A 71,120-nucleotide genomic window follows, 5' to 3' on the forward strand; every position below is an offset into this window, starting at 1 on the left:
CGAGCGCGGATTGGAGGCAGTTGCGCGGGGAGTGCACGGTGACCGCTCTAGCGGAGAGGAGCGGCAGGGAGGAGATGGGCACGATGGGGTCGACGACGGGGGGCACCCAGCCACCCCTGCTACCGCCCCTGGTGCTGCTCCGGCTATGTGAGCGCTGCGGTCCAGGATGGGGCATGCTGGCCGTCGCCGATGCCTGTCTTGGGCTGCTCCACCACCACGCCCACAACCTCGTAGATGACGTGGCCGACGCCGATGACTTGAGCTGGTACGATGAGTTCCTGGTGCGGTTGTAGATGGATGATAGCAAGTGCATTCTGATGCGACTGATGCGTCATGGAGTTCGACGGCGAGAAGTGACTGTGCAGCTGGAGGCGTGGTGCCTGGCAGCGCACTCTTCATGCTTCTATTAACAACGACCCGGCGAGCTCCTCTTCGAGGTCTATGTGTCCACACCCACCGCTTTTACCTTTGTTTTCTTTCAAATTTTGTCCGTTTGTCTTTGTAAATTGTTCATGCTTCTATCTGATGCACTTATCGATACAATGAACTATGTGCCCTCTGTGTCACTGTGTGCTTTACCTTCCAGCAATTATTGGGAAAAAAACCCATGTTTTCCATGAAAGTGCTGCCATGTCTTCCAATTTTTCGCTATGCCTCCAAATTGGTTACCATGCTAGAGTTGCCATGTTCTTAGGTTTAAAACAACTTGTATAGTTTTGGTATTATTTGCCATGTTCTTAGGTTTAAAACAACTTGTATAGTTTTGGTATTATCTGCCATGTCTCAACACATGCTAGTATTCCCTTTTTTACATGTATTCACATTTTTGCCATGGCAAATTCTCCTATTTGTGTTGATTGTGACAGTAGGGCCCTCGCTCGGTCTGAGCAGAGGAGGGAATCGAAACATACCAATCATTGCTTGCTTATTTAGCAGGGGCAATGGTTACGTGCTCTCCATTTCAGTGTCACACTTCCATGTGCTTGGATGTGTTTTGACACACTGATGGACTAGATAATATGTTTTCTTCAGAATATTGACTATGTACCATATGTTCTTTTCCTTCTGAATTTATCACTCGCCCTTTTTCCATTTTCAAATTCACCATGTGCGTCGTATAACAATTGCCGTGTGTGTACCGTTGCAATCAACATTTCTGAAATGTGAAAAAAAAATCAAAACATTTTTTAAATGTGTCAAATGTTTTAGTACAATGCACAAGTATTTTTTCAAATAGATTTTTGCCATGGAAACTTTCATTACTACCCATAGCCATAGGTATCCGAAAGTATTTTTTGCCATGGCAACTTTTCTTTCGCCATGTATATGTTCTCAACATGAACTTTAGTTAGTGAAACCTTCGCCATGGTCAGGTTGTTTTCTGTTTTGCTTTTGGTACATGGCAAATTCAAGATATAAATTTGCCATCCTTAAAAAAAATCCCTAAATTTGCCATGTTTCATGTCAATATTCTCTACTTGCCATCTATTATTTGCCATGGCAACCATCATTACTACGCATAGGTATCATCCTCTTTTTTAAAATTACAAATCCCTAAATTTTTCATGCTTAATTTTACTAAAAAAATGTAAATTGCCATGTTTTTTTTAGAGAACAATATCCTAAATTTTCCATGGCCCATGTCAATATTCTCTACTTGCCATCTATTATTTGCCATGGCAACCTTCATTACTACGCATAGGTATTCGAAACTATTTGTTGCCATGCAACTTTTCATTTGCTACGCATATGTTCTCAACATGAATTTTATCAGCGGAACCATCGCCATGGTCAGCTTATTATTCATTTTGTGCTTTTGGTACATGGCAAACTCGAGAGATAAATTTGCCATCCTTTTAAAAAATTACAAATATCTAAATTCGCCATGTTACATTACTAAAAAAATGTAAAGTTGCCATGTATTTTTTAGAGAACAATATACTAAATTTGCCATGGCCCATGGCAATATTCTGAACTTGCCATCTAACTTTTAAAAGAAAAAAGTTCCTAAATTTGCCATGAAACCATTTACAATTTTTTGAAAAACTTTCCATGTCTTTTTTAGAGAACTAAATTCCCCAAACATGCCATGTGCTTGATTGCAAGTTCATTATCTTTTTGCCATGTGCCCCTTACAATTTCCTCAAATAGTTGGCATGTGTTTTTTACAACAAATTTTCTTTGCAACTTACCAATGTGGCCATTGCAAATTCCAAAACTTTTTTTTACCCCACATTTGCCATGATCTAAGAAGGTAATTTGCCATGATTGTTTTAGAATATGGCCATTTTCTTATTTTGGACCATGCCGACATTCTTTGTTTTTGGATTATGGCAAATATATTTCGTGAACCATGGCAAGTTTACTTTATGGGCATGGACATTCTTCTTGTTGCACTATAACAAAAAAAAATTGGACTTTTGCAAATTTATTGTCCCAATGTCAATTTTTGTAAGCATGGCAAACTTTAGTTTCTAACTATGGAAAATTTATTTTTTGGGCCATGGCAAATTTACTTTTTGTACCATGTAAAATTTACTTATGTATCATGGAAAATGTACTTTATGTGTCATGGCAAATGTACTTTATGGACCATGGCAATTCTTTTTGTTGCAAGATGGCAAATTTATTTTTTAGGCCCATAGAAAATCTGTTATTTACATGTCCAAATTTTATTTTATTTTTAACATGGAAATTATTATTTTTGAACTATGGAAAATTTATATTTTGGACCATGTCAGATTTACTTTCTGTATTATGGAAAAAATATTATTTTTAGACCATGGTCATTAATTTTTTTTTCATATCCCGACATTTTTTATGAAGTAGACCATGATAGTTTCATTTTCAGGTAACATGGCAATTCAGCTTTCTTTACCATGGAATTTTTTTACTTTAGCTCATGGCAATTTTTTTACTTTACCTCATGGCAAGTTTTTTTACTTTAGCTCATGGCAATTTTGTTCACACTCAATTGTCATGATTTTTCTTAACATTTTCATGCAAATTTATGAACTTATTGCAATTTAACTTTGTGCGTTAGGTATAGCTCACTTGACTTTTCAATAGTATATGGTAGTTTGTGCTATTTCCTAGACATGGCAAATTGCATGGTTGTTTTAGTTGCAATGGAATTTTTATGATTTTTTGAATCCATATCTACATGATTTTTTATTTCAAAAAGGATGGTAAATTTTCTGCTTTTTATTTTCTAGTGTGTGTGCAAGCAATTGCTTTTTAGGGGTGTCTGTGTGCAATTGCTAGCATTTAAATACTTAGGTCATTGTGTGCGTAAGCTGGGCCTATTTTTTGGCCCACTCTCTTTAACCTCGCAGGGACAAGGTTGCTCGTGAAGGAGGGGGTTCATGGCATTTCCTAAACGGGCGCTGGAAAGCGCCCGTTTATTCGATGCCGGCAAACGGGCGCACACTACAGCTCCGCGCTCCGCCGGCCCATGTTACGTTACTTTTTTTGTAAAAACTCCCAAAAAACAGCGCTTGTGGGGTCGTAGTGTGCGCAGTAACCAATTGGCCATTAGTTCCCTTGGTGCTAATTATCTTTCTTTACGTTTCTTTAACTAAACTGTCTTGTGTTTTCCCTTTTTTTGGCCGGGTTTCTTCTGTCGTTTTCCTTTTATTTTTATTTTAAGTTTTCAAAATTCATGAACTTTTTTCATCGATGAACTTGTTAAAAATTGATTAAGTTTTTTCAATTGTACAAACCTTTTTTCTCAAAATCAATGAACTTTTTTAAATTGAATGAACTTTTTTCAAATATGATGAAGTTTTTTCCTAATTCAATGAACTATTTTTAAAAAAGTGTGACCTTTTTTCAAAGGTGATGAACCTTATTCAAAATCGGTGAACTTTTTTCAAAATTGATGAACCTTTTTTAAAGTTTGGTAAACTTTTTTCAAATGCATGAACTTTTTTCTCAATATTTGTGAACTATTTTTGAAAATTGATGAACTTTTTCTCAAAATCGTGAACTTTTTTCAAAATTGATGAACCTTTTTTCAAAGTCAATGATTTTTTTGTAATTCATGAACTATTTTTCAAAAAAATCAAATAGTTGAAAAATGAAACGTGACAGTAAATGGTAGATGTGTAATAAATTGCGCATCTATAAATGTTCTTAAGTAGTTCGCCCTGGACTTGGTCCATAGCACGTACCTAGGTTAGGTGATTAGCCTTTCGTAAACATATTTGTGATGAGGGCGCGTGTTCGATCCACGAGGGTACCTTTTTTTGCCGATCTTTCGCGCTACCCACAAGCAAGCAAACTCGGCCTGCCAGCTATTGAAATTTGCTGGGCCGGGCCGAGTACCATCGCCTGCGGGCGCCAGCAAGCCGAACCGGCGCTGAGAGCGCCGGTTAGGAGCTCCAGGGTTCACACTAGAGCCGTTCCACATCAAACAATTATGTTCGCTAGAGTGCCCACCCCAGATCGAACGTTTCGTTCGGTGTGGCGCCTCCCTAGACTGAACGCTTAGTCCTTTAAATATCACAAATATTTTTTTGCAATGCAAAAAAATTATTTCAAATGTACATTTTTTCATCGTACGATTTTTTGTACTATGCAAAAAAATTCTTTTAAATTGTATACACATTTTTCAAAAGTCCACATACATTTTCTTGAAACCCAGAAATATTTTCCATTGTAGCGAAAAAATTTAAGCTATCAAGATTTTGTAACTCCGTCAACATTTTAAACATGTTTGGCATTGAAAGTTTAAACATGCAACATTACTTGAGTTTAAAATAAACATCAAACTCTGGCCATGGTATAAGGATAAAAAATTCTGATCAAATAACAGAGCCAACAAAAATCGGTTTCATATTATAGTTATTCGGTAGAACATCATAAAAGTATACAACGACCAATATCAACAACAAATCCTGCATGCATCGTGGCAATCACCTTATCAACAAAAATCGGTTTCACATTATAGTATTTTTCTTTTCCGTCAATCCACACTTATCAAAAACAAATCCTGCATGCATCAGGGCGATCACCTTATTGCACCTCCTAGGTCCATGGATGTGAGTTGATGCAGGTACAACGACCAATATCCATCTCGTAGAGTACTTGGTTCTTGTGTCCCCAACCAACGTAATCGTTATATTCTCTGCAGAATCTACTGTCCTCTCTCCATGTCATTGTCTCCATTTTTCTGGTGTCAAGGCCAAGGGTGAGCAAAGCATGTCGTTTATGTTGCTTCACAAGCATGGCACCTCTGTTCTCTAGAAAGAATACAATTTGGAGTCCCTTGGCCTCCTTGGGCATTAGCTCGGAGCGCATCCATTCTCCCTTGTACCCTTGGCATCCTTAGGCGTACACGAGTCGATCGGATTGGACGGCCATGAAGAGCACTTGGAATGCCAGCTGTTGTGGGTGGCCCGGATCACCATCAATGTAGTTGTCTGTGGCCATGAAGTGCACGAAACCGGTCGTGACACCCACATTTGTCATATGATCATTGACATCGTCGGGGTTCAATTCTAGATGAGGTGGTGGAACAAGAATCATGCTTAACTCGCCGATGAGGAGGTGACACACGGCCAGATGTAGCTTCCGGCGGTCAGGGAACATATCTGGTGCACCAAGGTCATCTGTTGCACGCGCCTTGGCCATCGATCTTCGCTGCCTGGATACCTAGCCTAGGTGGCTAGGTATCGATGGATCCGTGGCTCCGTGTTTTGCTTGGATGCGATCTCTATGCAGAAGAGAGAAGCAGCGTATGTTTTTTTCGTGGGGTAGAGAAGTAGCGTACGTGCACTACTCGGCCAGTAGTAGAGCAGGCCTGCGGTACAAGAGCCGGGATATTAGGCCGATAGTCGCAAATTCCGATAAAAATTACCTGACAGGAATACCTGCTCGGAAATTAATAATAGATCTATATCTATATAGCTCTAGTTTTAGTTTTTTTACTATTACTAATACTAGCAAAAAGAGCAATGGGTACAAAACAATAAATATATGCTTAGAACCCTGAAATATAATTTAGCACACAAACAATTTTGCAAGTAGAGCAACAAATTTTGTTTTTTGGAAGTACTCGAAAGTAGCTGCACAGCAACTCCAGAACAAAAGCTCATTTCTATAATTTAGCATAAAAGCTACTTGCAAATTGGGAAATACCCTTTGGCTCTCTGGTGTACATACACAAATACGGAAAAAATGTAATTGCAAAAGGGTGAACTTGTGTGGAAAATATTGACAAATTTTTTGAATCTATTTGTTTTTACCCTTTGGGCCGCTAGGAATGACTGGGCCGGTCCAACTTGCTAGCAAGGCTCATTTTCCTGTTAACCTTCCCAGAATATTTTCATTTTTCCTTCATATTTTTTGTTTTTTTGCTTTATCAAATTTTAATTTCCTTTTACCTACAATTTTGCAAGTAGAGCAACAAAATTCTTGTATGAACATTTTTTAAATGTGAGAACATTTTCCAAATTTATGAACATTTTCAACTTGTGAATATTCTTTGAATTCACAAAAAAAGTTTGAATTCGCAAACATTTTTTAAATTTTAAACGCAGGAACAATTTTTATTCTGTGAACATTTTTTAAATATGGGAAAAAATAATCATGACCATTTTAAAAATGACAAACATTTTTAAGGAAGCATAAAAAATAAAAGGAAACGTAAAAGGGGCGCCGCGTCCCACTAATCAGTCGAACCGCAAGCGCGCGCAGCGGAGCGAGGGTGCACGTTTGCGTGACTCGTGTCGCACCACGCACGAAAATAGGAGTTCCCATTTGACGACAAATCTCTTCCGAAGGAAATAGTTTTTTTCCCACACATCAATCCACAAATATCAACGACGATTCACAATATGTAATATCCTGCGTGCATCGGGGCGATCACCTTATTGCCTCCTTGGTTCATGGCTGTGAGTTGAAGCAGGTACGACGACCAAACCATTTCGTAGAGTACATGGTTTTTGCTGTATTCTTTGCATAACCTACTGTCCTCTCCCCACATCACTGGCTCCATTTTCTTGGTGTCAAGGTCAAGGGTGAAGAAACAATGTTGCTCATATTTCTTGAGACGCATGGCACCTCTGCCATCTACTAGAAAGGATACGGTTTGGATTCCCTTGGCCTCCTTGGACATTAGCTCGGAGCATACCCATTCTCCCTCGTACTCATGGCTATGATCATGCTTGTTCTCGCATGGTCCAAAGCTCCAGAACGCCATTGTCTAGTAGTTGATTAACAAACGAGAGTTGTCCTTCCCCGACGATGCATGGGAATAGTGGCATCCGCCATAGAACACGACGCCTATGTGCTACTTGAATTGGGATCTTGGTTAACGAAACGGCCGTGGCGTCAACCCTTATACTGAGAGTGTAGAAATTTATGCCATCCGTGTACACCCAGTGAGCAAAGCCACGGGTGCCAACACCGGTGCGAGGTCCACACATGGTGATACTAGAAGGCTGGGAGCACTTTAGAGGCGGGCTCCAACTGTTTGTGGTGGAAGAGTACGAGTAGGCGTACACGAGTCGATCGGAGTGGACACCGGTGAAGAGCACTTGGAATGCTAGCTGTTGTGGGTGTCAGAGATCACCATGAATGTAGTTGTCTGCAGCCGTGAAGAGCGCGTAACCGGTGATGGCACCCACAACTGGCACACTATTATAGGTATCGGGGCTCACTTGCAGCGGAGGCGGTGGAACGAGAATCGTGCTCCGCTCGCCGATGAAGAGGTGACACACGGCCAGATGCAGCTTCCGGCGGTTGAGAGGCGAGGGCATGATGCGCGCGAGGGGATGCCTCGCCGCGATGTTAGAGGGACGGCATAGTTGAAGACCCCGTCGTAATTGCGGATGAACGAGGTGAAGATGAGGGACGCGCGGCCTACCGGCAGCGTATCAAGGCCATAGAACTGCGGCGGACTCTGAGATATCCTCGGCCCGGACTCCATCGATGAGAGAACAGTGTGCTGCCAGAAGGCACCGACGAGGAAGGAAGTGTTCCGCCCCTCGTTCTCCGGCAAGAGGCGGAGGCGTCGGAGGAAGGCTGGGCAGCTGATGAGGCGGAACCAGTGGCTGCACGTGCCAGCGCAATGGAGGAGGTCGAGGACGTCCCGCACGCGCGCGAAGATCTCGAGGAGGAGGTCGTCCGCCGCACGCGCCTTTGCCCATGGGTCGATCTTCGCTGCCTGGATACCTAACCTAGGAGTGTTGCCGTAGTTGAAGAGCATGTTGTCGTTGTGGATGAAGGAGGTGAAAATGAGGGGGGCGCGGCCCGCCGGGTGCATATGGAGGCAAAAGAACGATGGTGGCAATTGCGATTTCCTCGGCACCGGATCTAATGACGAGATGAGAGAGCACCAGGTTTTTTTTTCTCCAGCGAGATTTTCAAAAACCGGCTGGAAACTGGTTTTCCCATCACCTGCCGAGAAAGTTTCATACCGCCTGAAAATTTCATTTTTTAAAATTTTAAGGCAAAGCTAGTGTCAAATAGCTCTCATGTGCTATATATATATTGGTTTTGGCCCCATTTCTATTAAGAAAAAAGTCCATTTTACTACCCTGAATAAAGTCGGTGGTTCACTTTACCCCCGATCTATTTTTCGGCTTCTTTTACCCCCAAACAAACCCAAACCGGACAAAACACCCCCCTGGCTGGTTTTTCTCCACCCTCTGCTGATGTGGCACTAGTCAACGGCGGTTTTGACCTGGGTGGGGCCCCCTTGTCAGGTTTCTCTTTCTCTCTCTCTCTCTCTCTCTCTCTCTCTCTAGGTCAGAACCGCCGCCGCCGAAGGAGCTCGCCCCGAGCCCGAGCCACCCGTGCCCCACCTCCCTCACCACGTCGCCCAGGAGCGGCCGCCCTCTCCCCGCCATCGCGCCGGCGTCCTGCCAGAGGAGCCTCGTCCCACGCTGCCGCAGATTGCCCCGCCCCCGCGCCGCCGTTGCCTCGCCGACCCCGCCGGCCATGCCATCCCGCCGCCGCCCGAGCCCGCCCCGAGTACCCACCGCCGGTGGTTGCCACCACCGCCTCCACCCCGTGCGCCACCATCTCCTGCCAACCCCGCCTGGCCCTGCTCCGCACGTCGGCGCGCCACCACCTTCTGTCGACCCCGTCGGCCACGCCATCCCGCCGCCGCGCGAGCCCGCCCCAAGTACCCACCGCCGGTGGTTGCCACCACCGCCTCGGCCCCGTGCGCCACCGCCTCCTGCCGACCCCGCCTAACCCTACTCTGCTCGCCGGCGGGTGTACCTGGAGAGAGAGAGAGAGAGAGGTGAGAGAAACCTGACAAGAGGGCCCCACCCAGGTCAAAACCGCCGTTGACTAGTGCCACATCAGCAGAGGGTGAAGAAAAACCAGCCAGGGGGGTGTTTTGTCCGGTTTGGGTTTGTTTGGGGGGTAAAAGAAGCCAAAAAAATAGATCAGGGGGTAAAGTGAACCACCCACTTTATTCAGGGTAGTAAAATGGACCTTTTTCTTTTATTAATTAACTGGACAATTCTTCTTAATTAATCAATAAGGCAAAAACTTTGCCTCCGTTTAAAATAAATAAACAGAATCCATCACTTTGCATGGTGGTAGGGCGGGTAATGTCATAGCGGCGGGTTCACAGGATTGAATCCCGGTTAATGCAAGCTTGCTTTTTTTACGTGTTGGAGTGTTATTTATGTTTTCTAAAAAAATGGATAAGATGCGGGAAGGCGGTCGAACTCGCGAGCTCCTAAAGAAAGAAGGACGTGCTTATCACTGTAGTGAGTTGTGAACAAAAGTTGTTAAACTTAATATATTTTGAAGCAAAAATATTTTATTTTCAAAATTCAATTAAAAAACTCGGGCAACCGCCCCCCCCCCCCCCCCAAATTTCTGGTATTTTATGAAAACCGGATATTCCGGCCACTACCGAAAAAAAAAACCTTCGATATCACTGCCACAACGCACCCACGAGGAAGGAGTCAAGTTGTCAATGGTTAACCGTTACCCGCGTCCCCGTGGGTAATTACTCTATCAGGGGACGGGGATGTGCCAGCTTTAATGTCCACAAGAAAGCTGGTGGGTCAAATACCTTACCCAGCGTGCAAGACGGGGATGGGAATGGGATAGCATTACCCGTGCCCACTACCCACTTTACCCGTGAAGGCCTTACATGTGGCCTCTAAAATTAGTAGACCCCATGTAATTCTCGTCCTTACCCACCAAAATTTTCTCCCATCCCACCCCTTTGGCCAAAAAGCCCTAAGAAAACACTAACCTAGCCACAACATATTATTTATTGTGCTGAAATGCTATTTTTATACTGAAATGCTATCAAAGATTGTTGTTGATTACGTGCATGGGTTTCCCCATGGGGATAAAAAAACCCGACGGGAATGGGAATGGGGATGGGAATATTTTTATCCCCGCACATGGGTATGGAGATGGAGACGGGCGTGGAAACGTTGTCGTGGGGACGGGGATGGAAGTCTAATTAATACCGGCTTGGGTAATCCCCATTGCCAGCCCGAGGAAGGAGGGGTGTCGAGCGTTCTCCTGCAAGAGACCGACGCACCGGAGGAAGGCCGGGCAACTGAGGCCTTGTACACTGGCCAGTGCGTACAGACCGGTGCTTCAAGAGCGAGAGCAGCGTGCCGTCTAATTTTTCTGTTATTTTGCCCCGTAATGGTGACGGCTTCCTACGGGTGCTTAGACTAGTTTAATTAAGGAAGAGCAAGGCTAACTGCAGTCTAACATACGGTCAGGCACCGGCTAGCACCGGAAGCCAGACTTTGCTTCTGTCCCTCCTCCTAAGCACCTGCATTTAGCAATCTCGAAAAAAAATATCCCGATTTTCTTGTTGAAGCGTCAGCCTAAGCACCCACGTTGTACATGGCCTGATGAGGCGGAAGTGGAACGACCAGTTGCACCACGTGCCCGCACAGAGGAGGAGGTCCGAGGGTCCGACACACACGTAAAGATCTCCAGGAGGAGGTCGGCCGGGAACATGCCGACGGCATCAGTTGCACGTGCCTTGGCCATCGGTCTAGGTCTCGATCTATCTATGGCTTCGGGGAAGTATCAGGTGCTCCAATCCTTAGGGCACTTCCGGTGCTCAAAATTCAAAAAATCATTCCTAAATGGTTCAGAATTTTGCAAAAAAAAAAGAAGTGAATATTCAGAAGGAATGTGACTACAACTCCTAAAAATTTCAGACCAAACTCGAAATGCACATTAAGAAACAAAAAAGTGAAATCCAGATATGAATAGTGTCAATGTTGCATTTGTCTCTTTTTCTTACACTATTCATGCTAGATTTCACATTTTTATTTCTCAATGTGCATTTCAAGTTTGGACCTAGAATTTGTGGGGGCTATAGTCACATTTGTTGTAAACATTCACATTTTTTTCTGTAATTTTTTGTTACATTTTAGAATGAGTTTTTGAATCTGGAGAACCGGGAGTATCCTAAGGATGGGAGTACCTGATACTTTCCCCTATGGCTTTGTGGTTTGCAAAAATAAAATTGAGGGGGGATACATGTGAAGTGGATCTGCAGTCAACGGGGGACATTGGTTTGCGTCAAATAGGTTAGCGACGCAGCTCCCACTGGGCCGGCCCATTGGCCAGCGTTGTAGCGAGCACGGTAGTTTGCAGTGTGCTAGTACAGTGCGATGTAAAATTAATCAAAAAAGGGTGACCCCGCAAGGAATCAAACTCCTGACCACTCGCTCGTGAACTCGTGGTGGTAACTAGTCTAACGGACGAGTGTAACTAACAAATGAACAGCATGAAAGTTTAAGAATTAATTCCGACGGGCGTATCTGAACACTTTCTAAAGATTTTGAACATTGCAAACTGTGGATAATTTTTCCAAAGGCAAATAATGTTTGACAAATCTGATGAAAAACACAAATTATAAATTCTAATTTTTTGAAAAGCATGAAAATTATTTCAAATTCCCATACATTTTCAAAACACAAACATCTTTTCAATTTCTCAACAAAATTTGAAAACAGTAACACTTTTTGAAATTCTGATTTTTTAAAACAAGCATTTTTGGAAAGTTCTGAATTTTGTTGAAACCCAACATTTTTTGAATTTACGCCAATATTAAAAAGGAAGTGAATTTTAATTTTTTTTAAACACAAACATTTTCGAAAATACGAACAGTTTTGGGATTTATGAGGAAAAATTGATAATAAGAAAAAAATAGAAAAAACGAACATTTTTATGAATTTCCTAACATTTTTCGAAATTTGTAATATAATATTGAAAAATTAGAACTTGTTCTCAATATTGAATATTTATTTAAATTCGTGAACATTTTCTTTGAAATTTTCAACCTTTTATGAAAAAGTACACATTTTTGTAAAACATGGCAATAAATTTTAGTTATGAACAAATTTGAAAAAGGGAACATTTTTGTAAACACTAATAATTTCAATTTATGAATAAAATTTGAAAACCAGAATATTTTTTGAAATTCTGAACATTTTTTGAAAAAACTGAATATGTTTTCAATTCCGAACATTATTTGAAAATAAAAAAATAAAATAAAAGAAACAAAAAAAGGAAAAAGGGGAAAAGGAAAAACTAAAAGAACCATACAACGAGTAAAAAACCGGTTTAGGAATCTTCTAGAAGGTTCCCAAAATTGGTTGTAAACCTTCTAGAAGGTTCCAAAACCCCGTTTGGAACGAGAAGGTTCTCAAAATCAGATTCTAAAGAATGCACGCACCACTCGCTGCTAGGTCTAGTTCGATCGCTAGCTCGATCAGGTGTGCAAAATGACGACAATCTATCACATTGAATTTCTGTTAGGAAATTGCTTGGTTTTCCAGTTTTCCTCATATTAAAGTTCATGGAAAATGGCATCCGTGTGTAGTAGAGCTCAACACGGTAATCCGATTAAGTGGTCAGGTTTATAGTACCATTTGAGACAAAAAAAGACCCAAAGAAGGTGCAGAGCTAGAGTGAGATTTGTAGGTAAAATGATTGTAAGACAATTTTTTATGTGCTTTACATTTATACGAATTCCTCAATTTTCAATATTTATTAGATGATTTTCTATGTTGTAATCTATTTGGTGATGATTCCCATGTCACATCTATTTGCACATAAAAAGTTGTGGAATCAAATTACATATATGATTTTCTATGTTGTAATCTATTTGGTGATGATTCCTCAATTTTATAATCTTTTTTTCCTTTATGGTGATGATTCCCATGTCACATCTATTTGCTTTAGAAAGCTAGTGATATTTCGTTATTTTTCGTGTGGTGGAACTAGCCCATCAGGTTCAAGTCTTAGACTTGACATTGGTGCTAGGATAATTCTTGATTTATTTTAGATTTTCCAGCGGTGTTCGTTCAGTGGGAGGAGACGTTCCGTATATCTGTGTATATGAGCATCTATGATTGAACTATGTTAAAAAAGAGTAAGTGATCTTAACATGTACTAGATGACTCGCCACACAATTTATGAACAACATATTTTATGAAGGAACCGCAAGGGGGCAAAAAAAGAATGCAATCGAGAAATCAGACATCCTATTTTAAGGATGTTTTTTTGTAATTGTCTGCAAATGATTATGTTTGTATTGCGTCTGCATTAACTTGTATTTACTAACAACGGACAACGATGATCGATGCTCATGTCTTTTTTTGGCAGTACATAAGCCGTTTGCTTGAGCAGGTGAATTGAATATAAGAAAAAAAAATCATACTCTAGTCGGGCCGATAAAAAACCCACCCGCATCCCCACGGCGAATGACCTAAACCATCGGAACCGAACACTCCCGCCCGGAACAACAACCATACTATGAAGAGGGGCAAAAGAAAAGATTTTGGTTTGAATTCCAAGAACGGGTCCAAAGTCAAAGCAATTCCAAATTTCTATAAGTGTCTTGACTTCTAAAGATTTTCTTCTGGTACTACAGAGCTACTTAGTGTTATTCGTGCTCAAATAGAAAACCAAGATTTAACTGCTTAGAAGCACCAATATTTTTGTTCTGGAACTACCAGCTCAAACATTCCACTTACTAAAACCTTTTGTTTGTTTGACACTTTCGAGCATCAAATTTCATCGGCACTTTTGAGTCATCTCGACTTGCTTATATTTCTCGCAGTATAACCTGATACATCCACTTGTGTTTTCCGATACTTCAGAGATGTGACTATTTTTCTGCGTATTTTCTCAAACCTTGCAGTGGTTCCTTTTTGTGCGGTACTACCGAGCTATCTATTTTGCTGGCACTTCTGAGTCGTTCTATCCAATAGAAAAGGTGTTAACCTTTTTGTGTTCGCAGCCACCAGTCATTTTCAATCGGTACTACCGAGTACTATATCTGATTTATCTCCACTACCCTGGACATTCAAATTTATTTTATTTGGATCGATAGTTTTTTGGTTTTCTACCAGTGCTTTCAAGCCTATGTTACTTTATGTATAATGGTTAGATTTTGGATCTCCTCCCCTCTATATATTCTCTACCATACCCCTTCGAGTTGGTAACCCCCAACAACCACCTCATCTATTTCATCTCACCCATTTCACTCCTTGCCAACTACTTTAGTCCACCTCATCCATTGCACGGTTCATCTATCAACCACATGGAGAAAAGGAGATCCAAGGCAAGAATAGGAAAATGAAGCATTGGGTGATTCCATGATTGACTTCTTAATTCTTTGCCAGGCAAGAACTCCCCCTTTCTTGAATCCCTTCTCCTCAAGATCGTCTCTCTCACCACATCCTGATCCTTTGTGTTTGTGAGAGAGTGTTCCTTTGGATTCTTGACATACGCTTTGATTGCAACTATTCAAGGAGTTCTTTCCAAGTGACTTTGCTTTGCTTATTACTCTAAACCCTACCTCCTTCTTACTTGCAAGATTGTTGCTTTCTGTCATGTCCAAGAAACAGAGCGCGTGATTTCATTCTAAGTGTACTTACTCTGTACATAAAATTATGTTTTCCATTGCAACGCATGAGCTACTTACCAGTATACAATTATTTCTTAATTGCAATTTCAATCATCTCACATATACAACTATTTTGCAATTGCAATTTTGACCATCTCACATGTACAACTATTTTGCAATTGCAATTTTGACCATCTCAAGATATACATGTTGTTTTCATATGCAAAAAAATATTAAAATTTGCAAATAAAACATCTTGACCGCTGGTTCAACAACTTTTGTGTGAGGTCGATATCCCGCTGAGGAGCTGTCATGACAACGAGAAGCAGGACATAGAGACGAGACGAGTCGCGATGACATGGACGTAGCTAGTAGGCATGCGGTAGGGAGTCAAGGAAGCAAAAGGCACAGGTGAGCAAGCGAGGACTAGGAGACATGAGGCATGTGGCGGAGGGTGGTGCCATGGAGGGCAGTGAAAACCAAGGACGTGATGGAGGGCGGTGAAGGTGGGAGCCATTGTGGGCAGCCCAACAATGAGGTGGATAGGGGGTGGGGGAGTAGAGTGGGAGGTCTACTGGAGAAGAGGAGGAAGCCAGCGTCAGGCATGAAGCAGTCGAGAGTCGAAACAAGGGAGGGCCGAGAGTTGAAATTTTCCTCTTAGTTGTTTGGGTTTTTTGGTGATGGGTTGGAGGCCTCTGAAATTAGGTTATGTGGGAGGAAGTTTGGATGCCCAAGAGTTGCAGGTAGTGAGATAGGTGCCTCTTCTGGAGCACGTTTTGAGAGTGCATAATTTGTTATTTTTCACAGGAAAGTGTATGGTTTGTCATTATCGTGTTGGATTAGGCTAGTCGAGTTCAATGTGGTCGTTCGTGATTAAACTTGCCTTTTTGGGCTCGTGGTAGAATATGTGCTGGACTAACTTTGCGGGCACCCCAACAGACTTATAGCACGGGTAATACAGGAAAAATCGCCAAAATGATTAGTAATGGGCCCACTCATATGCAACTCAACAATACACAAACATTTTTATAACAACATTGTCTGAAAAATAAGTCCGTTTCACTAGTTTTATATATCGAATGAGTGAAAAAACGTCATGTGTTGCCAAAAGAAGCTCACATACTACATGAAACTGTCATATAATTTCAAAAGGTGTTTTTATATTTTTATTCTATATGTGAAGAGAAGTGTTCAATAGTGGCAAGGAAAAATGTCCAGGCATATAAATATAAATGGTCGTGCATTTAAAATAATAATTGCATGTATAAAAAAAGTATTCATGTGTTGATATATTTTTCATGTTTTGAGAAAGTATTCACATGGTAATGAGAAGTGTCCATGTATCTCTCAAAACCATTGATGCATTTAACCCAAAAAAATAGAGAAGAAAAATGAGAAAGAAACAGCAAAAAGGAAAATGATAAAAAAAGAAAGCGATAATGCGCCCGGCCCATGTGGGGCGCGCGTGGGCGATTTGTCCCTTATATGGCGCTATAAGTGTTTGCCCGTTTGGGGCTGATTCCCTCCCGGCCACTTGCCTGTCCGCTTTCAAAAAAAGTTGTGGCGCCAAGTCCGGTCTTATCAGTTACCACTTACCAAGGCCACAAGAGTACATGAGAGTGAGCACTGCGGCCACAATCTACCACGAATGTGTGCGTCAAATGGCCGCTGGGGTGGATAAGGGTGATCTTCAGCACTGTGGTCCAGCAGATATTATCTTGGAGAGGATAGCAACTGTTCTTGTTTGAAAGCTACTGAGGTTGTACTATAAAGATCGCCAGGGTTAAGAAGAAACATAGTACGGTACCTGGGTAGTGCAGAGAAGGTAGGTGATCGAATCGATCTTGTTGCAGCAGCAATGGCTGCCATTGCCGTCTTCTCCCTGCTGTTGCTCCTCTCTTCTGCTCCTGCTGTTGTTGGCTTCACGAGGAGCGACTTCCCGCCGGAGTTCGTCTTCGGAGCCGCCACCTCCGCATACCAGGTAACGAATGATCCAAATTAGTTCCGATTTGAACTGAAATTTGGTTTTTTTGTGCATATTTTATACGAATGGCTGTGGACCCTGCAGCTTCTCATGTAAGCAAAACAAACGAACAAACGGTTATTCGCTGGGGTCCACCAGCTCTAACAGGGAAGCCTAACAAGATAACAAATCATTTTTCAGTTAGTATGTGCGACAATGATGTTTGTATGGTATTCGTATGTGCGACAATGATGTTTGCATGATATTCGTACGTGCGACAATGATCTTCATTTCGAAAAATTGAGTCTATGTTCATATGTGCAGCAAAACACTAAGAAATAACTCAATACCACTTCATAAGAAGAGAATTATAGGCGCATTACAGACTTATCACCGGGTATATCAGAAACTAAGCTAAAGCGACAGAAACTGAAAAGAACTGGATAACTTATTCTAAAGCGCTTACTTTCACCGCAATTTTTCTTCTTCTAGAATACGCACAAGCATGTTTTCCACTGCTATAAGCCACAACTCTGAAGAACTACGCCTTAGCAAGTTTATGAAAACAACGCCGTTAGTTGAAAACCCGTGATCTACACATTAGACAATGACAGAGTTGAGCGATAAAACGGTTCGCTTTCTCCTCGTTCTCGAACCTTCAAGCGCCTCCCCCGATTCCCTAGTAGAGAGAGTGAAAAACTAATTTTACAGCTAATCTACATATCGGCCATAGCTTGCTGACTTTGCAGCTCACCTTACAGCTAGCTACTGCCTTTAGCAGTAGGAGTAGGATTAGACATTATAAGCACAAGATTATCCTGACACAGTAACACCCGACCAGGCACCACCCCGTCCCTGTCTCGCCCGTCTGGTTCAACCGTTCGGTGTTAATTAATGGACCAGCCTGGTGACACACGTGGTTTGTTCATTCGTTGCTCTCAAAAATGTAATGACCCATCGGCCATCACTGTTTCATCATGCATGATGAGCGAGGCCGTCCTATAAGCTGCCATGGCCACGAAAACACGTATCATCAGTACAGCCCGTTACCATGGCCTTCTTCTTCCTCTTGCTCCTGTTCCTTCTAGCCGCCGCCCATGGCGCGGCCCCTGTTCTTGGCTTCACGAGGAGCGACTTCCCGCAGGAATTCGTCTTCGGAGCCGCCACCTCGGCGTACCAGGTAACGGACGATCCAGATTAGTTCGGGCTCGAACTGAATTTTGTTTTGTTGCGCATATTTTAGATGAAAGGCTATGGGCCCTGCTTCTCATCTGAACAGAGCAAACAAGCCAACGAAAGCAAGTGTTCGCTAGGATCCAACCCACCAGCTCTCACAGCGAAGCCTAACAAGTCAACAACCACACAAGCAGATTATCATCTTCTGCATGTTTTAGTTAGTTTTATGTGGCTCTGGTTATTTAGTTTTCAACTCGTATATGTGGCTCTGGTTTACCTCTTGCGCATTTTATCTGGCTTCTCTTGCTCTGCTTCTATGGTTAGTTTGCTCTGTTTTTCTTTTATGCAGTATGAGGGTGCTGTGGCTGAGGATGGCAGGAGCCCAAGCGTCTGGGACACCTTCACTCAAGCAGGTAACTAAACTAATTAACCTGTTCGTTCTGCCTTAAAAAAGCCTTTTTGTCAGTATTCTGACCAAATTCAGCATCCTGGTAAAACTTGGTTTGACAATATTCTCCTTCTCATGCCAGGGAAAATGTCGGATAAAAGCACAGGCGATGTCGCTGCTGATGGGTACCACAAGTACAAGGTAATTACGGTTAAATTTACCTGGTGGAACTTGAATTTCTTCTCCCTATTAATTTGATCTTACAGAATCCCACAAAAAAAAGAATTATATCAGAAAAACAAACATATTATACTCTGTTTTGTTGTGGTTGAAGTTTCTCAATATTCCATAGATGGAGAGGATTAGGTTGTTGTTCCTTTGTTGTACACTAATAATGACATCACCTCATGTTTCAGGATGATGTCAAGCTCATGGTTGACACTAACCTAGAGGCTTACAGATTCTCTATCTCCTGGTCAAGGCTTATACCAAGTATGAAAGCATTCCACAATATTTCTATCCCAGTAGTCAAAACATCTACATAAATGTTTGATCTTTGGTTTCAAAATTGAGAACTACAGATGGGAGGGGAGCCGTCAATCCAAAAGGCTTGGAGTACTACAACAACCTTATAAATGAGCTAGTGCAACATGGTATACTAATCTGCATAAATTATCATGCACCGACACAAAAACCATCTTTCAACAACTATATCGTATATGCGCAACAATGACAAATATGTCATAGTTGACAATTTCTTTATTTTTCTTCTTCGTTATCTTGAGTTCTGAATCTGTGTAGCCTTCACAATTCTTTAGGGATTCAAGTCCATGTTATGCTTTCCCATCTCGATTTCCCGCAAGTTTTGGACGATGAGTATGCCGGATGGTTAAGCCCTAAAATTGTGTAAGCTCCCGCAACTTTCCATTTTGTAACGGTGAAATTGCTCAAAAGCTAAATATAAGCAGCCTTTCTTTAATAGATAATGGAGGTGGCTTATGCAAAATGCCCTGACAATGTTTAGTTGATTTCTACTTTCCATTTCCTCACCAGTGGCATTGAAAAATGCAGGGAAGATTTCACAGCATTTGCGGACGTGTGCTTTAGGGAGTTCGGAGACAGGGTTTCATACTGGACAACGATAGATGAACCTAATGTCAGCGCACTAGGGTCTTACGACAATGCACTATTTGCACCCGGACGTTGCTCCAACCCATTTGGAATAACAAATTGTACAGTGGGAAACTCAACTGTGGAACCATACATAGCAGCTCATAACATGATACTGGCTCATGCATCAGCTACCAGACTTTACCGAGAAAAATATCAAGTGAGTCATCGTGTGTCCAAAACTAAAAGTGAAGCCATTTTCCGGCATGTTTACTCTGTTTTCTTTAAGGAATAAAATATTAACCTTTCTGTTTTAATCTAAGATTCATTAATCACTATCTGGTTAATATTTGTGAAGAAAGTACTGGTTCACTATACACTGTTTTCAGTGTCTCCATGATTACAATTTGTGTGTACAAGATTATCATGTTCTAGGCAGTTTCGACACATTAATCTCATGGACAATAAAAAGACTGCTCTTTTAATTTTGCTTCTTGATGTATTTTCACATGCTAACTTTTATGTGTACATAAAAATACTCTTGCAAGTAGGCTGCCCAAAAGGGAGGTGTTGGCATAAATGTTTACTCTTCTTGGAGTTATCCTATGACGAACTCTGATGTGGATGTAGAAGCAGCTAAAAGATACTTAGACTTCGTGTTCGGATGGTAACATTATTTGGACTCTTATGTTTATTTCCATCTTCTAGAGAGTTCACAATAAGTATGCAGCTAACCAGCTTGTGATGCTTTTCTAGGATACTAGAGCCCCTGGTGTCTGGAGATTACCCAGATGTGATGAAGAAAAATGTTGGGTCTCGACTTCCATCCTTTACAAAATCTCAATCTCAAGTTGTCAAGGGAACTGTTGATTTCATAGGAATAAACCACTACTATTCCATGTATGTTAATGATCGTCCTTTAGACAAAGGCACTCGCGACTATTCAGCAGACATGTCTCTTTACCAAAGAGGTAAACAAACTATATGCATTGTTCATTAATTGTAGGCAGAAGGAGTGGGCAATGCATTTCATTTATCTCGTATAACATAGTGATGAATGTTTTTTTTCTTCTAAAAAGCAGACTATTTATGTATATATTGACCAAATAATTTGTTGCCACTTCTCAAAATGCACACAAATTTGAGTAACCCATTGGCCGGGTGCTAACATAATATTTGTTCTTGTGATGCAGCTTCTAAAACAATCCCAGGAAGTAGCAAGGTAATTTTTTCAACAATGCTTGTTAGAGAAACCACTAGCCTGAACTATTTTTAGACATGATTTCTTCATATTACAAATTCTAATCTAACAAGATACTAAAAATATATAACTACTCTTAGAGTTCAAATTATTTGGCAAGATATTGTCCAACTTATGAGTTGTGATAAATATATACAATAATTTCTTTTGATTGCAGAATGTCCCATCATCTTCTCAAAGTGACCCGGAAGGATTGCAATATGTGTTGCAGTACCTTACGAAAGCCTATGGGAACCTTCCTATCTATGTGCAAGAGAATGGCAAGTCGATCTAGTCTAGTTGCAACGATCTCCAATTTTCCGTTCTACATATCTAGATAAAATTATGTCACAATGTTTATGCAAACATCACAGCTCCTAGTTCATTGTAATTTCAATAATATCCTCTGCCTTGCCCTTCATCTCCCCAGGTGTTGCATCTAATGACACTCTCGATGACACCGAAAGGATCGAATACTTGAAGAGCTACATGGGTAGCACACTGAGGGCAGTAAGGTCAGCCATTCAACAAAAGTCACCAAGAATGTAGTGCAAGTTAACAGCACTGCCTTTTCGCAAAATTTCTAGGATTCAAACATTTTTATCCTAACGTAGTTTTGCTCTTCAGGAATGGAGCAAACGTAAAAGGCTACTTTGTGTGGTCCTTCCTAGACGTCTTCGAGTTCTTTGCAGGGCCCAAGTCACGGTACGGCCTATACCGTGTTGATTTTAGCGATGAGGCGCGGCCACGACAAGCCAAGCTCTCTGCTCGCTGGTACTCTGGCTTCCTGAAGAACAATGGCATCTATGTTCAGAACGAGCTCAACAGTACAGGATCGCGTGCTCTGCAATGAGCCGTAAACAGATAGTGGAAATGTCGAGTTATCCTATGTAAATAAATGTTGGATGTAACTATAGTGGTTTATTACATATACATCATGTAGTACCTTATGTACCTACAAGAGTGGTCGGCAGTGCCCTATGCATGGCCATGTCTCATGATGGCGGTTTAGGTGTGTTGTAACAGGTTTTGCTCGGTTTTCCGCTAATTAACCGGACAATTCTCTTCTGCTTTAATCAATAGACTGAGCCCTTCATGCCCTGTTTAAAAAAATATCTTTAATGACCTATTTGATTCAAGGATTTTCATACGAAATTTGGAAGATTACAACTCTTTGAATTTTTCCTCGTGTTGGTTTTTTTTTTTTGCAGGGTCCCTCGTGTTGGTTATTTGATATGTAGAATTGAATGTATAGTATTTTTCCCTAAGGATTTCTTCTCTCTACATTTAATCCAGCATGTTCCTTTTTGTACCTTTTGGAATCTTATACGAATGAAACAGAGCCTACCAAAACTATTGTTGGAAGTATATTAACTCCATCTCTTGTTTATAAGAAAGCGACCGACGGAGAACCAACCTGTGGTTGGATGGTTAGGAGGAAGGTGTTATCCCCAGCCCACCAGAGTTCAAGTCCTAGACTTGACATTGGTGCTCGCATTTTTCTGGATTTATTTCAGGCCTTCCGGCGATGTGGGTTCAGTGGGAAAAAAGCAACGAACGACGAAGATCCTCGGAACACTTATTTGATCTACAGCCGGGCACCCCAAACCCGCCTCAAACGCCCGGGCGGACGGGCCGATCACTGATCGGTCACAAAAAACCGAGCCCTAGCTACTACAATGATAGTAGATTTTTATTTTGTTCATCGAGTTTTATCGACACGTTGTGATTAAAAAAAAGCAATACTAACATTAATGTTTCCGTTCTCAAGGAGATAGAGCCAGACTATGAATCTTCTATGTGATAAGCATAGAAGATTCATAGTTACAGTCTATCTTCTTAACAATTAAAGGATGCAATGATGTCAAAAGCTTATCGCTTCTAGACGATCATGCGGTGAGGGGGGACTAATACGGTTGTGAAAATCTTAAGTATGAGCAATTTTCGGTGTGTTTTGACAGGCCTGCCGGTCCAAGACGGACGTGATGATTGACGTGCATGTAATAGTTATTTTGAAAATAAGATATGTGGTTGCAAATGGTAGAATTTGAGGACCGCCCAATCACTGTCCGCGGACACGTCAAGCGCGTCTACGGACGTTTGAGAGCCCAACTTTACCAAGTCCGACTGTAGATGCTCTTATGAGGTCTCTAGGAACCCATGGGCAGAGGTGATTATGAAGAGGACGTGCCAGTAAGAACAATCTTCTTCGTGTTGAAGTCTACTATCAGCAAATATACATAAGCTTCAATATCTAGCAAAACAAAGAAGAACTATGTGACTGAATTCCCTCTGAAAATTGGCAAGGTAATACAAAAATAAACTAGAAAATAGTTCCTCTGTATTATTATTTGGGTCCCATCTTCAAAAACTCCTATACCGTTGTAGATTTGCTTGAAAACAAATCTGGATTAAGAGTCACCAGTAGATTTGAACCTTTACATGGTTCTGTGCATCATATGAAGCAGAGCCCGGGGTTAACCCCCTTTCGAAAAAAGATTTGAACCTTAACACCATAAAAATCTTCACTTTCCTCCTTAATTAAGCAAGGGAAACCTTCTAAATCACCCGACGGCCACGTTCTCCGCCGCCCGCCTCACGCGTGTGTCCTCCACCTCTCCTTGCGCACGACACATAGCCAGGGGCCCACAGGGGAAGGATGAACTACAAGGGAGGTGGGGCCAGGGGTGGGGAGTGACCGGGGCCACTAATGTTGAGTGCCAAAGTTGCATGAGTGAGGGGAGCCGCAGTTGTGCGAGCTGCCGGATCTATTGTGATGCCGATACGCCCGTGCGGAGTAGGGTGTAGGCGCCTCCGCGGGGTACTACTACCACCCAGATCCGTACTTGGGATCGGCACCACACGGTGCCGGGACCAACAACTGTATATGATACATCCAACGAGGAGGATGCTGCAACCGTCGAATGAGGTGTTGTGACGACATGGTGGAGGTGCTAGAACCACCCAACAAAGGTGCTGAAACCGCCATACAATGGTGTTCGGATTGCTGGGGCGATGCTACGACAACATGGCAGAGGTGTGGCAGCCACCCGGAAGGCGGTGCTGCACCCGCTGCATCCGTTGTCGGTGAAGCTGCATTTGTTGCAGACAGAGCTGCAGCCGTGGATATGCAATTGCAATCATTCACAGCGGGGAAGCTGTGGTGACTATGACGGGAGCTGCGACCGACAAGTGACAAAGCTGCAACCGCAACCCAACGGAGCTGATGACCGTGACCGCCAACGACGCTTGAACGGATGCTACAACCGTAGCCCTAGGGAGTTGAATCCGCGGCCTGGAGGAGCTGTGAAATCGGCAATGTGCTGGGATGGTGGCATCGGAGGTGTGACGAGGGAGCCGTGCGCACCGCACCCCCGGCTTGCATTTGCTGCAAGGTCTAGTGGCGGGCAAGTCGAGCGGCGACTCGACGAGCTCGGTGGCGGGTGTTTTTCGACCTCACCAGCAACGATGGTGATGCAAGCGCGGCGTTGCAGTAGTCCGCATGTCGCACGCATACGACGATTTGTACCACATGAGCGACCCAACAGGATGGAGTCATGGAGGATGCGTGTGGGGAGTTTCTCTGGTTTTTTCCAAACGAAATGGTGAGAAAAAGGATGACGTGGAGCATTAGATCTAATGGATGTGAATTAATGTGTCGATCTGATGGTGCACGTGTGACCAGCGCTTTCTTGGCGCGGTCGGCCCGCGCCTAGCAGTGTTCAGTAAGCAATTCCTTCCTCTATTTCATATTCCTCAAAAAAAAAAACTTCCTCTATTTCATAATATAAGTTGTATTAGTTTTTTTGAAAGTCAAACTCATGCATGTTTGACTAGGTTTTAGAAAAATATATATTAATATCTACTATAATAGCAAATTTGTATCATTAGATCTATCATGAAAAGGCATTTTTCATATTTTATTTATTTTGTATTGTGAATGTCGATGTTTTATTCTATAATCTTGTTTAAACATATTGTGGAGTATATATGTTTGACTGTCATAAAAATTGATGCACCTTATATTCTAAAATGAAGAGAGTACGAAGTAATTACATCATCTCCCCAAGTCTCACCCATTGTCCAACCAGAATGAGGAGAGCAGCGCTATTCACAAGGAAATTAATCCCACGCAGCAGAGTGAGTTTACAAATGGAAATCAACCAATTCTAGAGCTAAGCCTAAAATAAAATGGAAAAAAGAAAGTAATTGTCTTTAGATGTTGGTAGGAGAGCTACCAAATTTATTGATTAGAAAGGGGTATTACAAGATCATCCTCAAAGGAGGAATGCATCGCTAAGACAGATGCTAAAAAAAGAAGAAAGGGAAAAACAATCGTTCAGTAAACCAGGCAAAAACCTGAACAACGACAAGCCACATCTAGCTAAACTAGGTTTAAAGCATCACATGACATACAAGATGCCAGTAAAGTCGACAGTTCACGACACACATAGCCAGGCACTCGAGCGTCACTCGCTAACAGAGCGCACACGAAAATTATCGCATCAATACGGTCTGCCATGAGCATATTCGTCAACCTCGCCAACACCAAAGAGGGGCGACATACCCTTTCGGAAGAAGACATATGTTGCTCTGATTCCACGAGAAACGACCAATATGGTTGATCTGACGCTCCTCACATGTGAAGAGTGCTCATGCTGCACAACCTTGATGTTTGACGCACATCCACTCCACCCACGAGCCATGAGTCCCTCTGACCATGTAACTCCAAGACGATGCCCTCAAGAGGGAGCGCAGCACCAGGCTTAGCCATTAACGTCGTCATCCTCTGGTCTAGGAGACCAGATCTAGGGTTTCCCCGGAGCACGATGGAAGAAAGGTAAGGACTGCACATCGAGCTTGTAACAAGGGGACGATGCGTATAGGCGCCGACGTCCATGACTCCAGCCACAAACGAAGGACAGTTTTCACCGGTAGCCTTAATCGCTGAAATCCAAGCCCGGCCACACCAACATCCGAACTTCCTGCCGCCAGCACCGCGCATCTTCAGGTTTGCGTGAGCCCAGTTAGCAGCGCCGACGGATTCTTCACGCTGACCAGCCCGCACTATTTGCAAAAAAAAACGTCCTGCAGGAGCCCAGAACGGAGCCGGTCGCAGTAGAGCTTGCTGGCGTGAGGAGCTGATTGCGTTGTGTTTTTCCCTTGAAAGCAGAGCGTGTACTTTGCCAACAGCCCAGTAACGCGCATAGCGTGTCACGGCCTCTTGCGCACTACTACCTTCGTCCTGGTTTATTTATTCTCATTGTATCAGTGTTAAAATTTGACTATAAATTTAAATAACAAAATATTCATGCATATCACCAAAACTTATATCAATGAAAACTATGTTCAAATACGAATCCAACGATATAATTTTTGTTAACATGCATTATCATTTTGCTAGTTAATTCCTTAATCAAAATTTAACATAAATTACAAAGGGAACCATAAACCAGAACGGAGGTAGTACTAGTAGGCCGTACAATGATTTCTCAGAATCTTTAAAGGTGGAAAAAGGAAAAAGGGGCAACAAATGCCCAAAAAAACAAAGATATTTTTCGAGAGGAAGGTGCCTTTGGAGAAGAAGCACAGCTCAGCTACGGACCTGCAGCTAGCCCGCTGCATCATCCTCAAAGTCAAGGTCTCCTCCTCCTCCTCCTCCTCCCGCCAGCGACCTCCACTGCGACCGACAGGCAGGTGCGCACACGCTCTTCCTTAGATCCTCTTCTTCGTCCTGCTTTGATTCCGCGCTCTGTCCGGAGGCCTCCCTCTCTCTCTCTCTCTCTCTCTCTCTCTCTCTCTCTCTCTCTCTCTCTCCCTGGCCGCCCGGGCTTGCTCGTCGGACTGCGCCGGCGGCCCAGGCCGCACTTTGTGCTTCTGGATCTGGCAGCCGGACCTGGGTCGTCGCGCCGAGATGGCGAATCCAATCTCCATATTATCAGGGTGTGATATGCGCTTCTGATTTGGGCCGATTCCTGCCCGCCTTTCAGCAGTTCCCCACTCTGCTCCTAACCTGTCTTGACTGCAGATATACTCATTCCTCATCCCTTCTTTGATGCTGCAGGACCGAAGCCTCCGGCAAACTCTGATGTGAATCATCGGCATGTGAGCGCGGCTTTCAAGCTATCCTGCTTGGCCCGATTACTAGTTTCGTCGTCAGTTAGGTAACGATTTTTCTCTTTCAGTATGTATGTATCAAGTCAGACTAGCTCTTTCACAGCTTGCAATGTGATTTTCACAACACAGCCAAAACCACATGTCGGAAGAACGAGAAACGCTTTACGAACACGTGTTCCCGTACCAGGTTTAATCCTCGTGTTCGGCTGCAAAGTTAGGCACCACCGTGGCTATGACATATTGACATATGGGGCACACAATGCCTATGACATGTTGGCTTAGGGGGGTATACAAGTTCTAATTTTGCTGTACCGGCATATGAGGTTCGACATCTTTGATACATGTTTAATCAACATAGCCCTTCAAGGTGTTCTCTTGTGGCGGTGTATTTAGTACTCCCTCCTTCATAGAAGAACATTTCGATTTTGCTGACTTTTATAACAATTGCAGCTATTTATGCCATCGTAAGCATTAAAGTTCCATAGTGGACACAACTATATTTAAGCGATTAAGTCAAGTCAGGCAAATCAAATGTACCGCGTTTAGTTCTGTATTATGTATTAACATGACTAAAATTTTCCTTCATTCATAATACCATTTATGAGGCCCATGAGCACAATGCTATATTTTTTCCTTATATGTAATATACGCACCCAATTAGCAGTTCTATCAATTATCTTAGCGTCAGCTGACAAAGAGTGATAATTGTTTATTTATCTACTAGTGGTACATTGACATAAGGTATCTTCACTCTTCATATTTTGATAACATTCTTATTAAAATATCAACAGAACCACACATTCCGTCCATGCATGATGAAACCAGTGGAGTTAAGTGTCAACAACGCTAGAGATTTTGAGTTGGAAAATTAGTGGAAATAAATCAAGCATCAGAGAAATTTTCTCTCTGAACACACACACACACACACACACACATATATATATATAAAAGCTAGTTTGCGACCTAATTTTTTTGGGATGAAATTGGTTATCGTCCCATTTAACACGTGATCTATGTTTATTTTATTCAGCACAAATGGCGGAGGCTGTGCTCCTTGCTCTTGGAAAGATTGGGAAGGTTTTAACTGATGAGGTTGCCAAGGCCTTGGTGGCCAAGGTGTTAGCAAAAGTTGGTAACCTGATTGATCTGAATGACAAGATTGGGCAAATAGAGGTTCAGTTAAAAGCCATGAACAATATCATACGGGAGATTGGCACAATGTACCTCACCAATGAGTTCATGAAGGGTTGGATTGGGGAGGTGAGGAAGTTGGCCTACCGCGTTGAGGATGTACTGGACAAATACTCATATCACTCTCTTCAAATGGCAGAAGAAGGTTTTCTGAAGAAGCGTTTCCTCAAAGGATCACATTATCTCCTGGTTTTCAGTCAAATTACCGAAGAGGTAGTCAAGATAGAGAAGGACATCAAGCAAGTAATCGAGCTCAAGGGGTGGTCACAACCACCCCAGTATGTTCATGACCCGCTTAGTGAGGTGGAAAGACAACGGTCCCAAGATCGCTTCCCTGAACTTGTGAAAGATGAAGATCTGATTGGAATTGAAGATAACAGGAGAATGCTGACTGAATGGCTGTACTCGGATGAGATGGACGGTAGGGTGATAACAGTGTCAGGTATGGGTGGCTTGGGAAAAACAACCCTCACCACAAATGTGTATGAACGTGAAAAGGCCAACTTCCAAGCTCATGCATGGGTGGTTGTGTCTCAGACCTACACCGTTGAAGCTCTGTTGAGGAAGTTACTCAGGAAGGTTGGTTACACTGAACAACAAGCATCATCTAACATTGACCGGATGGATGTGTATGACTTGAAGGAAGAAATAAAGCGAACACTTCAAGATAGGAAATGTTTGTTCGTCTTGGATGATGTCTGGAACCAGGACGTGTACTATCAACTGCGAGATGCACTCCAGAATTCTCGTGAAAGTCGCATCATCATCACAACGCGGAATAACCATGTTGCTGCTGTTGCTCACTCGTCACGTCGTATCGATCTCAAGCCTTTGGGGGACAATGACGCATTTGAACTCTTCTGCAGAAGGGTCTTTTATAGCAAAAAGGACCAGCAGTGTCCTGATTATCTTTTGGAAACTGCTAAATCTATAGTTCATAGGTGTCGGGGACTGCCACTAGCAATTTTATCGATTGGCGGCCTCTTGTCTTCGAGGCCACAGACACAATATGATTGGGAGCAATTATACAATCAGCTTCCAACTGAGCTGTCGAACAATGATCATGTCAAGGCAGTTTTGAATCTGAGCTACCATGACCTATCTGGAGACCTCAGAAACTGCTTCTTGTACTGTAGCTTATTCTCAGAAGACTACCCAATGTCACGTGAGACCCTTGTGAGGCTCTGGGTTGCAGAAGGCTTTGTGTTGAGAAAAGGAAATAGCACCCCAGAGGAGGTGGCCGAGGAAAACCTAAGGAAACTGATCCACCGCAATATGCTTGAAGTCATGGATAGAGATGAACTGGGAAGGGTGAGCACCTGTACGATGCATGATATTGTGCGAGAGCTGGCTCTTTGTATTGCAAGGGAGGAGCGGTTTGTATCCACAAGCGACTATGGCACAATGCAACAGATGGATATGGATGCTCGTCGTCTGTCATCATGTGGATGGAAAGAGAATACTGCACGGAAAATTGAACTTCCACGTCTTCGAACTCTAGTGTCGCTAGGAGCAACACCTGCCATGCTATCCTCAGTTTTGTCGAAATCCAGCTATCTGACTGTCCTCGAGCTACAAGACTCTGAAATCACTGAAGTACCGGCATTGATAGGGACACTCTTCAATTTACGTTACATTGGCTTACGCCGCACTAAGGTCAGGTCACTCCCGAGCTCTGTTGAGAAACTATCTAACCTGCAAACTCTGGACATCAAGCAAACTAAAATTGAGAAACTGCCAAGTGGGATTGTCAAGCTCAAGAATCTGCGGCACCTATTTGCTGATAGATTTGCTGACGAGAAGCAGACGGAGTTTCGGTACTTTATCGGAGTTCAAGCACCTAAAGAACTGTCCAGTATTGAAGAGCTGCAGACTCTTGAGACCATCCAAGCGAGCAAGGACTTGGCCGAGCAGCTGAAGACAATGATGCAACTTAGAACTCTGTGGATTGACAACATAAGTTCTGCTGATTGTGCAAATATTTTTGACACCCTGTCAAATATGAAACATCTTTCCAGCTTGCTTCTTTCCGGGAAGGATGAGAATGAGGCACTTTGTTTCGAGGCTCTCAAGCCAAGGTCTGCACATCTCCACAAGTTGATCATCAGAGGGAAATGGGCAAAGGGAACGCTGGACTGCCCGATATTCTGCAGCCACGGGGAAAATCTCAAGTATCTAGCACTAAGCTGGTGTCACCTTGGGGAAGATGAAGATCCACTAGGGATGCTTGCACCACACTTGCGGAACCTCACATATCTGAAACTTAACAACATGCGCAGTGCAAATGCCTTGGTTCTTTCTGCAGGTTCCTTTCCTCAGCTGAAGACGCTTGTATTAAAGGACATGCCTCATGTCAACGAGCTGAAGATCATGGATGGCGCCCTTCCATGCATTGATGGTCTGTATGTTGTTTCGTTGTCGAAGCTTGACAAGGTCCCTCGAGGCATCGAATCCCTTGGTTCCCTGAAGAAGCTTTGGCTGCTGCGCTTGCACAGGGACTTCAAAACTCAGTGGGACATCAACGGGATGCACCAGAAGATGGCGCGCGTTCCAGAGGTTCGTGTCTGAATGCGGCATAGTGGTTCTTTTTTCTGCAGTGGCATTCTGGTATGGTGCATCCATGTCATTCTAGATTTAATAATTCTGGCATGTTATAATTATTAAGACATCATTTGCGAGTCTTGTACTTCCATATCGTGATACGGTTTCTGTTCTGAAAATGTCAGTGTTCATTGCCTTCAGGAGGCCCTGTACTTTTTTTGTATTATTTCAGTTTCATGCTGTAATACTGATTTCAGGAAACAGTTGTGTCGAACATGTGAGAAAACAATGTTGTAAAATTTGTTTACCTTGTTGTCAGTAGATACCGTTCGATTATGTTTCTACTGCATCCTGGTTGTCGTTTTCGAAGAGGCGCATCCTCGAACGAGACTGATTTCCGTGTCCAAGTGAAGCCCCTGCTTGAGTTGAGAGTCCGAGAGGCGGGATTTGGTAGGAGCTCAACAACTGCAGTGTTTAATGTGTAAAGAAAATGTTGTGTTTCAGTAACAGTAGCTTTGATTCTGATTTAGGCCGCTGCTGGGGTTTGTATTTGTACAGCTTTACTGATCTGTACTGTTTGAATAGGTTTGGTACCACCCTTAGAAATGCTGCTGGCTTTGTACAAGCTGCACGTACACAATTCATTTTGTGTATGGTAGGAATACCATGATGGTCATTTCAAGTGTCATATGGAGGTCGCCGAGGGTCCCCTTCTTCCGCGCCTCCGGCCTTGGCACCGTATCTCGGGTTCGCCAAGCAGGGGGAGGAGGAAGAAGAAAGAAGCAGAGAAGTGGAGCGCAGAGGAGAGTTATTTTTTCTGAGGGCCACGCACAGGAGGAGATCACCTGGCTGCTGGGCTCCCTGGTTTTTGTGGGCCGTCGGAGGCACGGCCCAGCAAGGATTGCTGCCCCGCTCCTAATTCATCGAGTGGGTTTGTTTTGCTCTGTGCAGGGTTATCTTAGTTTTGTACCACATCGGCTGTGGAGGAAAGAGTGTCAGGGGTGGCCGGGTATAAGATGGGATAGCGGGCGAGAGGTTAGAGGCATCTTTGTGCTTGGGGCAATGACGCAGCTAGTGAGGTTATACCGAGGCGCGTCAATTGCTGGTTGAAAACTATTTCCAAACCCCCTATTTGGCCCTCTGGGGTCACCGAGAATTTCTGAAACGGCTCCTCTTCTCCGTGGAGGGTAAAGCCCACAAATCCAACGATGAAAGTATTTGTTTAGGTTTTTAGCTCCATTGGCCGTAGTACAGTACCTAGTTTCCTCTCAAACTGGAATCAGCACTGGTTGTTTCTCATAGATCAGCGGATACTGAAGATAATCAGATAATCGATGCTGCCGTTGCACAGAAATGTAAGCAGAAATGCACAAATGTCAGCTAGTACTACAGATGAAGCTGCCGCAAAAAAAAAAAAAAAAAAAAAAAACTACTGCGGATCTCTGTATTAGTAACATCAGTAGCACAAATGCAAAGCCTCATCACCGAAATATATTGATTCTGATGTTACCAAAGCCTGATCACCGTTGATGTTCATGTAGGATTATTAGACACTTGTAAGCACAAGATTACCACACCACCCGTCCTTGTCTCGCCCATCTGGTTGTGGTTGTACTGTTCGGAGACACATGTGGTTTCTTCACTCTATTTGCAAAAAAGAAAAGAAAAGTGGTTTCTTCACTCTTTTGCTGTCAAAAGAGTGAGTAATGAGAGTTGCGGAACATGTGGTGGGGATGAGAAAGCACATATCATCAGCACATGCCACTACCATGGCCTTCTTCTCCCTCTTGCTCCTCCCTGCTTCTCGCCGTCCATGGTGTGTCTCCCCTTCTTGGCTTCACGCGAAGCGACTTCCCACTGGACTTCATCTTCCGCGCCGCCACCTCTGCATACCAGGTAACTGAATATTGGTTTGGCTTTATCCGCTACTCCCTCCGTCCCAGACTCCTTGTAAGAATAAGTTAGCATGTATTAGCATATATACGTGATGTAATCTTTAGCTTCCTATCTCTACCTCCATATCTATCCTTTCCTTTTAACTAGGATTAGCTCTTGGAGGACAAGTATAGGATTGCTCTGTAGCTCTATATATATGCGCCCTATGGGCTGTAATACATGCGGACAATATTCTCCAAATCCCTCTAGTTTACACTCCTAGTACAATATAAGAATGTTTTGCAAGCCACTAGTGTCAAAAAACGTCTTACATTATGGAACGGAGGGAGTAGAAGGGAGTAGCATTGATCTCTTACAATTTTCACTCTGTTTTTCCTGCCCTCAGTGCCCTGCTCTGGTTAATTTGCTCTGTTTTTTAATGCAGTACGAGGGCGTTGTTGGTGAGGATGGCAGGAGCCTAGGCATCTGATCTGGGACACCTTCGCTCACGCTGGTAATCAACCAACTTGTCGGTTTCTGTCAGTTTGCAAAACAAAACAAAAATCTGTTCGCTTCCGACGGGTACGTACTCTGTAAGTTTATACACTGAAATTAGCCAATATTAGAGTCGGGTATACACAAATGAGAGAGTATATAATCAGTTGGTAAGCAACACGTCTTTCTTTCCACTTTCGCAAGGTAGCTAGGGCCTAGGGCAAAGCCTTCCTTCCCTCTATCTCCATCGCTGATCCCGTGGATACGCCTCTTCTCTACCTACTGTTTCGGCGGTCAGTGGTGGTGGTGGTGGTGGTGGTGGGGGGGGGGGGGGGGGGATCCTTATGCCTCGCTTTCGGCTAGTAGATAGGTTAGGGTTTTAGTCCTTGCAGGGCGACACTTGAACGGATGGTGGCTCTTATTCTTCGAGTCAGTCCTCGGGCTCTGATCTTTCTCAAATTCGTTCGTCGGAACGGATTAGACGGAGCTCCGATGTGGATTTCTGTCAGCTCCTCGGAATAATGAGGTTAGGGTTACTCGTCATGCGTACACGATGGCAAGAATTGTAGTCAGGTTCTTCAGATCGATTTAAGGGTTCAACGACGACGACTGTGGCTCCGGGGCGCTGGTCCTAGGGCCACATGCATAAAGGCTTCCTGGCTGTCATCGACATGGTCAGTCCAGCTTCGGTCCGAGAGGGCCATTGAGGCACGTTAGCGGAAGGTGATCCAGGAATATCAATGTACTTTTCTATTATTATATTTGAAGTGCTTTATACTTTTGATAAACTTTATAATAGATCCTAATGTTTTTGTTTGCAAGAATAATTAGTCGGCGGAGTTTGAAAGCAGAGTGTGGTTTGCCAACAATCAATCCGATAACTTGTTGACGTCTGCATAACGCATCACGGTTTCTTGCGCACTAGGCCACCAGTAGGACAGGAGTGTACCTGCGTATAATTTCCCGGAATATTTGAAGGCAGAAGCAGGAAGAAGGTTTCTCAAACTTATAAAATCAATCAAAATAATAAAAAAGGAAGACAGGAAGGTGCCTTCCCCAAGGAAGGAAGGAAGGAAGGTGCCTTCGGAGAAGAAACAAAGCTACGGACCTGCAGCGAGTCAAGGTCTCCTCCTCCTCCTCCTCCTCACACCAGCGGGCGAGCTCCATTGCGACCAACAGGTGCACACACGCTCTTCCTTGGCTGCTTTTCCTTAGCTTAGATTCCGTCTCTGCTGGGAGGCGTGCGTCTCTCTCTGGCCGCCCGGGCTTGCTCGTCGGACCGCGCCGGCGCGGCGGAGGAGGCCGCGCTTTGTGCTTCTGGATCTGGCAGCCGGACCTAGGTTGTCGCGCGGAAATGGCAAATCCAGTCCCCGTATCAGGGTGACATGCGATTCTGATCTGATTTCTGCTCCTGAGCATAAATAAATACTCACCCCCTCTTCTTCCATGCTGCAGAGTCAACCAACTGTCAGGACACGGACCGGACAGGCCTCGCCTCCGGCCGACTCTGATGTGATTCTCAAGTTTCATCTTTGGATGAGAGCTGTGTCCCCCGTGGTTGTTGATGCCAAATCGCCAACCCGTGGTCAATCTTTCCTGTCAGTTGCGCACGCTGCTCGGCCCCCAAAGCTATCCTGCTTGACTGACTGAACAGTTGTTTTGTCACCAGGTAATGATTTTGCCTGAATATGCACCATGTCAGATTAGTTCATTCACAGCTTGCAAGTTTCCCAACACAACTAAAATCGCATGTTGAACAACCAACTGCCTTCCCAGAAACCACATACCATGTACTCCCTCCGTTTCTAAATACAAGTCTTTATAGAGATTTCACTATGAACCACATACGGATGTATATAGATGCATTTTAGAGTGTAGATTCACTCATTTTGCTTTGTATGTAGTCCATAGCACAATCTCTACAAAGACTTATATTTTGGAACGGAGGAAGTAAGTAATTAGCACTCTTGTTGTATAATTATTAGTACCCTCTCCTTCCAAGAAGCACACCTCTATTTTTCTGACCTGTATAACAACTGCAACTATGTTGTTCCATCATAAGCATTAGAGTTGCATAGTGGATACAACTATATTCAAGTCAAGTCATTCAAACGTGCGTGTAATTCTCTAGTAAGTACTATGTATTAACATGTCTTAAATGTTTCCTTCCTTCATGCTACGGTTTATCAGGCCCATGAGCAAAACTCTATGTCTCTTTTCTTATCACGGACCCTGTTAGTACTTTTGTCTGATTATCTCAGTGTCAGACGACAAAAGTGATGATTATACATATTTATCTAGTACTGGTACATTGACAACCAGGTATCTGCTCCCATGATACATTAATAAAAAAAAAATCTTAAATATCAACAGAGCTACTCATTCCATCCATGCACGAAACCAGCGGAGTAAGTGTCAACAAACCTATAAATTTTCAGTTTGAAAACTAGTGGAAGTAAAACAACCATCGGAGAAAGTTTCTCTCTGTTCATGCAAGCTAACACTCGACTTAATTTTCTTGGATGAAATTGGTTATTGCCCCATTTAACACATTGATCTATGTTTATTTTGTTCAGCACAAATGGCGGAGGCGGTGCTTGTTGCTCTCGGAAAGATTGGGAATGTCTTAGCTGATGAAGCTACCAAGGCTTTGCTGGCCAAGCTGTCAGAAAAAGTTAGTAATCTGATTGATCTGGATGACAAGATTGAGGGAATAGCGAAGCAATTAAATACAATGAAGAACGTCATACAGCAGATAGGCACGCCGTACCTCGCCGACAAAGTCGTAAAGGGTTGGATTGGGGAGGTGAGGAAGTTGGCCTACCATGTTGAGGACGTGATGGACAAATACTCATATCACTCTCTTCATGTGGAAAAAGGGTTTCTGAAGAAGTGCCTCAAAGGATCACATTATGTCCGGGTTTTCAGTCAAATTGCCGATGAGGTAGTCAAGATAGAGAAGGAGATAAAGCAAGTTATTGAACTCAAGGAGCAATGGCTGCAACCATCCCAGCTTGTTCATGACCCGCGCACTGAGATGGAAAGACAACGGTCCCAAGATAGCTTCCCTGAACTTGTGAAAGATGGAGATCTTATTGGAATTGAAGATAACAGGCGAATGATGACTGAATGGTTGTACTCGGATGAGATGGAGACTACGGTGATAACGGTGTCGGGTATGGGTGGGTTGGGAAAAACAACCCTCGTCACAAATGTGTATGAACGTGAAAAGGTCAACTTCCAAACTAGTGCGTGGATGGTTGTGTCTCAGACCTACACTTTGGATGCTCTGTTGAGGAAGTTACTCGAGAAGGTTACCGAACAACCATCATCACCTAACATTGACAGGATGGATGTGCATGACTTGAAGGAAGAAATAAAGCGGAAGCTTAAAGATAGGAAATGTTTAATTGTATTGGATGATGTCTGGAACAAGGAGGTGTACTCTCAAATGCGAGATGCATTCCAGAATTCTGATGCAAGTCGCATCATCATCACAACGCGGAACAATCACGTTGCTTCTGTTGCTCACTTGACACGCCGTATCGATCTCAAGCCTTTGGGGAATGCTCACGCATTCGAACTCTTCTGCAGGAGGGTCTTTTATATCAAGGAGGACCATGAGTATGAGTGTCCCAGTCATCTCATGAAAACTGCTAGGTCTATAGTTGATAGGTGTCAGGGTCTGCCACTAGCAATTTTATCAATAGGTGGTGTTTTGTCTTCGAGGCCACAAACACAATACTCTTGGGAGCAGATATGCAATCAACTCTCAACTGAGCTGTCGAAGAATGATCATCTCCGGGCAGTTTTAAATCTGAGCTACCATGACCTATCTGGAGACCTCAGAAACTGCCTTTTGTATTGCAGCCTCTTCCCGGAAGACTACCCAATGTCACGTGAGAGCCTTGTGAGGCTGTGGGTTGCAGAAGGCTTTGTGTGTAGCAAAGGAAATAGCACCCCGGAGGAGGTGGCCGAGGGAAACCTGACGGAACTGATATACCGCAATATGCTTGAAGTCAAGGAGACAGATGAACTGGGAAGGGTGAGCACCTGTACAATGCATGATATCATGCGAGACCTGGCTCTTTGTGTTGCAAGTGAGGAGCAGTTTGTATGTGCAAATGATTATGCCACATTGATACATATGAATAAGGATGTTCGTCGTCTGTCATCATGCGGATGGAAAGGCAATACTGCACTGAAAATTAAGCTTCCCCGTCTTCGAACTCTAGTGTCAGTAGGAGCAATTTCATCCATGCCTGCCATGCCGTTCTCAGTTTCGTCAGAATCCAGCTACCTGACTGTCCTCGAGCTACAAGACTCTGAAATCACCGAAGTGCCGGCATGGATAGGGACACTCTTCAATTTACGTTACATTGGCTTACGCCGCACCAAGGTGAGGTCACTCCCGGACTCTGTTGAGAAACTATCGAACCTGCAAACTCTTGACATCAAGCAAACTAACATAGAGACCCTACCAAGAGGGATTGCTAAGATCAAGAATCTACGGCACCTCTTAGCTGATAGATATGCTGATGAGAAGCAGACGGAGTTTCGATACTTTGTCGGAATTCAAGCACCAAAAGAACTGCCCAACATTGAGGGGTTGCAGACTCTTGAGACCATCCAAGCCAACAAAGACTTGGCTGAGCAGCTGGAGAGAATGGTGCAACTGCGAACTCTGTGGATTGACAACATAAGTTCTGCTGAATGCGCTAATATTTTTGCTGCCCTGTCAAATATGCCGCTTCTTTCCAGCCTGCTTCTTGCTGGAAGAGATGAGAACGAGGCACTTTGTTTTGAGTCCCTCCAGCCAATGTCCACACATCTCCACAAGCTGATCATCAGAGGGAAATGGGCCAAGGGAACGCTGGACTGCCCGATATTCCGCAGCCATGGAGAAAATCTCAAGTATCTAGCTCTAAGCTGGTGTCACCTTTGGGAAGACGAGGATCCACTAGGGATGCTTGCACCACACTTGCCAAACCTCACATATCTGCGACTCAACAACATGCGCAGTGCAAACATTTTGGTTCTTTCTGCAGATTCCTTTCCTCACCTGAAGAGTCTTACACTAAAGCACATGCATAATGTCGATGAGCTAAACATCATCGATGGCGCCCTTCCATGCATTGAAGGTTTGTATGTTGTGTCGCTGTCGAAGCTTGACAAGGTTCCTCAAGGCATTGAATGCCTTAGTTCCCTGAAGAAGCTCTGGCTGCTGGGTTTGCACGGGGGCTTCAAAGCTCAATGGGACTTGAACGGAATGCAGCAGAAGATGGTGCATGTTCAGGAGGTTCGTGTCTGAATGTGGCACAGTGGTTCTTTCTGCAGTGGCATTCTGGTATGGTGCAACCACGGCGTCTAGGATCATTCTAGCTTTAATCATTCTGGTATGTTATACTCCCTCTGTCCCGAAATAAGTGTCTCAACTTTGCACTAACTTTAGTACAAATTTGTACTAGGATCAAGACACTTATTTTGGGACGGAGGAAGTAATTATTAAGACATCATTTGCGAGTCTTGTAGTACTTGTGTATCGTGTTACGATTTCTGTTCTTAAAATATCGTGTTTGTTGCCTTCATGAGACCCTGTACCTTTTACGTTGTTTCAGTTGCATGCTGTAATATTGGTTTCAGGAAACAGTTGTATTGAACATGTGAGAAAATAATGTTGTAAAACTTGTTTACCTTGTTTGTAGATACCGCTCAATCTATGTTTCTACCGCATCCTGGTTCTCGTCCTGGAAAAGTCCCATCCTCGATTGAGATGTGATTACATTATCTTTTCAGCGTCCAGATATCTTAGGTACACTGCTGATGAGCATGTAAAATTATTATACACTTGTAAGCAGCAGATTATCACACCACCCGTCCTTGTCTCGCCCATCTGGTTTTACCTCTTTGAGAGGGCCTGAACCTAGGTAAACACCGTGTCCCCTCTTCGTCATGTTACCATCATGCCAAGGCTACCAGCTTGGGAGCCCCTACTCGAGATCTGCTGGATTCTACTCCGTTCCTTAGAGTTCGGATGCAATTTGTATTAGGCTCGGGACAGATAAATAGAAGGAAGACACATGTAACGGAAATATAGGTAAGATATATTGCAATCCACCCTTTATTTATTTCTTGTAAGAATCCACATTCACGAATATAAGTTACAATTCATATGACATAAAACATAGCCCTGGATGTATGTTGGGTACACAGAATCAATTCTTTTCAAATAACTATAACTCTCCTGTCCAACATGGTGTGTATGGAAAAGAATCTCCGACACTTTGTAGACGTAACTCGCCCAAATCTTGAACATTTGAGCTACACAAATGATAAGCAACCACTCTTGTTCTTGATATCCACAAGAAGGCAATCTCTTTGTATGGATGGATCCCAAGGAAATAAATATCTCCATGCATATACTCACTTTCAGCATTATCTACGCCCTCGAGAACAGTAGCCTTGTCAAAGTCCCATTCCAGTTTATCTTCCACTGGTGCTTCTTCACCATCTCTATTGCAATTCCCTTCATGCAAGATCCACGGTCCAGAGTTTTCAACACGGGAGATCCAAGAAAATTTCGCTACCACGGGCAAAAGGCTTATGTCAATCTTCACTCCCCACTTCATTTTACCACATACTTCGGTAAGCAACCAAACCCGAAGTCGGTACGACCTGCAATTACTAACTAAAGCACAATAAACCCCCTTCTTTGATTTCCCAAGATAAAGATCAGCACGCTTCGTTTTACTGCCTGTTGGCGATTTAATCACTTCATACTCTCCATGGTATAAGGTTATGCTGCAATTATCAATGGAAAAGAGAACATATTATGATAGATAATACAATGAGTTTCAGCGAAAGCAAAAACCAAAATTAAGTGAACATGCATGTTTAAGGTGGCGAATGGATACCGCATGATGAGTCATCTTGACAATGCACATAAAGCGCTCCTTGCCAGTAGACGGTGTAGCGATGCTCCGGTTGCCAATCTGACTGCATGTCGGCAATGGTCCCAGCAGCCTCCCCTCTCCGGACCAACAACTTCTCCTCCCATTGCCATGTCCTTGAAGAGAAGACACGTACTGCATACGGAGAGGGCGGCCATGCTGATTCCTTGGTGAATATGGTCGTGCTTAGTTTTCCAGATGGCCTGATTCTTTGGGGCCCGAAGTAAGATGTATTGCCTCTCCATTCCGTGATCGCTTGATCAACTTCTGTAACTTCTCCCTGCTAAATGAAATGAAAACCAGCTACGCTGGCCACTTCAAAAAAAATATGGTCGTGCTCTCAAGCATGCGGGGAACGTAAGGAATGAGAAGCACCTCATAGTGCGGCGAGACGGTGGGGTCAAAAGCAAGGCACATGTCGACGCCTAAGCTCTCCATCCCGGTGCACCGGGGAGGGGGAGGTGGCAGGCGCGCCCTTGCCGTGTCGCCGGATTAACGACGAGTTGATCCCAGAGCAAGAGTAGGCCGTTGCAGTGGTCCTTGATAGACAAATGACCAAAAAGGTCCGTGTCCAAGTAGTCAAGCTTGGCGGCGATCTTGCGCTGTATCAATGCGCTTCCGAAGAATTTCGGGGGAGTCGGATTGAGCTGCTCCATGAAGAAGATCCCATGGAGGGAGAGCGGGAGGAAGTCTGCCCGCAGCAGGCGGCGGTCGTCGATGACAGTGCGCCAGCTTTTGCAGACGCAACGGGACGCGGCGAGGCCGCGGAGAACGCATGCCAGGATGTCGTCGGGTACTAGCAGCTGCGACGCCGCAGCAAGGGCCATCAAGGACGACTATTCCTTGTAGAATAGGCAGAAACGGGCAGATGGAGGAGATGTGATCGATGCAGGATGCAGCAGATCGATGGAGCGGGGTGGCTCTGAATTTCAGGGAGGGATATTTAGCCTACAAGACACGGGAATCGACTCGGCCTTAAGATCCGAGTTCGTAGTGGTTAGTGGTCAAGTGCGGCTGGCTGATGGTACCTGGCGTTAATCCGTTTTCTACGCGTACGTATTGCTGGCTGCCTGCTGAGTGTGTTGACAGAAAGGCAATATCGAAGGAGAGATCTATCGGAAAAGTGCTCTTCTTCATGTTCACATACATCAAAACTAGGCAAGGGAGTTGGTTGGTGTTTTTTTCCTGCGTGTTGGACATAGTATTGTGAACTCCAAAAAGAAAAAAGACATAGTATTGTGTGATTGTAAAAAATGTTATTACCTGCAGAGCGGACAATAGTATTATGCTCTTCTTTCTCGATGATTATGAACCTATTTGTGTCAACGATTTTTTCTCAATTATGTCTGCGCGTATGGGCAATATGAAAAAAGTGGGCCCACAATGATGACGCTCTGAGCGGGAGTGTAAGAGAAGCATGTATCTTCCCATTTATCAATTTTCTAGTCATGGATGCCAAAGTCACAGTTTTCTTTTTTAAAAGGAGGACAACCCTCCTGCCTCTGCATGAAACGATACACACAACCATGACACGAAGTCACACTGGCTGTTGTCATCCGCGTGCAGCAGGGTTCATCAGGCTTGTATGTCACGCGCTCCACAAAACTATGCCAAAGGGCCGAAATGACCATGGCCCTTTTTTGTGAATGCCGATAGCACCGAGGCAAAGCCACGGGATTCATTGTTGTCATGGCACCAGGGGTTGTCAAACCCGTCACAGTTGGGAGGAGCCAACACCCATCCTTATTAATATTGACACTCTTGAGGCGCAACGAACAAACCTAAAAGAGTTGGGTGCATGGTGATACTTACAGAGGAAAATTGAGAAAGACAAGAGAGTGACGTCTATCACGAAACACTGAGTGACTGTTGTGGTGTTGTACAAATATGAAGCGTGAGATTAGAATAGAATCAACGACGCCGGACGCGTCTGACGAAAGCTTTCTATCAGACTTCTGATACAAAGTGTTTCCCTATGTTCTATGAACGCACCACACCTTCTAGATTCACTCAGCCTCACCGGAGAAGAGGAGTCGTGCATGGTCCTAGAGGGCGGTGAGGTCGACATCAGACACGGACCTGTCATGCAACAACATGGGTGGTTTTTCTTTCTAGGTTTTCATTAGGGGGTCTCCAAGTTTGGTTTGGGGCGGCGAGACGGCGGCGGCGTTGTCTACGTCTAGGACTAATGTTCTCTCCGTTTCCCCCCTGTTTCGTTGGTGTGTTTATCACCGCCAGAGGGTGTGTGGAAATGTGTCTTCAGTGGGTCTTTCAGAATTCGAAATTGGGTGGGCCTTGTGTCCTTGTACCCGATCTTGCCGATTTGGTTGACTTAGGCACAAACGATGTGGGTAAACATGGTACCACTGCCTGGACTCCCATGCCTCCTCCTCCAAGCGGGATATGACAACGATGACTTCCTCCCTCAAACTCCATGGCTCTGGTTGAAGGAAATATGCCCTATAGGCAATAATAAAGTTATTATTTATTTCCTTATTTCATGATAAATGTTTATTATTCATGCTAGAATTGTATTAACCGGAAACTTGATACATGTGTGAATACATAGACAAACAGAGTGTCACTAGTATGCCTCTACTTGACTAGCTCGTTGATCAAAGATGGTTATGTTTCCTAGCCATAGACATGAGTTGTCATTTGATTAACGGGATCACATCAATAGGAGAATGATGTGATTGACTTGACCCATTCCGTTAGCTTAGCACTTGATCGTTTAGTATGTTGCTATTGCTTTCTTCATGACTTATACATGTTCCTGTGACTATGAGATTATGCAACTCCCGTTTACCAGAGGAACACTTTGTGTGCTACCAAATGTCACAATGTAACTGGGTGATTATAAAGGTGCTCTACAGGTGTCTCCGAAGGTACTTGTTGGGTTGTCGTATTTCGAGATTAGGATTTGTCACTCCGATTGTCGGAGAGGTATCTCTGGGCCCACTCGGTAATGCACATCACTATAAGCCTTGCAAGCATTGTAACTAATGAGTTAGTTGCGGGATGATGTATTACGGAACGAGTAAAGAGACTTGCCGGTAACGAGATTGGACTAGGTATTGAGATACCGACGACCGAATCTCGGGCAAGTAACATACCGATGACAAAGGGAACAACGTATGTTGTTATGCGGTTTGACCGATAAAGATCTTCGTAGAATATATGGGAGCCAATATGAGCATCCAGGTTCCGCTATTGGTTATTGACCGGAGACGTGTCTCGGTCATGTCTATATAGTTCTCGAACCCGTAGGGTCCGCACGCTTAAAGTTCGATGACAGTTATATTATGAGTTTATGTGTTTTGATGTACCGAAGGTTGTTCGGAGTCCCGGATATGATCACGGACATGACGAGGAGTCGCGAAATGGTCGAGACGTAAATATCGATATATTGGACGACTATGTTTGGACACCGGAAATGTTCTGGAAGGTTTCGGACATTTATCGGAGTACCGGGGGTTACCGGAACCCGGAACTAATGGGCCTTGTTGGGCCCTAGTGGAGAGAGAGAGAGGGGCCGGCCAGGGCAAGAGGCGCGCCCCCTCCCCTTGAGTCCGAATAGGACAAGGAAGGGGGGCGGCGCCCCCCTTGCCTTTCCCCTCCTTCTTGGACTAGGAAAGGGAGGGGCAAACCTACTTGGAGTAGGTTTCCCCCTCCTAGGGCGCGCCACCCCCTTGGCCGGCCCTCTCCTCCTCCCCCCTTTATATATGGAGGAGGGGGGCACCCCATAGACACAACAATTGATCTGTTGATCTCTTAGCCGTGTGCGGTGCCCCCTCCACCATAATCCACCTCGATAATATCGTAGCGGTGCTTAGGCGAAGCCCTGCGTCGGTAAAACATCATCATAGTCACCACGCCGTCATGCTGACAGAACTCTCCCTCAAAGCTTGGCTGGATCAGAGTTCGAGGGACGTCATCGAGCTGAACGTGTGCTGAACTTGGAGGTGCCGTGTGTTCGGTACTTGATCGGTCGGATCGTGAAGCCGTACGACTACATCAACCGCGTTGTACTAACGCTTCCGCTTTCGGTCTACGAGGGTACGTGGACAACACTCTCCCCTCTTGTTGCTATGCATCACCATGTTCTTGCGTGTGCGTAGGATTTTTTTTGAAATTACAACGTTCCCCAACACTGGTGACCACTAACGGTGTCGGATGTCGTTCCCTTTTAAGCCATAGCGGGTTGCTCCTCCCCCGGGTGATGACGATGAAGCATCAGGGAGCCAGTTTGGGAGGTGGTCGACGAACGTTGGAGCAGGGGGTTAGGGATTTGGGGGGAGGGAAATTTTCACGGCTTCATATACTACGTGACCTTTTTGCAACAAAAAAAATCGCATGCAACTGACCCATGCACCCCCCCCCCCCCCCCCGATTTATTCTTGAGTATGGTGGCCAAAGTAAATTTTTTGGACAAATCCAATGGCCGCTGATACGTCTCTGACTCGTATCTAGTTTTTTTTAATGTTTTCATGTATTATCAATCTTGTATGCTTTATATGCCATTTTATTATTTTTATGGACTAACATATTAACTTAGTGCCTAGTGTCAGTTTATGTTTTCTGCATGTTTTTGGTTTTACAGAACATCCATACCAAACGAAGCCCAAACACGATGAATTTTTTTAATGATTTTTTCTAGACCAAAAGAAACTCTAAAAGCTTCGGGTGACGACCAGAAGATGCACGAGAAATTTTCCACAGCCACAAGTCTCTATTCTTCCGTGATCCCTCTGGAGGCCTTTTTCGGTACTCCGCGGAGGGGAAATCGATCCCCTAGTTGTTTGCACGATGGTCCTCTCGCACCAAGCAAAACCACGACTTTCCATCAGCCAGAGGACCTTACTCACACGGAGAGCATTTTGGTCGAGTATGCCTAAATCGATATATTTGGAGACTTCAGCTAGTCTCTCAATCTTCTTAGTGATCTATTTATTTATGTCCATTTGTGATGTTGTAATAACAACATAAGTACTGTTGTCATCATATATTGTGTATCACAATATATTGTATCAAGCACCTTGGTACATATTCATTAGTATGCATTCTCTATATTTGATAAAGTTTTCATACTAGAAATCTTCAAATATATATGTAGATTTCTACGAGGGTTAATCTGACGAAAGGACATGTGCCTTGTGGACATATGCACCACAAACTCCATATTCAGGGAAGTAAAATGTTTCCACTCTTACTAAGAGAAAGGAGATATTTTAATGATCGCTAGACGCCATGATGTAATTGTTGGCTCAACTCAAGTCATATTACTATCCCTATGAGTACTCGAGTACCATCAGGGATGCTTTATTATGTCCTGATACAACTCGTACCTACTAAACTATAGAGGTATCCATCAAAGAGTTTCCATAGAGAAACTTATGATAAAAAAAGAGAAACATCTTCTCTTTACCAAATACAGATATGGCATGCTGATACGTCTCCAACGTATATATAATTTTTGATTGTTTCATGCTAATATATTACCAATGTGTATACTTTATATGTAATTTTACATCATTTTTGTGGACTAACCTCTTAATCCAGTGCCCAGGGCCAGTTTCAGTTTTGCCTTTTTCTTTGTTTTGCAGAAAAACCATACCAAATGAAATCCAAACACGAGAAACTTTATGGTGATTTTCTCTGGACTAGAAGAGACTCTAGAAGTTTGGGGGGGGGGGACCAGAAGACACATGAGGCCACCACAAGCACCTCCCAAGCTTTTCGGACCCACATGACTTTGTTTGACCTAATTCTAGTGCTATAAATTCCCTAAAATCCAGAAACCCCAACCGCAAGACCCAAAACAATTATTTCGCCGCCGCAAGTCTGTGTGCTTCCACGATCCCATCTGTAGGTCTTTTTTGGTACTCTGCCGGAGGGGGAAACCATTGGAGAGGCAATCTTGATCGACCTTGCTGCCTCCATGATGATATGTTAGTAATTCCTACATGACTTGAGGGTCCATAGCAGTAGCTAGATGGCTTTCTCTCTCTTTTTTGATCTTCAATACAGTGATCTCATCTAAGATCAATCCAACACGTCCGACATGTATCCACCTTTTTGACAGAGAAAACTTCAGAAAATGCAAAATTCGTAGAAAAACCAAAAGAGCTTGGCATAGTACCTTGAATTGGTCGTACAAGGCCATGGAAAAAATAGGGCTATTTCAAGGATGTCGAGAAACAACGTGCTCCCAGATGGAGCCTTCTGGCCTACTCCGACACTCTCAGTTGAACATGGTCTATCTTTGCACATTCTTGAAATGACCCCAACTTTCAAAAGCGGCTAGGCATGCCCATGATAGGCATCCATGCCAGGTTTGAATGAACTCCGACACCGTTTGCACGTTGCGACAAGTCCGGCCATTTACCGGTCTTTTTTCACTGGGAAAACTTCAGAAAATGCAAAGCTTGTCGAAAACTCAAACAACATGGCATGGTGCCTTGTCGATATATTTTTTTGAACATTTTTCAGAAACAACAACAAATTTCAAAAAGGAGAAAAATAAATTGACGAAAAAAGAGAGGAAAACAAGAAATATAATAAAAAAGAAAAAACGCTTAGGCCTTGGCCCAACTAGGCGACGACATAGCTCTACTCGGGGGCCTGTTCGGCCAACCCAAGCCATCGCGGATTTGAAAAAATGTTACGGCGATTTTGAAAAAATATTCACGATTTGATTTTTTGAAGATTTTCAAATAACAAATTTCACTAAAAAAATGCAAAAAAGTGTTCCCGACTTTGGGAACCTTCTAGGAGGTACCCGAACCATTTTTTCCTTTTGTTTTCATTTTTTCCTTTTATATTCTCTCCTATTTTACTTTTTATGTTTCTTTTTCTTTCGTTTTTCGTTTTCGTTGACCTTTTCTTTTTTCTGTCTATTGTTTCCATTTTTCATCAATTTAATTTTTTTGGAATTTCAAAATTATATTCAGATGTTCGGAATATATCATCCTTTTCAAATTTTGTCCATTGTTTAAAAAATTATCCTTATTTTAAAAATGTTCAGAAATTCTTATTTTTTTTAAATTTTTATTAATGAACGTTCACAAAATTCCAAAATTTCCAGAATTGCCATGTTTTGTTCAGGTTTCTATTTTTTTCATACTCATTAATCAATGTTGAAAAATTCAAAAAATTTAACAATTAAAAAAAGTATTGTAAATTTGAAAAAATGTTCGCAATGTCAAATTTTGTTCAAAGTTTAAAAAGGTGTTCTCATTTTCAAAAATTGTTCAGAAATCTAGAAAAATGTTTGCTTTTCCAAATTTTGTTCAAAATTTTATAATGTTTCCCTGTTTTCACAATTTGTACACAAATTAAAAAGAAATCACAAATACTTAAAAAGTTCATAAAAATTTGAATGAGCTTGCAGATTTGAAAACATTCATTCGTTTGAAAAAAATCAAGGATTTGAAAAAGTTTGCGAATTTAAGAAAATGTTCATGAATTTTAAAAAAGATATTCTTGGATTTGAAACAATATTCACGAATCTGAAAAGTTGAAGAATGTAAGACATGTTGATGATTTTGAAAAGAGTTTGCGAATTTGAAAAAGGAAAAAGAAAATGAAAAAAGATGGAGAAAGAGGAAAAAAGAAAGAAGAAGAAAAACTAGTCATGGAAGGCACTGCGCTGTGTCGCACAACAACAACAAGAAGAACTACTAATAAAGCATAGCAACTGAGCTTTCCCTGTTGGTTGCTGTGGTTCGAATGAAATAGTGAGCATTGGGGATGATCGAATACCACTTTCCTCACCATTTTTGATCTTTCAAGAAAAGGACAAAAAGCAAATGGGTCGAGCTCAGCACAGAAGCGGGTGTAATGTACGACATATATGTTCTGGCAGGCGATCCACCATACATACGAAAGTGGGTACGATTTGCCAAAGGTTCATATTGCGCTTTATACGGTTATTAGTAAGCCGGTTATACCAAAGCGGGGCTCCCGGTTTAAATAGTTTTTCTTTTGGAGTTGCGGTTTAAATAGTTGAGGGACTGAGTTTAGGTGGTTAGTTATGGGACGATTTCTAAACTTTCCTGAGAGTTTGAGGAGGAAAAATATACTTTTCCCCTTAAATATAGAGCTATATAGGACAAGATAATTTATACTTACAAGGTCAGAGATGAAATTCGGTAGAAGAAATCGAATACAAGGGGAAGGGGTGCCAGTTTTTGTGCAATTCTAGCGAGGTGACTTGGGCAATATCGTCATCAGGTCCGTCATCACCACATAAGTATCTCATCTCATCATGTGGTTTTCCGTCGCACTGTATGTGAAGCTCGATTTGTGGTTGGTGGACTGTGTTGCGCTGAATTTACGTGCAGTACTAATCTTCGGTGGAAAAACAGCCACCCTGCTTTCCAAAAGGCTAGTCTACAAAATCGTTCGGTTGTGCGTTTATTTCTTGTGTTCCTACAAAGCGAGAAAGGGACCTGACGCAAGTACCAAACAGAGCACGACGTGTACTATTCAGGGGCCGACGAAGCAGGGGCCGGGCCAAGCATGATTAGAGCACCGGCTACCGCCCATTTGATTCGGAGAAACCAAGGCGTGGACCATGCACTTGGAACAGTAAGGATAAAAGGTAACGTACCTAGTGGTCGCGATTTGCAAGTGCGGTACTGTATCTGCCACTGCCATGGCCTTATCCTCCCTCTTGCTCCTCCTGCTTCTCTCGGCCGCCCATGGCGCCGCGGCTCCTCCCGCTCTCGGCTTCACGCGGAGCGACTTCCCGCCGGACTTCGTCTTCGGCGCCGCCACCTCCGCGTACCAGGTAACCGCGCATTTGTCTTCTCGGTCAGCTGGTGACTGGTGTGTATACTAGTTGGTTTCTCTTGCTCCGCTTCTCTGGTCATTTTGCTCTGATTTTTTACCCAGTATGAGGGCGCCGTGGCTGAGGATGGCAGGAGCCCAAGCATCTGGGACACCTTCACTCACGCTGGTAACTGACGAACTTTTGAGTTTTTGTGCAGGCCTTGGGGAACGATGCAAATTAAGTTTTCTTTTTTCTTTTCCTTTTTTTCTGACAATTTCCTGTTTTTGTTTGATAGGGAAAATGCCAGACAAAAGCACGGGCGATATCGCTTCTGAAGGATACCACAAGTACAAGGTAATCACCGTCATAGTTTACATTGTCTCCCTCTCGTAGAAAAACCATGGTTGAATACCACAAGTACAAGGTAATCACCGTCATAGTTTACATTGTCTCCCTCTCGTAGAAAAACCATGGTTGAATACCACAAGTACAAGGTAATCACCGTCATAGTTTACATTGTCTCCCTCTCGTAGAAAAACCATGGTTGAATTGCTTCTACGTTTTTTCTTTGATCCCAGGAGAGAATAACACGTTATCCTTCTTGTTTCTCGTTGAATTATCTGAACATATTTGTGGAAGGAAATTCAGGGTTGTTTGTTTGGCTTACACTAATGACATCACCTGATGTTTTAGGACGACGTCAAGCTCATGGCTGACACAAACTTAGAGGCTTACAGATTCTCCATCTCCTGGTCAAGGCTTGTTCCAAGTAAAAGCTTTCCACAATATTTCTCGTTGTGGTATAGTTTCTAGTTTCTACAATAATAATGACTGATCTTTGGTTTTAAAAAAAACTGAAATTTGCAGACGGGAGGGGGGCTGTCAATCCAAAGGGGTTAGAGTACTACAATAACCTCATAAATGAGCTAGTGAAACATGGTAAGCGTATTTGTAGAAGTCTCTAAATTATGTTGTACTGACAAGATATTTCATCTTCAAAAGTTATACATGACAAGATGTGAAATCTATCATAGTTGGCTAAAGGTTATTGTTGTTTAATGCTTCACTATCTAAACCACTGCGGCCTTCTTGTTTTGTTAGGAATTCAAATCCATGTCATGCTTTACCATCTCGATTTCCCACAAGTTTTGGAAGATGAGTATGGAGGATGGTTAAGCCCTAGAATTGTGTAAGATCCTGTGCCTTTTCCTTGGTGGATGAAATTGCTCCAAAGCTGAGAATAACCAACCTTTTTTTTATAGAAATTGGATAAAGGAGGTGCCCTCTGCAAAATGTTGTCAAAATGATTATTCCTACTTTACTAGTGATATTTCCTCACCGATGGCACTGCAAAATGCAGGGAGGATTTCACAGCATTTGCAGATGTGTGCTTCAGAGAGTTTGGAGACAGGGTTTCGTACTGGACCACGATAGACGAACCTAATGTCGGCCCAATCGGATCTTACGATAGTGGAATATTTGCACCTGGACGTTGTTCCGATCCTTTTGGAATAACAAAATGTACCGCCGGGAACTCAACCGTGGAGCCGTACATAGCAGTTCATAACATGATACTGGCACATGCATCAGCTACAAGACTTTACAGAGAACAATATCAAGTGAGTTTATCGTGTGCTCAAATTAACAATAACTCTTTTCTGCCAGCACATTCTCCAACTTTTTTCGAACAAGTAAAGTATTAAGATTTATGTCTTCATCTAATTTCATTTCAGAAACACCAGTATTATCAAACCAGTAAAGACAATAGTATTTGCGAGCATTACAATTTTTACGGTGTCTTCAAGATTGCAATTTCTCTGTATAAGATTTTCCAATTTTTTGACATAGGATCTCATTAATTACACGAGCAGACTTATTTTAAAGGTTCAAAGAAACAAAAAAAAAGACTTATTTTAGTTCAGCACAATGTATTTCATACGCAAAAATTTGTGTGGTCACAAAAATTGTCTCGGGTGTAGGCTGTGCAAAAGGGAGTTGTTGGCATAAACGTTTACTCATTTTGGACTTATCCTTTGACGAACTCTACTGTGGATTTAGAAGCAACTAAAAGATATCAAGACTTCATGTTTGGCTGGTATGTGATTTAGACTCTTATCTTTGCTTCCGGATTCTGCAGCTGAATGTGCAACAAACATGGAGCTAACTAATCAGCTTGTGTTGTTGTGTAGGACACTAGGACCCTTGGTGTTTGGAGATTACCCACAAGTGATGAAGACGAATGTTGGTTCTCGCCTCCCATCCTTCACAAAATCCCAATCTGAATTTGTTAAGGGCGCTATCGATTTCATAGGAATAAATCATTACTATTCTGTCTATGTGAACGATCGCCCTTTAAAGGAAGGTGTTCGTGACTATGCAGCAGACATGTCAGTTTACCAGAGAGGTAAGCAAATTTTGTATCTGCATCGGCATATTGCTGCATTGTTCATCAGTTCAGTGGGAATTTGATTCACTAAACATATATATTGACCAACTAGTTTGTCGAAGCTTCCGAAACATATACTTACGGGATATATGCTTCCGTGATGCAGGTTCTAGAACAGACCCAGCAACAAGCGAGGTAAACGTTTCCACTATGTTTGTCAAAGATGCCAATTGCTTCAGCTGTTTTGGACATGAAGTAGTTGAACTGAGAATTCTGGGTCATGCAACTTTTTCTCTTGAGTGCAGTACGCCCCAACGGCTTATCCAGACGACCCAGAAGGATTGCAATTTGTGCTGCAGTACCTGACAGAAGCCTATGGGGGCCTCCCCATTTATGTCCAAGAGAATGGCAAGTTGATCTACTTTCTGGCCACACCTATCTCCAAACTTTTGATTCAGTTGTTCATCTAAATTAATCGATTCCGTAAATCTGATGAAGTTTGGCCATGATCTCTCTTCAGGCAAGGCATCCGCGAATGACATTCTCGATGACACCGACAGGGTGGAATACTTGAAGAGCTACATAGGGAGCACACTGGATGCATTAAGGTTAGCCGTCCAAACAAATTCCACCAGAAATTTGTGTGAAACCTTCAAAGTTCAGTTACCATGGTGCAGTTTTTGCTCTACAGAAACGGAGCCAATGTGAAAGGTTACTTCGTGTGGAACTTCCTGGACATCTTCGAGTTCCTAGCAGGGTACAAGTTAGGGTTCGGCATGTATCGTGTCGACTTTGATGACGAAGCGCGGCCACGAGAAGCCAGGCTCTCTGCTCGCTGGTACTCCAGGTTTCTGAAAAATAATGGCATTAGTGCTCAGAGTGAGGTCGACGATACAGGACACCATGCTCAACAGTAAGTTGTATAGTCAGATGCACTGAGTTGTGCGTGACCTTATTTTAGGTATATAATTTTTTTTCTGTATGTGCAACGTGTAGTACTATAAGTATGTACAGTTTATGCCGAAAACTTATCATTCTCCTAGAATAAATAGATTAAGAGTCATGTTCTACTGGTCATCCAACAAGGCGACAAAACACGTGTGAGGCTTCAATCTTATAATGCAGATGGTTTAAACTAAAAACACACGATATTATTTTCCACCGGTGTTTTTTTACTCCCGTGATTTACTTTCTCCTGCGGATATAGGTGTGACCTCATTCCCATGTTTGGACGCTGTTTGGATAGAATACAGAAATGAACTGAACCGGCATATTAGTAGCCACTGATCAGAGTAGTTGTATGCCTGAACCTAACACAGGTTTAACATTCTTTTTGGCCAAACTAGCAAAGCTGCGAGGGAGTCATTTTTGGTGTCTTTAATAGGTTTACAAATAAACCATTGATTAGAGTATTCGTATTGTTCAGCTAATAGCCATTTGGGTGGGCTAGAAACGCGTCACTTGGTGTGCTCTCAGCCACCGCCATGTGTCGTGCTATGGGCACTCCCTTTAGATTTTTTTCCTGTACGCGTTTTTGCGCTTTAAGATATATATTTTTTGGTTTTTTGGCTTTTCGGTTTTCCTCGGTTTTTCTTAGGATTATATTTACTTCTTCTGGAGGCACGGATTTGCTTTTGTGAGAGGCACGGTCGTTTTTTCTTTTCTAGATTTAGTTCTCCTGGAGGGACGAATTTGCTTCCGTGAGAGGCATGGTCAGGGAAAAAATCATGTTTTTTTTCTTCCGCGAGAAGCACAGATTTACTTCTCATGGAGGCAGAAGGGAAAAAACGTGTTTTCTTTTTCCTTCTGCGAGAGGCGTAGCTTTACTTCTTGTAGAGGCACAGATTTGCTTCCGCGAGAGCCATGATCGGGCCTCTCGGAAAGAAAAAAACATTTTCTTGTATTTTTCTTTTCGTGAGAGACACATATTTATTTCTCGTGGAGGCACGGATTTGCTTCATCGAGAGGCACGGTCGTGCCTCTCGGAAAGGGAAAAGACAATTTTTTTCCTTCCGCGAGAGACACGTATTTAATTCTCGTGAGGCACGGATTTGCTTACTCGGGAGGCATGGTCGTGCCTTTCAGAAAGTTTTTTTCCTTCCATGAGAGGCATAGATTTACTTCTTGTGGAGGCACGGATTTGCTTCCGCGAGAGGTACAGTCGTGCCTCTCAGAAAGAAAAAAAAAATGCATTTTCTTGTTTTTTTCCTTCCGCGAGAGGCACAAATTTACTTCTGATGGAGACATGAATTTGCTTCCTCGAGAGGCACGACCTCTCGGAAAGGCAAAAACATGTTTTTTGCCTTTCCTTCCACGAGAGGTATAAATTTACTTCTCGTGGATGCACGGATTTGCTTACTCGAGAGTCATGGTCGTGCCTCTCGAAAAGAGAAAAAACATATTTTTTCCCTTTTGTGAGAGGCACAGATTTACTTATCATGAAGGCACGGATTTGTTTTCTCGAGAAGCACGGTCGTGTCTCTTGGAAAGGGAAAAAAATGTGTTTTTTGTTTCCTTCCTCGAAAGGCACATATTTACTTCTCGGGAGGCACGGATTTACTTCCACCGAGAGGCACATATTTACTTTTCGTGAAGTCATGGATTTGTTTCCTCGAGAGGCACGGTCGTGCCTTCGGAAAAGAAAAAAAAATGTTTTTTGTTTCCTTCCACGAGAGGCACATATTTACTTCTCATGGAGGCACAAATTTTCTTTTGGGAAAAGAACCTCTCGAAAAGGGAAAAATGTGTTTTTTTTCTTCTGTGAATGGCATAGATTTACTTCTCGTGGAGGTACATATTTGTTTACACGAGAAGCACCGTTGTGCCTCTCGGAAATGAAAAAAACGTGCTCCTAGTTTGGATTTTTTTCGTTTGGTTCTTTTCATGAAAAAAAGTTCATTGAAACCTATCAACATGAGATCTAGTTTCGAAGATAAAAAACCCGATTAATCCAACAATGAAAACGGTTCAAGATTTGGACGCACGGTTAAAGAGATAAAACGTTTTGGATAAACGAATCTATAAAAAAGAACTCTCATGTTGCGACAAATGACGCACATGCAGTTTGACACTTCTCATAACTTGAGGGATGTGAGTGTTCTATGCAAGGAGTACTTCTTAATTAATGATTTCGGACATATGGTTGTTGAAAAAGGAAAAGCAAAACTCTATCGGCCCCCGTGCAAGCGCCTACTGTAGCGATCAAATATAGCAATTTAGAGCATCTACAGTCGGATTTAGCAAATCCGGCTCCCTATACGTCCGCGGTCGCGTCCGTGGATAGTGCCCACCGGCCCCTCATATCTTGTTCCCGGCATCCACATATCTCAAATACGGATTCTTAAATCCATGTAAATCCATGCACGTTGGTCATACACGTCAATGTCGCACGTAAATAACAAATGTTGGTACTGAAAATACATAGGTCTTGTTACATAAAAATTGTTTAAGTGCACAACTTAAACATTAGCTCTTTGGTTTCCATTTTGGGTCCACATATGCTCCTCAAGATCATTGGGTAGCTCCGCGTGCATCTGATGATCTCGAAGATTCTGATGCATATGCAGAAAGTTCATAAGCTGTGCTGCATCTTGATCTTCCGGGATTTGAACTTGTTCTCCAGGTGCTTCTAAATCATTGGTTTGGGCTACACCGTCACCCTCATCCTCAACAATCATATTTTGCAAAATAACACAACATGTCATGATCTGCCAGAAAGTTTTGGAATTCCACATCATTGCAACTCCGCGAACAATTCCCTAACGAGCTTGAAGCACTCCGAATGCCCTCTCCACATCCTTCATAGCTACTTCCTGCATTGTTGCAAAGTAGCTTTGTTTTTTTACCTATGGTTCGAATATGGTCTTCACAAATGTCGCCCACTGAGGATAAATGCAGTCTGCAAGATAGTATCCCATGTTGTACTCACGGTCGTTGACAGTGTAGTTGCATGGCGGCGATTCCCCGTTGCAAAGCCTCTTGAACACCGAAGATTGTTGAAGCACGTTGATGTCGTTGTGAGATCCCAGTATTCCAAAGAAAGCATGCAAAATCCATAAGTCTTGTGATGCCATCGCTTCAAGTATGATGGTGGCCTCTTTGGTGTGAACTTGATACATTCCCTGCAAATCTTTGGGGCAGTTCTTCTATTGCTAATGCATGCAATTAATTGGTCTGAGCATTCTTGAAAACTCTCTGGCCTCTCCAATAGACAACAACCTTTACCTGTCCTGCGCATTTGGTTCTATCAAATATTGTGCTCCAAACACCTGCACCACGACATAAGCAAACTTGACAGTAGTCTTCAGGCATATGCTCTCCCCTATCCTGATCATCTCACCAAGGGCATTTGCGGCAGTTGTTGGGGAACGTAGTAATTTCAAATTTTCCTACGCACATGCAAGATCATGGTGATGCATAGCAACGAGAGGGGAGAGTGTGTCCACGTACCCTCGTAGACCGAAAGCGGAAGCGTTAGCACAACGCGGTTGATGTAGTCGTACGTCTTCACGATCCGACCGATCAAGTACCGAACGCACGGCACCTCCGAGTTCAGCACACGTTCAACTCGATGACGTCCCTTGAACTTCGATCCAGCCGAGCTTTGAGGGAGAGTTCCGTCAGCACGATGGTGTGGTGACGATGATGATGTTCTACCGACGCAGGGCTTCGCCTAAGCACCACTACGATATTATCGAGGTGGATTATGGTGGAGGGGGGCACCGCACACGGCTAAGAGATCCAAGGCATCAATTGTTATGTCTCTAGGGGGTGCCTCCCTCCCCGTATATAAAGGAGTGGAGGAGGGGGCCGGCCACCCTTGGCGCGCCCCATGAGGAGTCCTACTCCCACCGGGAGTAGGACTCCCCCCCTTCCATGTTGGAGTAGGAGAGGAGAGGGAAGGAGAGAGAGGGGGAAAGGAAAGGGGGCGCCGCCCCCTCCTTGTCCAATTCGGACTTGGGGGGGGGGGGCGCGGCTGCCCCTTGGCCGCCTCTCCTCTTCCACCACTTGGGCCCATGAGGCCCAATAACCTCCCGGGGGGGGGGGGGGTTCTGGTAAACCCCCGGTACTCCGGTATATATCCGATAACCCCCGGAACCATTCCGGTGTCCGAATATAGTCGTCCAATATATCAATCTTCATGTCTCGACCATTTCGAGACTCCTCTTTATGTCCATGATCACATTCGGGACTCCGAACTACCTTCTACATCAAAACACATAAACTCATAATATAACCGTCATCGAACTTTAAGCGTGCGGACCCTACGGGTTCGAGAACTATGCAGACATGACCGAGACACATCTCCGGTCAATAACCAATAGCGGAACCTGGATGCTCATATTGGCTCCCACATATTCTACGAAGATCTTTATCGGTCAAACCGCATAACAACATGCATTGTTCCCTTTGTCAGCAGTATGTTACTTGCCCGAGATTCGATCGTCGGTATCTAAATACCTAGTTCAATCTCGTTACCGGCAAGTCTCTTTACTCGTTCCGTAATACATCATCCCGCAACTAACTCATTAGCTGCAATGCTTGCAAGGCTTATAGTGATGTGCATTACCGAGTGGGCCCAGAGATACCTCTCCAACAATCGGAGTGACAAATTCTAATCTCGAAATACGCCAATCCAACAAGTACCTTCGGAGACACCTGTAGAGCACCTTTATAATCACCCATTTACGGTGTGACATTTGGTAGCACACAAAGTGTTCCTCCGGTAAACGGGAGTTGCATAATCTCATAGTCATAGGAACATGTATAAGTCATGAAGAAAGCAATAGCAACATACTAAACGATCAAGTGCTAAGCTAACGGAATGGGTCAAGTCAATCACATCATTCTCCTAATGATGTGATCCCGTTAATCAAATGACAACTCTTTGTCCATGGCTAGGAAACATAACCATCTTTGATCAACGAGCTCGTCAAGTAGAGGCATACTAGTGACACTCTGTTTGTCTATGTATTCACACATGTATCATGTTTCCGGTTAATACAATTCTAGCATGAATAATAAACATTTATCATGATATAAGGAAATAAATAATAACTTTATTATTGCCTCTAGGGCATATTTCCTTCAGTCTCCCACTTGCACTAGAGTCAATAATCTAGATTACACAGTAATGATTCTAACACCCATGGAGCCTTGGTGCTGATCATGTTTTGCTCGTGGAAGAGGCTTAGTCAACGGGTCTGCAACATTCAGATCCGTATGTATTTTGCAAATCTCTATTTCTCCCACTTGGACTTGATCCCGGATGGAGTTGAAGCGTCTCTTGATGTGCTTGGTTCTCTTGTGAAATCTGGATTCCTTTGCCAAAGCAATTGCACCAGTATTGTCACAAAAAAATTTCATTGGACCCGATGCACTAGGTATGACACCTAGATCGGATATGAAGTCCTTCATCTGCTGCTTCTGAAGCAGCTATGTACTCCACTTCACATGTAGATCCCGCTACGACGCTTTGTTTAGAACTGCACCAACTGACAGCTCCACCTTTCCATATAAACACGTATCCGGTTTGTGATTTAGAATCGTCCGGATCAGTGTCAAAGCTTGCATAGGGAACATCTTTCATTTTCTCTTTATCTTCTGCACTGGTCGGGCATTGAATCTTACTCAACTTCACACCTTGTAACACAGGCAAGAACCCTTTCTTTGCGTGATCCATTTTGAATTTCTTCAAAACTTTGTCAAGGTATGTGCTTTGTGAAAGTCCAATTAAGCGTCTTGATCTATCTCTATAGATTTTGATGCCCAATATATAAGCAGCTTCACCGAGGTCCTTCATTGAAAAACTCTTATTCAAATATCCCTTTATGCTATCCAGAAATTCTATATCATTTCCAATCAACAATATGTCATCCACATATAATATCAGAAATGCTACAGAGCTCCCACTCACTTTCTTGTAAATACAGGCTTCTCCAAAAGTCTGTATAAAACCATATGCTTTGATCACACTATCAAAACGTTTATTCCAACTCCGAGAGGCTTGCACCAGTCCATAAATGGATCGCTAGAGCTTGCACACTTTGTTAGCTCCCTTTGGATCGACAAAACCTTCCGGTTGCATCATATACAACTCTTCTTCTAGAAATCCATTCAGGAATGCAGTTTTGACATCCATTTGCCAAATTTCATAATCATAAAATGCGGCAATTGCTAACATGATTCGGACAGACTTAAGCATCGCTACGGGTGAGAAGGTCTCATCGTAGTCAATCCCTTGAACTTGTCAAAAACCTTTTGCAACAAGTCGAGCTTTATAGACAGTAACATTACCGTCAGCGTCAGTCTTCTTCTTGAAGATCCATTTATTCTCGATGGCTTGCCGATCATCGGGCAAGTCAACCAAAGTCCACACTTTGTTCTCATACATGGATCCCATCTCAGATTTCATGGCCTCAAGCCATTTTGCGGAATCTGGGCTCACCATCGCTTCTTCATAGTTCGTAGGTTCGTCATGGTCTAGTAACATAACCTCCAGAACAGGATTTCCGTACCACTCTGGTGCGGATCTTACTCTGGTTGACCTACGAGGTTCAGTAACAACTTGATCTGAAGTTTCATGATCATCATCATTAACTTCCTCACTAATTGGTGTAGACGTCACAGGAACCGGTTTCTGCGATGAACTTCCTTCCAATAAGGGAGCAGGTACTGTTACCTCATCAAGTTCTACTTTCCTCCCAGTCACTTCTTTCGAGAGAAATTCCTTCTCTAGAAAGGATCCATTCTTGGCAACGAATGTCTTGCCTTCGGATCTGTGATAGAAGGTGTACCCAACAGTTTCCTTTGGGTATCCTATGAAGACACATTTCTCCGATTTGGGTTCGAGCTTATCAGGTTGAAGTTTTTTCACATAAGCATCGCAGCCCCAAACTTTAAGAAACGACAACTTTGGTTTCTTGCCAAACCATAGTTCATAAGGCGTCGTCTCAACGGATTTTGATGGTGCCCTATTTAACGTGAATGCGGCCGTCTCTAAAGCATAACCCCAAAACGATAGCGGTAAATCAGTAAGAGACATCATAGATTGCACCATATCTAGTGAAGTACGATTACGACGTTCGGACACACCATTACGCTGTGGTGTTCCAGGTGGCGTGAGTTGCGAAACTATTCCGCATTGTTTCAAATGTAGACCAAACTCGTAACTCAAATATTCTCCTCCACGATCAGATCGTAGAAACTTTATTTTCTTGTTACGATGATTTTCAACTTCACTCTTAAATTCTCTGAACTTTTCAAATGTTTCAGAGTTATGCTTCATTAAGTAGATATACCCATATTTGCTTAAATCTTTTGTGAATGTGAGAAAATAACGATACCCGCCGCGAGCCTCAATATTCATTGGACCACATACATCAGTATGTATGATCTCCAACAAATCAGTTGCTCGCTCCATAGTTCCGGAGAACGGCGTTTTAGTCATCTTGCCCATGAGGCATGGTTCGCAAGTACCAAGTGATTCATAATCAAGTGATTCCAAGTATGGAGTTTCTTCATGCGCTTTACACCAATATGACCCAAACGACAGTGCCACAAATAAGTTGCACTATCGTTATCAACTCTGCATCTTTTGGCTTCAACATTATGAATATGTGTATCACTACTATCGAGATTCATAAAAAATAGACCACTCTACAAGGGTGCATGACCATAAAAGATATTACTCATATAAATAGAACAACCATTATTCTCAGATTTAAATGAATAACCTTCTCGCATCAAACAAGATCTAGATATAATGTTCATGCTCAACGCTGGCACCAAATAACAATTATTTAGGTCTAAAACTAATCCCGAAGGTAGATGTAGAGGTAGCGTGCCGACGGCGATCACATCGACTTTGGAACCATTTCCCATGCGCATCATCACCTCGTCCTTAGCCAGTGTTCGCTCAATCCATAGTCCCTGTTTCGAGTTGCAAATATTAGCAACAGAACTAGTATCAAATACCCAGGTGCTACTACGAGCTCTGGTAAGGTACACATCAATAACATGTATATCACATATACCTTTGTTCATCTTGCCATCCTTCTTATCCGCCAAATACTTGGGGCATTTCCGCTTCTAGTGACCAGGCTGCTTGCAGTAGAAGCACTCAGTCTCAGGCTTAGATCCAGACTTGGGTTTCTTCTCTTGAGCAGCAACTTGTTTGCTGTTCTTCTTGAAGTTCCCATTCTTCTTCCCTTTGCCCTTTTTCTTGAAACTGATGGTCTTATTAACCATCAACACTTGATGCTCCTTCTTGATTTCTACCTCCGCAGCCTTTAGCATTGCGAAGAGCTCGGGAATTGTCTTATCCATCCCTTGCATGTTATAGTTCATCACGAAGCTCTTGTAGCTTGGTGGCAGTGATTGAAGGATTCTGTCAATGACGCTATCATCCGGAAGATTAACTCCCAGTTGAATCAAGTGATTGTTATACCCAGACATTATGAGTATATGCTCACTGACATAACTATTCTCCTCCATCTTGCAACTATAGAACTTATTGGAGACTTCATATCTCTCAATCCGGGCATTTGCTTAAAATATTAACTTCAACTCCTGGAACATCTCATATGCTCCATGACGTTCAAAACGTCGTTGAAGTCCCGGTTCTAAGCCGTAAAGCATGGCACACTGAACTACCGAGTAGTCATCAGCTTTGTTCTGCCAGACGTTCATAACATCTGGTGTTGCTCCTGCAGCAGGTTTGGCACCTAGCGGTGCTTCCAGGACGTAATTCTTCTGTGCAGCAATGAGGATAATCCTCATGACTGGGCGGCCCGTCCGAGCGTATGAAGCGGGTTGGGACGCCCGGCTGCAGATGCTCTTACCCTGGCTTTTTTCGCTTTTTACCTTGGCTTTTCTCCCATGCCTAGTCTGCCTGCGGCCCGTTTAGAAAGGAAAAAGAGTCACTAGCCACTCATGTTTGCGGCCCGTTTAGAAAGGAAAAACATCGCTAGCCACTCGTGTGCAGCCCGTTAGGCACTCAGAGTCAGCGGCCGCCGCACGAAGACGTCCGAGCCTAGCTCAAAAAAATAAAAAGACGTCAGCCTAGTGTTCGTCGGAGAAGTCCCGGTCATGCAGTTTATTTCTCGGCAACAACGATTTCCGATCCACAACACAAGACGACTCCCGTATCCTCTATAAAATTCTGGCGATCGAGGGGACGGCGTTTTAGTCATCTTGCCCATGAGGCATGGTTCGCAAGTACCAAGTGATTCATAATCAAGTGATTCCAAGTATGGAGTTTCTTCATGCGCTTTACACCAATATGACCCAAACGACAGTGCCACAAATAAGTTGCACTATCGTTATCAACTCTGCATCTTTTGGCTTCAACATTATGAATATGTGTATCACTACTATCGAGATTCATAAAAAATAGACCACTCTACAAGGGTGCATGACCATAAAAGATATTACTCATATAAATAGAACAACCATTATTCTCAGATTTAAATGAATAACCTTCTCGCATCAAACAAGATCTAGATATAATGTTCATGCTCAACGCTGGCACCAAATAACAATTATTTAGGTCTAAAACTAATCCCGAAGGTAGATGTAGAGGTAGCGTGCCGACGGCGATCACATCGACTTTGGAACCATTTCCCATGCGCATCATCACCTCGTCCTTAGCCAGTGTTCGCTCAATCCGTAGTCCCTGTTTCAAGTTGCAAATATTAGCAACAGAACTAGTATCAAATACCCAGGTGCTACTACGAGCTCTGGTAAGGTACACATCAATAACATGTATATCACATATACCTTTGTTCACCTTGCCATCCTTCTTATCCGCCAAATACTTGGGGCATTTCCGCTTCTAGTGACCAGGCTGCTTGCAGTAGAAGCACTCAGTCTCAGGCTTAGATCCAGACTTGGGTTTCTTCTCTTGAGCAGCAACTTGTTTGCTGTTCTTCTTGAAGTTCCCATTCTTCTTCCCTTTGCCCTTTTTCTTGAAACTGGTGGTCTTATTAACCATCAACACTTGATGCTCCTTCTTGATTTCTACCTCCGCAGCCTTTAGCATTGCGAAGAGCTCGGGAATTGTCTTATCCATCCCTTGCATGTTATAGTTCATCACGAAGCTCTTGTAGCTTGGTGGCAGTGATTGAAGGATTCTGTCAATGACGCTATCATCCGGAAGATTAACTCCCAGTTGAATCAAGTGATTGTTATACCCAGACATTATGAGTATATGCTCACTGACATAACTATTCTCCTCCATCTTGCAACTATAGAACTTATTGGAGACTTCATCTCTCAATCCGGGCATTTGCTTAAAATATTAACTTCAACTCCTGGAACATCTCATATGCTCCATGACGTTCAAAACGTCGTTGAAGTCCCGGTTCTAAGCCGTAAAGCATGGCACACTGAACTACCGAGTAGTCATCAGCTTTGTTCTGCCAGACGTTCATAACATCTGGTGTTGCTCCTGCAGCAGGTTTGGCACCTAGCGGTGCTTCCAGGACGTAATTCTTCTGTGCAGCAATGAGGATAATCCTCAAATTACGGACCCAGTCCGTGTAATTGCTACCATCATCTTTCAACTTTGCTTTCTCAAGGAACGCATTAAAATTCAACGGAACAACAGCACGAGCCATCTATCTACAACAAACATAGACATGCAAAATACTATCACGTACTAAGTTCATGATAAATTTAAGTTCAGTTAATCATATTACTTAAGAACTCCCACTTAGATAGACATCCCTCTAATCATCTAAGTGATCAGGTGATCAAAATCAACTAAACCATAACCGATCATCACGTGAAATGGAGTAGTTTTCAATGGTGAACATCACTATGTTGATCATATCTAGTATATGATTCACGCTCGACCTTTCGGTCTCAGTGTTCCGAGGTCATATCTGCATATGCTAGGCTCGTCAAGTTTAACCCGAGTATTCTGCGTGTGCAAAACTGGCTTGCACCCGTTGTAGATGGACGTAGAGCTTATCACACCCGATCATCACGTGGTGTCTGGGCATGACGAACTTTGGCAACGGTGCATACTCAGGGAGAACACTTTTATCTTGAAATTTAGTGAGAGATCATCTTATAATGCTACCGTCAATCAAAGCAAAATAAGATGCATAAAAGATAAACATCACATGCAATCAATATAAGTGATATGATATGGCCATCATCATCTTGTGCTTGTGATCTCCATCTCCGAAGCACTGTCATGATCACCATCGTCACCGGCGCGACACGTTGATCTCCATCGTAGCATCGTTGTCGTCTCGCCAACTATTGCTTCTACGACTATCGCTACCGCTTAGTGATAAAGTAAAGCAATTACAGGGCGATTGCATTGCATACAATAAAGCGACAACCATATGGCTCCTGCCAGTTGCCAATAACTCGGTTACAAAACATGATCATCTCATACAATAAAATATAGCATCATGCCTTGACCATATCACATCACAACATGCCCTGCAAAAACAAGTTATACGTCCTCCACTTTGTTGTTGCAAATTTTAACGTGGCTGCTACGGGCTAAGCAAGAACCGTCCTTACCTACGCATCAAAACCACAATGATAGATCGTCAAGTTAGTGTTGTTTTAACCTTCTCAAGGACCGGGCGTAGCCACACTCGGTTCAACTAAAGTTGGAGAAACTGACACCCGCTAGTCACCTGTGTGCAAAGCACGGTGGTAAAACCAGTCTCGCGTAAGCGTACACGTAATGTCGGTCCGGGCCGCTTCATCCAACAATACCGCCGAACCAAAGTGTGACATGCTGGTAAGCAGTATGACTTGTATCGCCCACAACTCACTTGTGTTCTACTCGTGCATATAACATCAACGCATAAAACCAGGCTCGGATGCCACTGTTGGGGAACGTAGTAATTTCAAAATTTTCCTACGCACACGCAAGATCATGGTGATGCATAGCAACGAGAGGGGAGAGTGTGTCCACGTACCCTCGTAGACCGAAAGCGGAAGCGTTAGCACAATGCGGTTGATGTAGTCGTACGTCTTCACGATCCGACCGATCAAGTACCGAACGCACGGCACCTCCGAGTTCAGCACACGTTCAACTCGATGACGTCCCTCGAACTCCGATCCAGCCGAGCTTTGAGGGAGAGTTCCGTCAGCACGACGGTGTGGTGACGATGATGATGTTCTACCAACGCAGGGCTTCGCCTAAGCACCGCTACGATATTATCGAGGTGGATTATGGTGGAGGGGGGCACCGCACACGGCTGAGAGATCCAAGGGATCAATTGTTGTGTCTCTAGGGGGTGCCTCCCTCCCCGTATATAAAGGAGTGGAGGAGGGGGAGGGGGCCGGCCACCCTTGGCGCGCCCCATGAGGAGTCCTACTCCCAGCAGGAGTAGGACTCCCCCCTTCCATGTTGGAGTAGGAGAGGAGAGGGAAGGAGAGAGAGGGGGAAAGGAAAGGGGGGGGGGGCGCCGCCCCCCTCCTTGTCCAATTCGGACGTGGGGGGGGGGGGGGCGCGGCTGCCCCTTGGCCGCCTCTCCTCTTCCACCACTTCGGCCCATGAGGCCCAATAACCTCCGGGGGGGTTCCGGTAACCCCCCGGTACTCCGGTATATATACGATAACCCCCGGAACCATTCCGGTGTCCGAATATAGTCGTCCAATATATCAATCTTCAAGTCTCGACCATTTCAAGACTCCTCGTTATGTACGTGATCACATACGGGACTCCGAACTATCTTCGGTACATCAAAACATATAAACTCATAATATAACCGTCATCGAACTTTAAGCGTGCGGACCCTACGGGTTCGAGAACTATGCAGAATGACCGAGACACATCTCCGGTCAATAACCAATAGCGGAACCTGGATGCTCATATTGGCTCCCATATATTCTACGAAGATCTTTATCAGTCAAACCACATAACAACATATGTTGTTCCCTTTGTCATCGGTATGTTACTTGCCCGAGATTCGATCGTCGGTATCTCAATACCTAGTTCAATCTCGTTACCGGCAAGTCTCTTTACTCGTTCCGTAATACATCATCCCGCAACTAACTCATTAGCTGCAATGCTTGCAAGGCTTATAGTGATGTGCATTACCGAGTGGGCCCAGAGATACCTCTCCGACAATCGGAGTGACACATCCTAATCTTGAAATACGCCAACCCAACAAGTACCTTCGGAGACACCTGTAGAGCACCTTTATAATCACCCATTTACGTTGTGACGTTTGGTAGCACACAAAGTGTTCCTCCGGTAAACGGGAGTTGCATAATCTCATAGTCATAGGAACATGTATAAGTCATGAAGAAAGCAATAGCAACATACTAAACGATCAAGTGCTAAGCTAACGGAATGGGTCAAGTCAATCACATCATTCTCCTAATGATGTGATCCCGTTAATCAAATGACAACTCTTTGTCCATGGCTAGGAAACATAAACATCTTTGATCAATGAGCTAGTCAAGTAGAGGCATACTAGTGACACTCTGTTTGTCTATGTATTCACACATGTATCATGTTTCCGGTTAATACAATTCTAGCATGAATAATAAACATTTATCATGATATAAGGAAATAAATAATATTTCCTTCAGCAGTACCAAGTGCAAGCATCCTCAAAGCAGCCATGCACTTCTGCTTAGCAGAGAAAGAAAGTGGGCCGCAACAATCCCTCTTGAGCTTGAAGTAGTCATCATGTGCCTCCACTCACTCCACAATGTGCAAAAACAATGGTTTCCGCATGCGGAAGCAGCGATGAAACCATGGATCGACCATCCGATAAGGTTGGGTTCGGGGCAAAGTAATCCTTCTGCAATAGCCGTGCCCCAGACACCCAATCCCGATGTATCACTCTTCTCCCTTTGATTGAGCCCTTGAAGTTGAGAATATGCTCCACCCGTCGGCCCATTTCGTCTTGCATGCTCATGAGCATGATCGTGTCCAATTATTTGTCTGAATCCGAGGAATCGAAGAACTCTTCTTGAATCGTTTGATCAAGCTCTGTTGGCCCATACTCCTCGTCGGACGAAGCATCAGAATTCATCGTTTTCCTTCAAAAACACAAAAAAATCCGGTCAAACAATGTATCGAACACATAGAGTGCAAAGCGGAGCCAGAGAGTTTCCGGACGTACCGTGGTGGGGGTCCGAGCCGGCAAACACGACCCCGACGACAAGGACAAGAGAGACGACTGCTATGTTGGAGGTGCCGGCGCAGAGGCTAGGAACTGCTACGGGGCGCGCGCGGCGGCGGACCGGCGAGACGGACGTCGAGGAGGATGAAGAAGAGAGAACAGAGCAAATGAATCCGGTAGGTCAATTTGGTGCAACTTGCGGTGGGGACAGCCTGTCGAGTCAGGCGTCCTTCTGGGTTGAAATTTCATGACTGGGCGGCCCGTCCGAGCGTATGAAGCGGGTTGGGACGCCCGGCTGCAGATGCTCTTACCCTGGCTTTTTTCGCTTTTTACCTTGGCTTTTCTCCCATGCCTAGTCTGCCTGCGGCCCGTTTAGAAAGGAAAAAGAGTCACTAGCCACTCATGTTTGCGGCCCGTTTAGAAAGGAAAAACATCGCTAGCCACTCGTGTGCAGCCCGTTAGGCACTCAGAGTCAGCGGCCGCCGCACGAAGACGTCCGAGCCTAGCTCAAAAAAATAAAAAGACGTCAGCCTAGTGTTCGTCGGAGAAGTCCCGGTCATGCAGTTTATTTCTCGGCAACAACGATTTCCGATCCACAACACAAGACGACTCCCGTATCCTCTATAAAATCCTGGCGATCGAGGGGACGTCTCCTCGCCTCGTTCAATAGAATAGATCGGTCGATCGATCAATCAGGGCTAGCTAGGAGATCATCAGGCCCGTCTCCAGAAATTTGGGGCCCCGGTGCGAAATGAAAAAATGGGCCCTAAAATTTAAAATTTTCTTATAACTACATAACTATTACATACTCACACTTCATTATATAACCTTATAAACATATTATTCCATACAACACTTGGAAATATGCGCGCCCCTAGAGCAACAAGCCAACCGGTTGATAAACGATGAAAATAACAAAATAAATCATGATTTGTTTTGTGATTTTCAAAACAATAATGATTTGGTTTATTTTTATGATTTTATAAAAAAATCACCAATTGAGGGAAGTTTCTGGATTTGAAAAAGGCAGAAAATGAAAATATAAAAATGGGGAAAAATACAAACATGAAAACATAGAAACCTCCTAACGGTCCGACCCATTCCCGTGGGCAGGGGTATGTGTTTTGTCGTTATTCGCCGACCTGCACGGGAAATAGAATCCGCTAGCGAGACATAGCCGCTCCCAAGGAGCTCTCGTAGAAGGTTCACAAAAACGGAACTGTGTGTGATGATTTCATGGTCTATCCCATATAAAAGTGCTCTGAGCTCTCCTATGGATAGCTCCTTTTTTTTTGGAAAGTTTGCTAGGCCTTTATTAATTAGCTAAAATGTTTGCAGAAATTACAAATTGGGTCATGTGGAATTCCCAACCACAGATGACTCCCAAAAGGGAGAGAAACACTGTACCTAGCTTGCCTATGAGCTTCATAATTAGAGGCTCGAGGTTCAAAAGAGAAATTACAAGGGGTAAAAGAAAGAGAAGTTTCTAAGATCACTCTAATGATAATGCCATAGTCCCCTCCAGCTCTTTGATGAATATGATGTACCACCTGCTTGTAGCCTGAAGCAACTTGGAGATGTTGCATTCCAAGGTCCTGCGCTAAAGAAAGGCCAACCGGTTGATAAACGATGAAAATAACAAAATAAATTATAGTTATTCATGGTATTCGCCAAGATGAACTGATGAGAAGATTTAATTATTTTAGTGCTTACCAAGATGAGTGGAGACAATATAATTAGTCAATATAGTGCTTGCTAAGATAAATATTGACAATCACTAATATAATGTTTGAACATAGATTACAATCACTAATATAATACAGGGCTTAGGCGCACCTGTTAGAGTGATGGACTAATCAGTGATGCTCTCGTGCGGTGGTGATGTTGACTGTTTGGCGCCACGCAACTACTGTGCAAATGCATCGTGTCACGATGGTTCACTATTTTCTAATCTGATTTGTGGAAGACATGGCTTACACAAATGATGAATTGATGCACACGGACAGAAAAGAAAAAGGGAGCAAAATTAAGTGATGCACTTATGTAATTATCATCAACATAATTATTCAGTAGAGAAAATAGCCTAGATTAAATAAGGTTTAGGGTTGGCTTATTGTTTGGACGTACCTAAAGGAGATGATGAATTGATTTTCCACTGGAAAGATGGTGATGCGTCTGACCCTCCTCAGGATTGAGCCGTATTGGCGCTGCCGTGGGGCGTGCGGCGCGCCGCCTGCAGCCTTGTGGGCGTTTAGCCGACGAGCGTGGCGGCGGGCGCAGTAGCGATTAGGAGGCAGCTGGACCACGCGAATAGGAAACGAAGCGAACGGATAGAGCTTGATTCGACTAAACCGTGCGTAGTGGGCTGCAGAAGGAAAAGCCCAATTAGAAAAATACCTAGAGAGATTGGTCAAATTGGGGGCCCCTAAAAATTCATGGCCCTGTGCGGTCGCACACTTGCACATGGCCATGGACGGCCCTGGAGATCATGTCGCATCGGCCGCCGCCGCCGCAGCATGCTGAAGCCGCCGCAGGCATGGGCAGGGACAGGGGCAGGGGCAAGGCGCGAGTGGTGGAGGTCTGGGCGCATAACCAGGAGGCAGAGCTGGCTCGCATGTCGGACATGTTCCGGGACTTCCCCATCGCCGTGGTGGGCACGTCCTACGACATCCCTCCCCGCCTGCACCCGCGAACTCACGGCAGACGCCGACGGCGTCTACCACATTACTGGCCTCATGCCGTACCACCGCAACATGGAGGCCAACTGCGAGCACATCTGCAACAGGGTCAGAGGTGTGCGGTTTCTGCAGATCGCCCTGGCGCTGGTTAACCGCGACGGAGACCTCGGCCGCGTCTGGCGGTTCCATCTGGACGTGCCGTCGGCCAAGGAGGAGCGGTTTATGTTGAAGCTGGGCGTGGAGCCCTATGTAGGCCGCGTCGATCGCGCCCGCTTTGGCAACGCTCTCAGGGCCTGCCGCGCCGTCATGGTAACCGATGTGACCTGGGTGACCTCGGACGGCGCAGAGGATATCGCCCACTTGGTGGATTGCATATTGAACGGTGCCCGGATCTATCCAAAAGAAAACCAAGACCGTTACGGGCTCATCCGCCTGATCCGGATTCACTTTCAGGAACTTCCTCAAATTTCTCGCGGAGTGGCGAACTCTGGCTGGCGAGGAGCCTCCGCTGTTTGCAGCCGCCAAATCGCCTGATGACCTTCTCCACAGCTTCCTCGCGCTAATGAGGGAGCCCAAGTTCAGAGAGCGGATGATGGAATACAATGGGATCTTGTGCGGGCTCGGAGACTGGTCCAGCGACGAACTCGATGACTTCAGGTTGAGCTACGAGGAGCAAGAGAGGCAATTCAAGGTCAGATTCGCTGAGATAAATGGCCTCGATGTGTCTGATCTCGAACATGTCCATATGCACTAATGGAATTGGATCAATGATGCAACATGTAACCATATGCATGACCACAGATTAGTTTATCCTTGCCAAGGCGAAGATTATTTTTTAATTCTTGGGATTTCTTCTACGTTTTCCCCTTTCTGATGTATTTTTTTATGTAAAAGTAATTGTAATATGGTGTGTCTTGGAGTTGGAGTAATTCGCAGCTTTGCTCTGGAAGACATCCCCTAACAAATGTGATATGTTCCATTGCTGGTGTAGCTCATTTTTTAGCGCAAATTCGCATGGGCACGCACGTGTCGGAAGGGTTGCAGCCGTCGATCTGCACCAATGTCCGGACACATGTTTCCATGAAATTGGTCGAAAAAAGGATGGAAATTCTGAACTGCATGAGTACGACATAGTACACATGTTTTTTTGTACAAATACTTGTGCGGGCACTTCTTATACGCCTTCCTATCCGTGTGTATGCTACGTCCCCGTTCTGTTACATACTCTGTCACAAGTTCTTTGCATTGTTCATCTTCTTCTTTCTTCATCCCAGTCCTATTTCCTCCTCTTCTGTTCGCCATGCTGGTCTTATCTTCGAGTTATGTTTCCTCCTCTTCTTTTTATATTTGTTTCCTTTCCGTCCAATTACTCCCCTTACGTTATATCCACTCATCCATTCATCCCTTGCTATCCATTCGCTAATTCATGCAACGTTCTTCCATGAAAAATTGCTACACTTGTTTTCCCAAATTTTTCCTTTTCTTGTCTCAAATACGCATGGTCCTTCTATTCTTCAACAGTTCCATCATTGTAGTTAAATATTCATTAGTCGAAAGACTTCAATGCATTCCTTATGAAATTTCCCCTACCAGATACCATTTGCATTTCGTTCTTCAATCTGCACTGATTTTTCTTTGATTTTATTTCATATCCAGTCTTAGCATGTTTTCTCTTGTTGTTCTAAGTTACAGTATTGTGTCATGAAACTTACTCTGTACATTCCGTTTTCTCAGTAGGAACTTGTGTCGATTCAATTTATTACCGCGCACAGCCAACAAGTCGTGCGCCCAACTTAGCTTTTTTTTTTTCTCTTAAGGGGAGCGCCCAACTTAATTAACATTAACATAAATATTTTCGGTGCGCAGACCGCAGACGACTCATCTTGTTTCTAGCTTCTCTTTCCCCATCATCTTCTCTCTTTCTACCCCCATCCTTTAGATCTTCTCTGTTCAGACTCCTACCGGAGGTTACTTTCATTGTTTGCCAGATGTCGACGGCGACAATCATCAACGACGATGACTCCGCCGTCCATGTATGGTTTTTTAGGTTGCCCTCCAAGAAGAGCCATGAAAAAAACCCAGCCAACCAGGCCCGTCTCCAGAAATTTGGGGCCCCGGTGCGAAATGAAAAAATGGGCCCTAAAATTTAAAATTTTCTTATAACTACATAACTATTACATACTCACACTTCATTATATAACCTTATAAACATATTATTCCATACAACACTTGGAAATATGCGCGCCCCTAGAGCA

At 43.7% G+C, this 71,120-nt stretch overlaps 4 protein-coding genes and 1 pseudogene across 13 annotated transcripts; all 5 read left to right on the forward strand.

Moving 5' to 3' along the window:
- The first annotated feature begins 14,462 nt into the window (after positions 1–14,462).
- LOC123080424 (beta-glucosidase 5) lies at positions 14,463–21,822 on the forward strand. Of its 4 annotated transcripts, none has more exons than XM_044503351.1 (13): positions 14,463–14,645; positions 18,358–18,421; positions 18,539–18,597; positions 18,813–18,888; positions 18,978–19,049; positions 19,215–19,302; positions 19,468–19,726; positions 20,058–20,173; positions 20,263–20,477; positions 20,700–20,728; positions 20,925–21,027; positions 21,177–21,261; positions 21,374–21,822. In XM_044503351.1, exons 1-13 carry the CDS (start codon positions 14,619–14,621, stop codon positions 21,597–21,599), a joined length of 1,419 nt encoding a protein of 472 aa, XP_044359286.1. In that variant the 5' UTR covers positions 14,463–14,618; the 3' UTR covers positions 21,600–21,822. The 4 variants fall into 4 exon arrangements, with proteins under 4 accessions (XP_044359286.1, XP_044359285.1, XP_044359283.1 ...); XM_044503350.1 differs by lacking the exon at positions 14,463–14,645 and adding an exon at positions 14,674–16,850; XM_044503348.1 differs by lacking the exon at positions 14,463–14,645 and adding an exon at positions 16,904–18,012 and having other exon boundaries at positions 18,112–18,421.
- A 4,454-nt stretch (positions 21,823–26,276) lies between these two features.
- On the forward strand, positions 26,277–30,913 carry LOC123080423 (disease resistance protein RPM1). Of its 5 annotated transcripts, none has more exons than XM_044503346.1 (4): positions 26,277–26,443; positions 26,811–26,910; positions 26,993–27,186; positions 27,894–30,913. In XM_044503346.1, the coding sequence occupies exon 4, from the start codon at positions 27,899–27,901 to the stop codon at positions 30,620–30,622; it is 2,724 nt and encodes a 907-aa protein (XP_044359281.1). In that variant the 5' UTR covers positions 26,277–26,443; positions 26,811–26,910; positions 26,993–27,186; positions 27,894–27,898; the 3' UTR covers positions 30,623–30,913. The 5 variants fall into 5 exon arrangements, with proteins under 5 accessions (XP_044359281.1, XP_044359278.1, XP_044359279.1 ...); XM_044503347.1 differs by lacking the exon at positions 26,277–26,443 and adding an exon at positions 26,481–26,689; XM_044503343.1 differs by lacking the exon at positions 26,993–27,186.
- A 726-nt stretch (positions 30,914–31,639) lies between these two features.
- On the forward strand, positions 31,640–31,790 carry LOC123081118 (uncharacterized; annotated as a pseudogene).
- Positions 31,791–33,920: 2,130 nt separating this feature from the next.
- LOC123080422 (disease resistance protein RPM1) lies at positions 33,921–38,669 on the forward strand. 3 transcript variants are annotated; one of them, XR_006438419.1, is made up of 4 exons: positions 33,921–34,144; positions 34,421–34,634; positions 35,542–38,361; positions 38,434–38,669. XR_006438419.1 is itself a non-coding variant. In XM_044503341.1 (3 exons), exon 3 carries the CDS (start codon positions 35,547–35,549, stop codon positions 38,274–38,276), a length of 2,730 nt encoding a protein of 909 aa, XP_044359276.1. In that variant the 5' UTR covers positions 33,921–34,305; positions 34,421–34,634; positions 35,542–35,546; the 3' UTR covers positions 38,277–38,669. The 3 variants fall into 3 exon arrangements, 2 of the variants coding, with proteins under 2 accessions (XP_044359276.1, XP_044359275.1); XM_044503341.1 differs by having other exon boundaries at positions 33,921–34,305; positions 35,542–38,669; XM_044503340.1 differs by having other exon boundaries at positions 35,542–38,669.
- Positions 38,670–48,435: 9,766 nt separating this feature from the next.
- Positions 48,436–52,236, forward strand: LOC123080426 (beta-glucosidase 5). Its single transcript, XM_044503352.1, has 13 exons — positions 48,436–48,709; positions 48,814–48,877; positions 48,987–49,045; positions 49,385–49,460; positions 49,559–49,630; positions 49,793–49,880; positions 50,052–50,310; positions 50,671–50,786; positions 50,881–51,095; positions 51,244–51,272; positions 51,383–51,485; positions 51,598–51,685; positions 51,769–52,236. The coding sequence occupies exons 1-13, from the start codon at positions 48,575–48,577 to the stop codon at positions 51,992–51,994; spliced, it is 1,530 nt and encodes a 509-aa protein (XP_044359287.1). The 5' UTR covers positions 48,436–48,574; the 3' UTR covers positions 51,995–52,236.
- The last annotated feature ends 18,884 nt before the right edge of the window (positions 52,237–71,120 follow it).

This window comes from Triticum aestivum, chromosome 3D, assembly GCF_018294505.1.
Source record: "Triticum aestivum cultivar Chinese Spring chromosome 3D, IWGSC CS RefSeq v2.1, whole genome shotgun sequence".
In the NCBI taxonomy this organism is placed as follows: Eukaryota; Viridiplantae; Streptophyta; class Magnoliopsida; order Poales; family Poaceae; genus Triticum; species Triticum aestivum.

Coding starts and splice junctions, on each gene's coding strand:
- LOC123080424 (XM_044503348.1), top strand. CDS start 17,884: ATGGCCTTCTTCTTCCTCTTGCTCCTGTTCCTTCTAGCCGCCGCCCAT. Junction 18,889..18,977: donor CTGGTCAAGGCTTATACCAA/GTATGAAAGCAT, acceptor TGAGAACTACAG/ATGGGAGGGGAGCCGTCAAT. Junction 21,028..21,176: donor TATCTATGTGCAAGAGAATG/GCAAGTCGATCT, acceptor TCATCTCCCCAG/GTGTTGCATCTAATGACACT.
- LOC123080422 (XM_044503341.1), top strand. CDS start 35,547: ATGGCGGAGGCGGTGCTTGTTGCTCTCGGAAAGATTGGGAATGTCTTA.
- LOC123080423 (XM_044503346.1), top strand. CDS start 27,899: ATGGCGGAGGCTGTGCTCCTTGCTCTTGGAAAGATTGGGAAGGTTTTA.
- LOC123080426 (XM_044503352.1), top strand. CDS start 48,575: ATGGCCTTATCCTCCCTCTTGCTCCTCCTGCTTCTCTCGGCCGCCCAT. Junction 48,710..48,813: donor CCGCCACCTCCGCGTACCAG/GTAACCGCGCAT, acceptor TTTTTTACCCAG/TATGAGGGCGCCGTGGCTGA. Junction 49,881..50,051: donor TGGTTAAGCCCTAGAATTGT/GTAAGATCCTGT, acceptor TGCAAAATGCAG/GGAGGATTTCACAGCATTTG.